This window comes from Somniosus microcephalus, chromosome 6, assembly GCF_052327205.1.
Source record: "Somniosus microcephalus isolate GS21.2 chromosome 6, FLI_Smic_1.0, whole genome shotgun sequence".
Taxonomy (NCBI): Eukaryota; Metazoa; Chordata; class Chondrichthyes; order Squaliformes; family Somniosidae; genus Somniosus; species Somniosus microcephalus.
Window position 1 is genome coordinate 271,323,233 of NC_140992.1, and position 72,089 is coordinate 271,395,321.

Genomic DNA, 72,089 nt, shown 5'->3' on the forward strand with positions numbered 1-72,089 from the left:
GCCATGGGCATCCAATCGGAGCAGGGAAAAGCCCATTCATAAGTTTTGACAGCAAGTGCTGTCAAGACTTATAAATACTACGGCCCCAAAACAGCACTAAACATTCAAATAAATTTAAATAAAACATCACATTTTTAAATAAACTATAAATTACATTAAATAACTATTTTAAACAATAATTTAAATTTTTGAAAAAAATAATTTTATATTTTAACGGGGCTAAAAATAAACTTACCTTGCTTTAAAGTATTTAAAAATAATAAACCTGTGGAAAAAATGTTTTAATTTTAATTAATTCACCACTTACCTTGTAAAAAGCAGGCCATAGCCTGCTTTTTATATTTCTAAATCCTGGAGGCTTACCCTCGCGTGAAAACCTGTAAAAAAAAAACTAAGTTCGATGCGCACGCGCATCCTCCCCCGCACACGCGTTCGACCTCTGAACCCCTGCTTTCAGGGGAACGGAAGTGCCGGTTTCCCGCGCATGCGCAGTGCATGCACGAAACCAGCACTTCCATCGGGCTTACGGGTGAGTGCCCCGTGCGTACTCACCCGTGGAGACCCGAATTTCTGGGCCATATATATTTGCCCTTCTCTCTCAGCTCCCTGGAACCCACAGTCTATTTCGGAAAGTTGGCGCCCAATTAATAATTTTAAAAAGCCCTTTGATTATATAAAAAAATGGCTCTGTAGGATTTTTCCAGTGAGCTGTTAGTGTGGATCATAAATATTGGCATAGTAACCATATACCCAGATCTATTTTCTTTCATTGAATAAAGATCTTTTATATTCACTTCAAATGTAATTTGTTTGGCTGTGAAGCGTTTTGGGACATCTTGAGAATGTGGAAGGTGATTTATTACTGCAAAGCTTTCTTTCTTTCTATTTATCACGAAATGGATGTCACTCAACTTGAGCTAAACAACGGGTACCAGGCAACTTGTAACACGTGAGCACTATACAGCTTGGGTACCACACAATAGGCACCAGGCAACTTGGACCAGACAACTAACACACAAAGGTGCTGCACAACTTGTGCCACACAATGGTTAACACATCTACAACTTAGTGCAAGTCGTGCGACAACCATTGTGCAGCATAAAGAGAGGCTTTGCGTTAATAAAGCACCTCTCACATCCTCAAGATGCCCCAGAACAATTCACAGCGAATTAATTACTTTTGAAGTGAATTCACTGTAATTGTGTAGAACAATGAAACAGTCAATTTTCACACAGCCAAAATCCTACAGATAGCATTAGAAACATAGAAGATGGGAGCAGGAGTAGGCCATTTGGCCCCTCGAGTCTGCTCCACCATTCAATGCGATCATGGCTGATTATCCAAATTCAGTACCCTGTCGCTGCCTTCTCCCCATATCCCTTGATCCCTTTAGCCTTAAGAAATATATCCAACTCCTTCTTGAATATATTTAATGAATTGGCCTCTACTGCCTTCTGTGGTAGGGAATTCCACAGGTTCACCACTCTCTGGGTGAAGAAATTCCTCCTCATTTCTGTCCTAAATGGCTTACCCCTTATCCTTAGACTGTGACCCCTGGTTCTGGACTCCCCGGCCATCGGGAACATCCTTCCTGCATCTAGTCTGTCCAGTCCTGTCAGAATTTTATAAGCTTCAATGAGATCCCCTCTCATTCTTCTAAACTCCAGCGAGTACAAGCCCAATCGACCCAATCTTTCCTCATACGTCATTCCTGCCATCCCAGGTATCAGCCTGGTGAATCTTCGCTGAACTCCTTCCAGGGCAAGAACATCCTTCCTCAGATAAGGCGACCAAAACTGCACACAATACTCAAGGTGTGGTCTCACCAAGGCCCCAATGAAATGAATGAACAGTTAACGCTAGTTTTGGTTGAGGAATGAATGTTAGTTGAGGACTGAGTGTTGGCTAGATCATCGAGAGAACTCCCTATCTTTGAAAATATGCCATGGGATCTTTCATGTCCACCTAAGCTTGGTCGGGTCTAAGGAGCGCAGTTCTGCCAATGCAACACTCCCACATCTGGCTCTACGGCATCAGCTTAAGCCCTGGAGTAAGATTTGAGCCCAGAACCTTCAGACTCAGAGGTGAGAGTGTCCCCACTGAGCCAAGGTGATGCTTCTGTCGTATGATAGAAGTTGTGTGGTTTGGCCCTGTGTGTGTCTTTTGAAATTTTTGGTGTTATCATTTTGAGGCTGAAGATTGCGTTGCGATGCGATCCAGAAACATTTGCCGTGATGGTTTTATCGGTCAATTTTGTGGGCGGTCAGCTAACATAAATCCAATAATAAAATAAATGAGAATAAAACCTTCAGAGTAAAGGATTAGCAATCTTGCCAATTTTTAGTTGCAAATATGTTCCAGTATTAATTCAGTGGAGGTGTAAATCACCACGGTACAGTCAACATCTATTGTATAAAGATACATTAAGATTGAAAATTTGCAGTATTGATTGAATAGCATTGCTGGGGCATGCCATGATGCAGCCCTTGTCATCATCACTGTCACGGTTGATATATGACTTGGTAGTGTAGAGGCATCATCTTCCAATAGAGTCAGACCAATTTACCAGCACTGGGATGTGTTGGACCTTGGGTCAGGTCCAATTGTCAGCTCGCTGGTGACCCTGTTTGACCTGTGGGAAGGGATCAGGCCTGTCTGAACTCATGTTGCTGTACAGTAGTTTCAATGGTGTCAATGTTCACTAGAAGGTTCTGTTTGAAAGTGGCATTTAGTGCTGTCGAGAGGGTCATTGCAGACTTGATCATTGTTATAAGTGGGGGTTCTTCTTGAGCAATCTTCTCATCTGAGGGCAGTGACCTATATGGTCCTCTGGTACCTCGCCAAAGTGACTATTCTTTATGTGTGAGCCTAGACAGTGAGTGCTGGCAGAAATTCAACCATGGCGGTCATCAGCACCAAACTCAATCACGCCCAACATGAATAACATGGTTACATAGAATTACATAGAATGTCCAACACAGAAACAGGCCATTCAGCCCAACAGGTCAATGCTGATGTTTATGCTCCACACGAGCCTCCTCCCACTCATCTAATCCTGTCAGCATATCCTTCTATTCCTTTCTCCCTCATGTGTTTATCCAGCTTCCTCTTAAATGCATCACTGCCTGTGATAGTGAATTCTACATTCTAACCATTCCCTGGGTAAAGACATTTCTACTCAACTTCTTATTGGATTTATTAGTGTCTATCTTATATTGATGGCCCCTAGTTTTGCTCTTCCCCACAAGTGGAAACATCCTCTCTACATCTAACCTATCAAACACTTTCATAATCTTGAAGACCTCTATTAGTCCCCCCTCAGCCTTCTCTTCTCTTGAGAAAGGAGCCCCAGGCTGTTCGATCTTTCCTGATCAGTACAACCACTGTGCCCTGGTATCATCCTTCTAAATTAGAAGCAGGAGCCCTGGCTAATTTTATTTCCCCTCTCCTTCAGTCCAGTAACTCCACTTACATTCCCAGCTGAGATCAGTTAGCTCAGCATAAACTAAGTGTTGCACCTGGCCTTTCCAGTCCAGATGGCACAAACAAATTTACCAGTCGCATTTAAGTTAGGAACCGGTCCTCTACCAACGAATTGATACAGAACTCATTCTCGCCCATTGCAGCCCCCAAACTGTCGCATTTCCTACATTACATCAGTGAGTACACTTCAAAAGCACTTATTTGGCTGTAAAGCACTTTGAGACGTCCTGAGGTCGTGAAAAAGTAAGACGCATTTATATTGCACTTTTCATGACCTCAGGATGTTCCAAAACGCTTTACAGCCAATTATTTTTGAAGTGTCGTCGCTGTTGTAATGTAGGAAGCGCGACAGCCAATTTGCACACAGCAAGGTCCCACAAACAGCAATGTGATAATGACCAGATCATCTGTTTTTATGATAGCAAAATACTGCGGATGCTGGAAATCCGAAATAACAACAAAAAACGCTGGCAAAACTCAGCAGGCCAGGCAACATCCGTGGAGAGAGAAACAAAGTCAACGTTTCAGGTCGAAACCCTTCTACAGAACTGAGATAAAAAAGGCAGGAAATGAAAAGATTAAAAGGCAGAGACATGAGCATCTAATCTGGGCTGGCACTCCACTGAGGGAGGGCTACACTGTTGGAGGTGCCGTCTTTGTGTTTTTATGTGTTGGTTGAGGAATAAATATTGGCCAGGACTACCCTGACCTTTACCTTTAATATTGGCCCAGACATTCGGGTCGGGGGCTTCCCGCGGGTGCAAGCCCCCGACCTGCACTTACTTAGCGCGCCGGCCGTTGAGCTGTGGGCCCGCGTGGGATTCCGATCCTGGGCCTGCTCCAACTGCCGGCGCGCAGTGCTTGCGTATCCCAGGTGCGCAGTTAGTTCGAAGCGTCCCCTGGGATCACATGGGCCACGGGGAGCCAATCGGAGCAGGGAATGCTTCATTCATAAGTTTGACAGGAAGGGCTGTCAAACTTATAAATACTATAAGCCCCAAAACATCACTAAATCTTCAAATACATTTTTTTTTTTATCACATTTTTTAAATAAACTATAAATTACATGAAATAACTATTTTAAACAATAATTTAAATTTTTGAATTTTTTTTTTAAATTTTCTAACGGGGCTAAAAATAAACTTACCTTTCTTTAAAGTATTTAAAAATAATAAAACTGTGGAAGAAATGTTTTAATTTTAATTAATTCACCACTTACCTTGTAAAAAGCAGGCCTTGCAACTGCTTTTTATATGTGTAACTTCTGGAGACTTACCCTCCCGGGAAAACCTGCAAATAAAACGTAAGTTCGATGCGCGCATCCTCTCCTGCGCACGCGTTTGACCTCTGAACCCCTTCTTTCAGGGGAACGGAAGTGCTGGTTTCCCGCGCATGCGCAGTGCATGCAGGAAACCGGCACTTCCATTGGGCCTACGGGTGAGTACCCCGTGCGTACTCACCCGTGGAGACCCGAATTTCTGGGCCAATGTTAATTTATGTTCCTGACCCTAGCTTTAGGACATCTTACAGGGAATCAGCTCATCATACAGACAATTCCCCTGCTGTTCCTCAAAATAGTGCCACGGGTTCTGTTACATCCACCTGAGAGGGCAGACGGAACCTCGGCTTAAAGTCTCATGCCAAAGACGGCACCTCCGACAGTGCAGCCCTCCCTCAGTGGAGTGCCAGCCCAGATTAGATGCTCAAGTCTCCAGTGTGGGACTATGAACCACACAACTTTCTGACTTCGAGGCAAATTGCTACCCACTGAGCCACGGCTGACAGACACTCTTGCAAAAGGTGCTGCATAAATGCAAATCTTTCTTTCTTTTCTTGAACCTGCTAGTGCGGGGAGTGGGGGTAAGGAAATATTAACAACCCTGAAATCAAACTAGCCATTAGTTGGTACAGTCCACCTATTGCAATTAGTGCAATTACCATCCTGCAATTTGAGCAAGTGGTAGATGAGCTGGTACTTTGTACGATGTCCTAAAGCTAGCAATGGCATAGGTCAGTCATATGTCACCGTAATCCAGGGAATTCAGTATTTAATTAGCTGTGTCCTGAGAGAGAGAGAGGCGAGTATTTTGCCTTTAAAGTGCGTGAGTTTTGAATTTGGGGGGTGTGGCGGAGTGAAGGTGCTTCCTTTGATTAAGCATTGCGATTAAAGGTGCCTTCAAATTGTCGTAAGTGCTCAGCTTCTGCTTGCTGTGTGCAGCGACCCTGCAAATACACCTTTTTTAAAAATTCATTCCTGGGATCTGAGCATTTATTGCCCACTCCTAGTTGCCCTTGCAAATATTTCCCCTCTTAAGTATTTCCAACGTAATCCCCTTTCAAAGTCAATTCTGCAATTTACCCAGCACTTTATCATACCACCAAAACACTTCACACAATGGACTTGAATTTCACTTTCCGCCGATGGTGGAAAATTGTAGGCATCAGATCGGCTGGTCGGTTGTAGAAACACAGGAACACAGGAACAGGAGGAGGCCATTTAGCCCCTCTAGCCTGTTCCATCATTCAGTGAGATCATGGGTGATCTGCGACCGGACTCCATATACCCGTCTTTGCCCCAGGTCCCTTAATACCTTTGGTTAACAAAAACCTATCAATCTCAGATTTGTAGAAAATTGCAAAGGAAAGTCGGGCGTACGGGGGGGTGGTGGGGGTGTAATAGGTGGACGATCCGCTACGGTAATATATATATGTAATATACGGAATTTTTTGAGGGAGTAACTGGTAGAATAGATGGGGGAGAGCCAGTAGATGTGGTGTACCTGGACTTCCAAAAGGCCTTCGATAAGGTCCCACATAAAAGATTAGCATGGAAAATTGAGGCTCATGGGATAAAGGGGAAAGTTTTGGCGTGGATAGGGAACTGGCTGTCAGATAGAAAACAGAGAGTTGGAATAAACGGCTCATTTTCTGAATGGCAGGCAGTAACAAGTGGGGTACCACAGGGATCTGTCCTGGGCCCCCAGCTGTTCACAATTTACATTAATGACCTGGATCAGGGAGTCGGATGCAGCATTTCCAAATTTGCAGACGACATTAAACTAGGAGGGGGGGTGGGCTCAGAGGAAGAGACCAGGAAGCTCCAGAGCGATTTGGACAGACTGGGCGATTGGGCGGATAAATGGCAGATGCACTATAATGTGGACAAGTGCGAAGTTATCCACCTTGGGTGCAGGAACGGGAGGGCAAATTATTATTTAAATGGCAATAGATTGGGAGAGGGGGAAGTACAGAGAGACCTGGGTGTTCTTGTACACCAGTCACTGAAGGCGAGCATGCAGGTGCAACAGGCGGTCAAGAAGGCAAACGGTATGCTGGCCTTCATAGCAAAAGGGTTAGAATACAGGAACAGGGATACCTTGCTGCAGCTGTACAGGGCACTGGTGAGACCACACCTCGAGTACTGTGTACAGTTTTGGTCACCTCATCTGAGGAAGGATGTTCTTGCCATGGAGGGGGTGCAGCGGCGATTCACCAGGCTGATACCAGGAATGGCGGGAATGACCTATGAGGAGAGACTATGTAGTTTAGGGATGTACACACTGGAGTTTAGAAGATTGAGAGGGGACCTCATAGAAGTGTATAAAATTCTGACAGGTCTAGACAGACTGGATGCAGAAGGAATGTTTCCCTTGGCGGGTGAGAACAGAACTAGAGGACATAATTTAAGGATAAGGGCTAAACCATTTAGGACAGAGATGAGGGGGAATTTCTTCACTCAGAGAGTGGTGAACCTGTGGAACTCATTGCCACAGAGGGCAGTGTACGCCAGCTCATTAAATATATTTAAGAGGGAATTAGATATATTTCTACGGGCAAAAGGGGTTAAGGGTTACGGAGAGAAGGCGGGGACGGGATACTGAATTAAAGGATCAGCCATGATCTCATCGAATGGCGGAGCAGGCACGAAGGGCCGAATGGCCTACTCCTGCTCCTATCTTCTATGTATCTATGTATCTATGTATGTGGGTAGAACAAAGGAAGGACAGAGACAGGATGAGTTGCTAGTCCATGTGTTTGCTTTACCAGGCCAGACCGAACTGAGCATGCTCATACTAAACCATGTGACAAACCATGTGATAATACATTACACTGCTTTCCCCTTAAAGAAAATGTACATATTCCCCTCTCAAATGCAACAAAACTATGGTCCTACCTTTCCCAGCATTAGATGTACCACATAACAAAAACTCCTGGCTTTTTTTTTTAATGAACTACAAAGGTTTTGGTGTTGAACCAATTTTTGGGCTGTTTTATTTTGGTTCAGGATTCAAAGATGATCCTGTTTCTATCTCAGACTTGTTTGAAGTCTGAACTGAGTCAATCTCATGTATGAGTTCATGATCAAGTGGTTCAAGATCACGTCTGGGTTCATTTCTAGCAGAGATCATTTGATCTACATGAACACTTCGGATGTTGTCACCAATTTCAACCAAATATCTTTTGGTTCCACCAACCTCTACCAGGGTTCCTACTTCCCACTTGTGTGAACTTGACTTTCCAGGGGATCTGAGAACATGAACACACACGTTTTGTTTGAAACTGCGTTCTTTCTGATTGCTGTCATAACAAGGTTTCTGACTCAAGTGTTTCTGTTCAACTCTTGAGGTCAAATTTGGCTGAACAAGATTCAATCGTGTTCTCAATCTCCTCTTCATCAAGAGTCCTGCAGGGGTTTATCCAGTTGTAGTGTGCGGAGTAGTTCTGTACTTCATCAAGAAATTTGCCAAACGTTGCTTCGTGCTGAGTCCCGAACAACCCGGCAACACTTGCTTTTTGAGAACTTCTTTTACTATTCTCACTTTCGGCTGCTCCATTTGAAGCTGGATGATATGATGGAACGAGAGTGTGTTTGATACCGTTCCATTTCATGAATTCTTGGAATAGAACAGAACGGAACTGAGGGCCATTGTCAGAAACAAGCTCTTCAGGTGAGCCATGACATGTGAAGATAGACCTCAACTCATCTATGGTACGTTCAGCTGTAGTATTTGAACCCATGTGTTTCACTTCAATTCACTTTGAGTGACTATCTACAAGTACCAGGAAATAATCATTTGCTTTCTCACAGAAGTCTACAGGAACTCTCTGAAAAGGTCAACTTGGCCATGACCAGGGTTGTAGTAGGGTTTTGGGTGGTTTGTTTCTGCAATTTTGGCAAACGCTGCATTTGCTGACAAGTGATTCAAGATCACTGTCCAATCCAGGCCAGCTTCTTGCAATTGATTTCATACTGACGATCCCTGGATGCTCAGTATGAAGTCTGGCCAGGATTCTGTCTCTCAAAGAAGTAGGTACCACCACTCTGTTTCCCCACTTGATACAACCTTGCTCACAAGACAATTCAGTGCAATGGTTATGGAATGGCTTTGACTCTGTGTCCAGACACTGATCAGTCCATCCATTCAAGGTGTTTTCATACACTCTTTTCAGAACTGAATCCTTTTGAGTCCCATTTGCAATCTCAGTTGCAGTCACGGGAAAGTCTTTGTCAACTGCACCTAGCGTGAAAATCTCACCTTCACTCCCATCACGTGAGTCTTCATGTAGCAAACTGGACAAGGCATCTGCAATTGCGTTCTTCTTTGAAGTGCGATATTCAATCGTGTAGTCATATTGTGACAACAACACTGCCCAACGTTGCATTCTTGATGCGGCCATTGCAGGGATGGCAGATTTGGGTCCCAATTTGCTAAGAGCATCATCGTCAGAGGCGCAGTGCCGCAGGGCACTACTGGCTACAACTGCCGCTAACCTCCCGCTCAATTTTGCGGGAGGTATTAGCATCGCCGCGCCCAGGCACTAGATGTTTTGCACCCCGTTAGTACCCCAGGGGCGCAAAGCAACCCAATTTTTCCCCTTTAAGATTATGAAAGGGTTTGAGAGGGTAGGCATAGAGAATATGCTTCCACTTATGGGGGAGACCAGAACTAGAGGTCATAAATATAAGATAGCCACTAATAAATGCTAATAGGGAATTCAGCAGAAACGTCTTTACCCAGAGCGTGGTAAGAATGTGGAATGCACTATCGCAAGGAGTGGTTGAGATGAATAGCGTAGATGCATTTAAGGGGAAGTTAGAAGAACTCATGAGGGGGAAAGGAATAGAAGGTTATCATAGAACCATAGAATGGGAGTCATTCGGCCCATCGAGTCTGCGCCGGCTCTTTCAAAGAGCAATCCAGTCAGTCCCACTCCCCCGCTCTTCCCCCATATCCCTGCAATGTTTTACTCCCTCAAGTATTTATCCAATTCCCCTTTGAAGCCCAGCATTGAATCTGTATCCATCCCCCTATCAGGCAGTGCAGTCCAAATCCTAACCACTCGTTGCGTAAACATTTATTTTCTCATGTCGTCTCTGGTCCTTTGGCTAATCACCTTCAATCTGTGCCCTCTCGTTATCCAGCCGTCAGCCACGGAAAACAGTTTCTCTTAATTTACTCTATCTCTTTATGATTCTGAATATCTCTATCAAATCACCTCTTAGCTTTCTCTGATCTAAGGAGAACAACCCCAGCCTCTCCAGTCTATCCACGTAACTGTATTCCCTCGTCCCTGGAACCATTCTAGTAAATCTCTCTGCACCCTCTCCAAAGCCTTCACGTCCTTCTGTGTGGTGCCCAGAATTGGACACAATACTCCAGCTGGGGCCGAATTGATATTTTATACAGGTTTAGCATAAATTCCTCGCTTTTGTACTCGATGCCTCTATTGATAAAGCCCAGGATCCCATATGCTTTATTAACTGCTTTGTTGACCTGTCCTGCCACCTTCAAAGATTTGTGCACAAACAGCCCCAGGTCTCTCTCTTCTTGCGCCCCCTTTAACATTGTCCCATTTAGTGAGTATGGGCTCTTCTCATTCTTCCTACCAAAACGTATCACCTCACACTTTTCTGCAATGACTTTCATCTGCCATGTGTCCGCCCATTCCACCAGCCTGCCTATGTCCTCTTGAAGTCCATCACTATCTTCCTCAGTGTTTACTACAGGCCCAAGTTTCGTGTCATCTGCAAATTTCAAAATTGTGCCCTGTACCCCAAAGTGCAAGTCATTGGCCCTGAAATTAGGATCGGGAGCTTGCCGCGCGTGCAAGCCCCCGATGTGCACTCACCCGACGCGCCGACATCTGAAGCCTGGGCCTGCTTGCATTTCCTGTCACTGGCCCGGTTCAGATGTCGGCGCGATGTGCTTACCTGATCCAGCGGCATAGTTAGTGCGATGTGCCGGCTGGGATCAGGTGAGCACTGTGCAGCCAATCAGGGGAGGGGAAACTTCATTCATGAGTTTGAGAGTAAGAACCGTCAAACTCATGAAAAGTATGGGCTGCCAAAACACTACTTAAACTTTAAGTAACATTTTTAAAAACATCCCGCTGATTATATTAACTATAAATAAGTTTTTAAAAATATTTTAAATTAATCAAATTTTTGAAAAAAATAATTTTTTTAAAAATAGGGTCTAAAATTAAACTTACCTTACTGTAAATTCTTTAAAAATAATAAACCTGTGGAAAAAAAAATTCTACATTGTACTAAAAGCCCACTTACCTGTAAAACTAAGTACTTACGTCTGGTTTCTCCACGCGTAAAGACCGGAGGCCTTTACACTCGGGCAACTCTGAAAAAAAAAGGAATTTCACTGCGCACGCGCTGCCTGTGCAGTCGCACACGTTCTGCCTCTTAACCCCTTGGGTCAGAGGGCAGGAAATGCCGGTTTTCAGCGCATGCGCTGTGCATGCTGAAAACCGGCAATTCCTCCGGGCACACGCGTGAGTACCCCGTCCGTACTCACGCGTTGTGACAGGAATTACTGGGCCATTAGTGTAGATCAATAACAGCGGTGGTCCTAGTGGTGAACCTCGGGGAACGCCACTGTATGCCTCCCTCTTGTCCGAAAAGCAGCCATTCACCATAACTCTCTGTTTTCTATCCCTTAGCCAATTTTGTATCCATGCCCTTTTTATCCCATGGGCTTCAATTTTGCTAAAAAGCCACTATATGGCACTTTATCAAACATCTTTTAAAAGTCTATATATACAGCATTAATAGCACTGCCCTCATCCATCCTCTCTGCTACCTCATCAAAAAACTCAATCAAGTTAGTCAAACACCATTTGCCATTAACAAATGTATGCTGGCTCTCCTTTATCAGTTCATGCTTGTCCATTTGGATGTTAATTTTCTTCCGGATTCTTGTTTCTTAAAGCTTCCCCACCACCGACGCTAAACTGACTGGCCTGTAATTGCCAGGTTTAACCTTCTTTCATTTTTTGAACAAGGGTGTAACATTTGCAATCCTCCAGTCCTTTGGCACCACCCCCTGTATCTGAGGAGGACTGGAAGATTGTGGCCAGCACCTCCACAAGTTCTACCCTTACTTCCCTCAGCGTCCTAGGATGCGTCCCAACAGGACAGGGTGACTTATCCACTTTAAGTACTGCCACCCTTTCTAGTACCCCCTCTTTATCTATTTTTATCTCATGCAGTATCCCGGCAACCTCCTTGTTTACCATAGCTTTGGCAAAGTCCTCTCCTCGTTAAACACCAATGCAAAGCACTCATATAGTATCTCAGCCATGCCTTCTGCCTCAAACAAATAGATTTCCATTTTGGTCCCTAATCGGCCTCACTGTTCCTCTGACAAACCTTTTACTGCTAATATGCCTATTGAAGACCTTTGGATTCCCTTTTATGTTAGCTGCTAATGTATTCTCGTACTGTCTCTTTGTCCCTCTTATTTCCTTTTTCAATTGTCCTCTGTACATTTTATATTCAACCTGATTCTCCCTTGTATTATCAAGCTGACATCTGTCATACGCCGCCTTTTTCTGCTTCATCCTACTCCCTAACTCCTTCGTCATCCAGGGAGCTCTGGCTTTTGTTGCCCACCCTTTCCTTCTTAGTGGGAATGTACCGAGACTGCAGCCGAACCATCTCTTCTTTAAAGGCTGCCCACTGCTCCATTACATTGCTGCCTACCAGTCTTTGACTCCAATTTACCCGGGCCAGATCCCTCCTCAATTCGCTGAAATTAGCTCTCCTCCAGTTAAGTATTTTTTATTCTAGATTGCTCCTTATACTTCTCCATAACTAATCTAAACCTTACAATACTATGATCACTATTCCCGAGGTTCACCATGACTGTGGCATTCTCTAGTTGAACCATTTCATTCCCCAGGACAAGATCCAGCAATTCCTCCTTCCTCATTTGACAGGAAATATACTGCTCAAGAAAATTCTCTTGACACACTTCAGAAATTCCTCCCTTCTCTGCCCTTAACGCAATCACTGCCCCATTCAATATTGGGGTAGTTGCAGTCTCCCATTATCACTACTCGGTAGTCCTTGCATCTCTCAGTAAATACTTTGCAAATCTACTCCTCTCTCTCCTTCCCACTATTTGGTGGCCTATAGAATACACCAAGTAGTATAATAATAGCTCCTCTATTGTTTCTTACCTCCAACTAAATAGATTTAGTCTTTGATCCCTCAAGAACATTCCCTCTTTCTAGCACTAATATTTTTGTTGTTGATAGGGTTAGATGGAAGGAGCCTCGTCTGGAGCATAAATGCCGGCATAGACAAGTTGGGCCGAATGGCCTGTTTCTGCACTGGACCCTCTATGTAATTCTATGTAAGCTAACACAAAAAGGCTTTTACAATTTCACTAGAAATACTGAGCAAGGTTATTGAGACTCTTGTGGTGACCAGAGAAATTATAATCCCATATATTCACAAAATAACAACCAGATGTGTGACTTATAAGTATTAAAATATTCTAGGATAGAAGAAATGGCAGAACATAATAGATTAGAAGAGGGAATTTGGGGTTACTGGAACAATGGTGGAAATTCTTATTTATTATTATTCTTCAGTCTTTGTTGACATAATTCCACTAGGGACACGTGGAAACCAAAGAAAACAATTTTAAAAATTGATGATTAAGTATGCAGAGGATACGGAGCATAAAATTGTTGAGTACGATGTTAATTCCATGAGTAAAGGAAATTCATGTCTGACCAAACGTGGGATCCCATTCAACTTGCATTTATACATTACCTCAAAAGTAGTAAAACGTCCCAAAGCACTTCGTAGGACCGTAAACAGACAAATAGTGACACCGAGCCAAAGAAGAAGACATTAGGACAAGGGGTAGGCTTTAACGAGCAATTTAAAGGAGGAGAGAGAAGTGGAGAGGTGGAGAGGTTCAGAGAGAGAATTCCAGAGCTTAGGGCCCAGACAGCTGAAGGCACGGCCACCAATGGTGGGGCAAAGAAAGTGGGGAACACACAAGAGGCTAGAATTGGAGGACTGCAGAGTTCTTGCAGGATTGTTGAACTGGAGAAGGTTACAGAGATAGGGAGGGGCAAGGCCATGGAGGGATGTGAACACGAAGATGAGAATTTTAAAATCGAGGCGTTGCTGGACCGGGAGCCAATGTAGGTCAGTTGGTGGGAGAAGTGCTACAAGAAGCCTCGGCACCACCGAACAAGAGGGAACACTAATGACAATTCCCTCGCCCACGCACTATCTTATGACTCCTGTTTGCAAAGTGCCCACTGTGTGGACAGGATTGTGGTTGGGTTGTGATGCCCCCCTGCCCTTCGCGATCGTCCTTAGATTCCACCTGCTTGACCAAACCTTTGGTCACCCCTCCTACTATCGCTTGCTTTAACTCTATCAGATTTTTCCTTGTGCCTTTGTGAAGTGCCTTGGAAAGAGTTGTCTATATTAAAGGTGCTATAAAAATGTAAGTTGTTGTTTATTAAAGAAAGAATGCCAGCAACATTCACTTCCTCAGGACATCCCAAAGGACTTTACAGCCAATGAAGTACTTTTTTGAAGTGTGGTCACTGCTGTAGGAAAGGCGGCAGCCAATCTGCGCACAACAAGCTCCCACAAACAGCAATATGATAATTGACCAAATTATCTGTGTTTTTTTTTAGTAACGTTGGTTGAGGGATAAATATTAGCCAGGTCACTGGGGAGAAACATAGAAACATAGAAACAAAGAAGATAGGAGCAGGAGTAGGCCATTCAGCCCCTCAAGCCTGCTCCGCCATTCAATGCGATCATGGCTGATCATCCAAGTTCAGTACCCTGTCCCTGCTTTCTCCCCATATCCCTTGATCCCTTTAGTCTTAAGAAATATATCCAACTCCTTCTTGAATATATTTAATGATTTGGCCTCTACTGCCTTCTGTGGTAGAGAATTCCACAGGTTCACCACTCTCTGGGTGAAGAAATTCATCCTGATCTCTGTTCCAAATGGCCTACCCCCTATCCCTAGACTGTGACCCCTGATTCTGGACTCCCTGACCATCAGGAACATCCTTCCTGCATCTAGTCTATCCAGTCCTGTCAGAATTTTATAAGTTTCAATGAGATCCCCTCTCATTCTTCTAAACTCCAGCGAGTACAAGCCCAATCGACCCAATCTCTCCTCATACGTCATTCCTGCCATCCCAGGTATCAGCCTGGTGAATCTTCGCTGAACTCCTTCCATGGCAAGAACATCCTTCCTCAGATAAGATAACCAAAACTGCACACAATACTCAAGATGTGGTCTCACCAAGGCCCTGCACAACTTTAGCAAGACATCCCTGTTCCTGTACTCAAACCCTCTCGCTACGAAGGCCAACATACCATTTGCCTTCTTAACCGCCTGCTGCACCTGCATGCTTACCTTCAGCGACTGGTGCACAAGGACACCCAGGTCTCGTTGCACTTCCCCTTCTCCCAATCTATTGCCATTCAGATAATAATCTGCCTTCCTGTTTTTGACACCAAAGTGAATAACCTCGCATTTATCCACATTATATTGCATCTGCCATGCATCTGCCCAATCACCCAACCTGTCCAAATCATCCTGGAGTTTCTCAGCATCCTCCTCACAGCACACACGCCCACCCAGCTTTGTGTCGTCTGTAAACTTGGAGATAATGATCTAGACAAGGGAACTAGATGTAGTAATATATATTGTGAACAGCTGGGGTCCAAGGACCGATCCCTGCAGCACCCTACTAGTCACCGCCCGCCACTCGGAAAAAGACCCGTTTATTCCAACTCCCCTGCTCTTCTTCGAAACAAATCCATGAGATCTTCTACATCTACCTGAGAGCAGAGATGGGTCTTGGCTTAATGCCGCATCCAAAAGATGGCACCTCTGACGGTGCAGGCTGGATTATGTACTCAAGTTTCTGGAGTGGGATTTAAACCCAAGACCTTCAAACTCAGAGGCAAGAGTGCTACCATTGAGCCACGCCTATGTTGGGCAGCTCAATTTTTTGCACCATTTGTACACAGGCGGACTTCAGGTGGGATAGAACTCAAAACCTGCTGACTTAGAGATGCAAGTGCTGCCAATGAGCCAGGCTGACACCTATTATTGAAAACATTTCTTTAGCATCAGTTCAATGGAGTTCTTAACCATTATCACTCTTTAAGATCCTTTAAGTTCAGTGACCATTATAAAGGAGCACTCAAGGGAAGTCATCTCGAAACCATTACTGAAACTAAGCTGCACTTCCCCGTCTGTAATATAACCCAACCAATGTTTTAATTAGAAAGGTAATCTGCATTCTTGGCCCAGTTTATAGCACTCTTGTATCTGAGTCAGAATATTGTGGGTTGAAAACACCACTTCAGACTTGAGCAGATAATCTATGCTGACACTTCAATGCCATACTGTGGGAGTTTTGTGATTGTCAGAAATGCAATCTTTTGCATGAGATGTGAAACAGAGGTCTTGTTTGCTGGTCAGGTGGGCGTGAAAGATTCCCATGCTACGATTTGAAGATCAGAGAGTTCTGGTCAACAAATAACATCAGAAGCATGGTCATTTATCTCATTTGCTGTGTGTTGTGTGGAAATTGGCTGCTATATTTACATAGGATTACATAGGATTACATAGGATAACATAGGATTACATACGGCACAGAAACAGGCCATTGGGCCCAACCAGTCCATGCCGGCGTTTATGCTCCAATCGAGCTTACTCCCGTCTTTCCTCATCTAACTCTATCAGCATAACCCTCTATTCCCTTCTCCCTCATGTGTTTGTCCAGCCTCCCCTTAAATGCATCTATACTATTCGCCTCAACCACTCCCTGTGGTAACGAGTTCCACATTCTCACCACTCTCTGGGTAAAGAAGTTTCTTCTGAGTTCCCAATTGGATTTCTTGGTGACTATCTTATATTGATGGCCTCTAGTTATGCTCTTCCCCACAAGAGGAAACATTCTCTCTGTATCCACTCTATCAAAACCTTTCATAATTTTAAAGACCTCTATTAGGTCACTGTTAAATCCGGGTATCTTTAGGTAGCGTGTCCTTCAATAAATCGACAGAGACTGCAGAGGAACAATCAACAGGTGTTTACTGGATGAGGGTTGCTCTAAAACTAAACAGTACAGATCCCTACTCAGGGTTTATATAGAGGTGTGGTCACTGCCGGTACTACAGTATACAGGAGCTGTAAAAAGTAGTTCTCCCCTTAAAGGTACATACACTACAATTCCTCCCCTTTTAGATTAACAGTACCATAACATTCATTTAACAATTAACACTTTTAACATGCAACATTAACTGAAAATAGTCCGTTTATAAATTCAGTCTTTGGGGCGGCTTCCTGATCCTTTTGGGATAGCGCCTTTCCTGAGTGTCTTGCTCTTGGTGCGGAGGCGATTCTGCCCCCCTGTCGTCGGTTGGTTCATCAGCTTCCGATGCTACTGTTTCTGGGGTAGATGCTACCTGTATGTCGGGTTCATCACCAGGTACGCGAGACATGGGGTTGACTCGTTCCTGTGACGCTAGGATCTGGTCGACATGGCGTCTCACAATGTTCTCCCCAACATCCACTGTGTACATTAGTGGCCCCTGCCGTGTGCATATCGTTCCTGGTTGCCATTTCTCTGTTCGGTAGTCGCGGGCCAAGACTGGTTGCCCTACATTGAAGCTCCTTGTCGGCTTCTCATTGATGTGCTGGAATTGCTTATTCTCAACATTTCTTCGTACATTTGGTCTGAGCAAATCCAGATGAGATCTCAACCTTCAGTTAAAGAACATCATGGCCGGGGTCTGGTTGGTAACTGCATGTGTCGCATTTCTGTAGGCTAACAGGAAATTGTCCACCTTATGCTGCAGTGGAATGTCATCATCGCACATGGCCCTTACTGCCTTTTTAAAGGTTTGTACGAACCTCTCAGCCAATCCATTTGTGGCTGGATGATACGGGGCGGATGTATAATGCCTTACCCCATTCCTTCTCATAAATTTCCGAAACTCTTCGGACACAAACTGTGGTCCGTTAACAGAGTAAATCTGCTCTGGCAAGCCGTTCCTGGCAAATATGGTCCGTAGGACTGCAATCGTTTTCTCCGTGGTGGTGGAGGACATTTTGATCACCTCAGGCCATTTCGAGTGCGCATCCACGGCTATTAAGAACATTGAGTCCATGAATGGACCAGCAAAATCAATATGCACCCATTGCCATGGAGAGGAGGGCCACTCCCATGGGTGTAGAGGGGCATGTGGTGGTGCATTTTGGACCTTCTGGCATCCTGAGCAGCTCTTTGTCAGGTCCTCAATTTGCTGATCGATCCCCGGCCACCACACATAAGCCCTAGCAAGGCTTTTCATTTTCACCCCTCCCAGATGACCTTCATGTAGCTCATTTAGCACTCTCTCCCTTAACTTGGGTGGAATTACCACTCGGGATCCACACATCAAGGTCCCCTGGCATACTGACAGCTGTTCTCTTCTGGATGAGAATGCTGGCAACAGTGAGTCGCCATGTGTTGGCCATCCCTTCACCATCAAATCATATACCCGAGACAGTGTCGGGTCATTTCGGGTCTCCATCTCTTTGAAGCACACACACAATCTTGTCCCTTAAAGTATCTGCTAGTCCCGTTCGAAACTGGCAGTGTTTCGATAGCTTGCGCAGTTCCGTTAAATACTCAGCATTACTTTCGTCTTTATGCTGTTTCCTTTTGTGAAACTTAAATCTTTCTGCTATCAGCAGTGGTGTGGGGTTTAAGTGGTCCTGTAGGATTGCCACTATGCTTTCAAAATCCTTTTCCACTGGCTTCTCTGGGGTTACTAGGTTTCGCAGTAAGCTGTACGTTTTTGCACCCATGGAATTCAACAATACCAGTGCTTTCCTGGCATCTGGCACTTCATTCGCCTTGCAGTACACTTCTATGCGTTCTACATATGTCGCCCAATCTTCGACTTTATTGTCGAACGCTGTGACACTGCCACTCTTCGGCATCCCTGGGTGTGGTTAGACTGGCTAAAAATGGCGTCTCCCGCGCTCTCCCTTCTTCTCCGCTGGCTCAAAATGGCGTCTCCCGCGCTCTCCCTTCTTCTCCGCTGGCTCAAAATGGCGTCTCCCGCGCTCTCCCTTCTTCTCCGCTGGCTCAAAATGCCGTCTCCCGCGCTTTCCTTTCTTCCCCCGCGGATGCTGCTCAGCCCTTGAACACCGGCCGCACTCTGCGCATTTTCCTGCGTGCCTCTCTCGTTGACGCCGCTCGGTCCAGAACCCCGGCTGCGCCCTGTGCGCTTTACCCTCTCTCTCTTTTTTTTTCCGTCGACGCCGCTCGGTCTTCAACCCCGGCTGCGCCCTGTGCGCTTTACCCTCTCTCGTTGACGACGCTCGGTCTTCAACCCTGGCTGCGCCCTGTGCGCTTTACCCTCTCTCTTACCCGTCGACGCTGCTCAGCCTTTTTCTGTGCCGTCGGTCGGCTCCCGCCGCCGCTGTCCGGGAAGGGTCTGCGCCGTACCTGCTGCCAGCCCGCTGCGCTGGATTGTCGCGACTGGAGAACCAAGCCCAGCTCTCCACAGCCTCCTCTGCGATGAGTTGCAGGTAGGTTTGAATCCACTCGTCGCCACTGTTAAATCCGGGTATCTTTAGGTAGCGTGTCCTTCAATAAATCGACAGAGACTGCAGAGGAACAATCAACAGGTGTTTACTGGATGAGGGTTGCTCTAAAACTAAACAGTACAGATCCCTACTCAGGGTTTATATACAGGTGTGGTCACTGTCGGTGCTACAGTATACAGGAGCTGTAAAAAGTAGTTCTCCCCTTAAAGGTACATACACTACAGTCACCCCCAATAAAAGCCTTCTTTTTTCAAAAAAGAGACCCAGCCTGTTCATCCTTTCCTGGTATGTATACCCTTGCATTTCTGGTTTCATCCTTGTAAATCTTCTCTGTCCCCTCTCCAGTGCCTCTGTATCCTTTTTATAATATGGCGACCAGAACTGTACACAATACTGTAAGTGTGGTCTAACCAAGGTTCAATACAGATTTAGCATAACTTCCCTACTTTTCAATTCTATCCCTCCAGAAATAAACCATGGTGGTTGGTTTGCATTTTTAATGGTCTTGCTAACCTGTGGCGCAACTTTTAGTGATTTGTGTATTTGTACTCCGAGATCCCTTTGTTCCTTTACCCCACCCAGACTCGCACCCTCCAAACCATAGAGTCATAACGGCACAGAAGGAGGCCATTCGGTCCATCGAGTCCGTGCCGGCTCTCTGTAGAGCAATCCAGTCAGTCCCATTCCCCCGCTCTATCCCCGTAGCCCTGCAAGTTTATTTCCCTCAAGTGCCTATCCAGTCTCCCCTTGAAAACATTGAGTGTCTCCGCTTCCACCACTTCCATCGCCAGCGAGTTCCAGGTCCTCACCACTCGCTACATAAAAAAGTTTTTCCTCACATCGCCCCTGTATCTTTTGCCCAAAACCTTAAATCTGTGTCCTCTAGTCCTTGTACCATCAACTAGTGGGAACAGCCTTTCCCCGTCTAGCCTATCCAAACCCGTCAGAATCTTGTACACCTCTATCAAATCACCCCTCAACCTCCTTTGCTCTAATGAAAGCAAATCCAGCTTCTCCAAACTGTCTTTGTAGCTAAGACCCCCCATCCCCGGAACCATTGTGGTAAATCTCCTCTGCACCCTCATCAAGGGCCTTCACATCCTTCCTAAAGTGTGGTGACCAGAACTGAACGCAATACTCCAGTTGTGGCCTAACCAGCGCTATATATCTTGTGTAAAACCTGAATGTGTATTCTTTATTACAGCTGCCCCACTCACTGTGGATTCCCCTTTATAACGCTATCTAGTCCCCCAATTAATGTTCCCTTTAAGCTGCGCAGCTGCGCAGCGCTCTGCAGCTCCCACGCCGCCAGCTCAGCGGCCTTTAAAAAAGAAAAGCCGTGCACGCATGATATTTTGAATGGGCCACGCAGTCCCTTAAAGGGGCCACTCAGCCCCCCAAAATATTAAAGGGAACATTGCCCCCAATGGTAGCGATTCTTTCAGATTCAGTAGAAAGGCAATGTTGTCCTGCAGGTTTAGTTCCTCCTCCATCGCCTTGATGCTGCCTTCCAGCGAAGACAAATCCCTGGGGATCTGACCGATCTTCCCCTGCAGCTGCGTGCTCTGCTGGTTCACCTCTGCTTTCAGCCGCATGGGGCAGAGCGGCCTCCTCCTCGTAAAGGGAACTATGGAGCTCCTCAAAGCTTCTCTTGATGCTGTCCACTCTATTCTGGGTCATATTCAAGATATCCTCCAAGTGATAAGTGACCTCGCTATTCTTCCTACCAAAATGTAATAACTCACATTTGTCTATGTTGCACTTCATTTGCCAACTTTTTGCCCATTCTGCAAGTTTATTAATGTCCTCCTGTAATTAGTTGCAGTCCTCCTCAGTATTGACTATCCCCCCCTGTGTGTTGTGTGGAAACTGGCTGCCATATTTATTCACATTGCAACACTTCAAAAGTAACTTATTGGTTGTAAAACACCTTGGGATGTTTTGAGGCTCAATGTCAATATAAGTTCTTTCTTTCTCTCTTTCTTTCTCTCTTTCTCTCTCACTCTCACTCTCTTTCTCCTCCCATTCTTCCGTCCTTTCTTTCTTTCTTCCTTTCTTCCCTTCTTCTCTCTTTCTCTCCTCTCTCTCTTCTCGTCTTCTTTATGATCTGTGCCCTTTCCAGCACAAAGTCTCTCACCTCCTCGCTCCGCATTCGTGCCATATTCCACCAGCTCCTAAAAATTCCTTTGCAAAATCCTAGGGCTAGAAATTGGCCCCCTTAGCGCCTCCCGTTATCTCCTCTGGGGGGGGAGGGGGTGATAACAGGGCGCTAACGACTTACTGACCAGGCGCGGTGAAAGAACCGACTTCCGCAAAATTCAATGGTGGGGTAGCACCGGCGGTAAGGCTTACCCACCTCGATCTCCCGCGCCCCAGAGATCGTGACGTCATCCGGTGCACAGCGCCCCGTTACCGCCCCGGATCCTAAATTCGCTTCCACCCCCCCTTGCATCTTCATCGGGCGTCAATAACGGCGGCCGCAGGAGGCATTGTGACCTCGGCCGGCCGCTTGGGGAGTGGTAATTAAAGGGATTGGTGGTCAGGTAGGCCAAAAAAATATTCTCACCACTTTGTGCTGTTTTTAAAAAAAAAATTCATTAAGGGAGGGAGGGAGCCTGCGAATCCGGCAGCGCTGCACGGGACATTGATCAGCGCTCTGCCGCGACCGCCCCCTCACTCCCTTTAGCACTCTAAGGGAAGTGGTTAGTGATGTAAGAAAACTACTAGGCACTTGGTCTAAGCGTTAAACAAAGCTTTAATCAACTGTTTTACAACATGGAGGTCTAGTTGTGTCCTTCACTAGTTCCTGTTAAGAATGTCCTGAGCAAGCTGGGCCCGTGCCCGAGTATTTATACTCTCCCTGGACAGCGCCACCAGCAGGCCGCTCAGTATTATTTCATAAATCTTTCTTTCATGAATGACTGATTCATGTCAGTTAGTGTTTGATGTAGTGCTCCATTCCCTCTTTCAGTGCTACAACTGAATTTCGTGGGAGCCTCTCATCATTAGCCCCTGGCGATAATTTTTCCACTTCCAAAGTTTTAGTGCCGCAAACGGGGCGATAATGAATTTCTCCCCCTTAATCTTTGAACATTTCCATGTCCCAATCAGACAGATCTGCTCCAGCCATATGTCCCATCACAAATTCTCCACGCCTCTGACTCCAGCTTGCTGCTTGTGTCCTTTTCCTTGTTCTCTCTGCGCCACCATTAGAGACTAATCATTCTGTCATTGTGCCCCTGCTCACTGGAATTCTCTCCTAAAATCCCTTCATCACACGACAGGAAACACAGAGGGCTGGATTTTGATACTGGAGGCGTGTAGGAGGCGGGACTACAACTTTTGGGGTTGTAGTCCCGCCTCCATCGAGTTGTGGCCAACGCACGCGATTTAAATTTGATTGACCGTGTTGAGCCCGCCCAGCAGGCTCAGCAGGCCAATTAAGGGCCACCCAGCAACAGGTGACGTCACAGATTGATATTTCATCTGTCAAGAGCTTTTAACAGATGAAATATCAGCGTTTGACAGCTCTTTGAAGCTGTCAAACACTGACAATCTGTACACTGAGTTAATTCCTTCCTCTCAGGTTGATTTAGAGATCTCTGCAGAACAGAAAGCTGAATGCTGCAACTTTTGACAGCTCGCGGCCATTCTGCTTTCTGTGCCGGGGAGATGAGGGACTCCCAAGACCTGAAGGAAGGAAGGCTGTAAAGGTAAGTAAAGATAAGTAAAACTTCTTTGAACACTTTACACAGACCAATACACGCTTACCTCTGCACTCATGTACCCATCCCTCACCTGAACACCGGACATCTCGACCCCTCCAAGCCCTTCAGCCCGAAGATCCGCCTCGCTAACTTGGCGTGGTTTGGAGCCATCGGGAATCCCACACTTCAGGAATAAAAATAGGGATAAGGCTAAAAACTGCCTGTTAACTACCTGTTAACAGGCAGTTAATTGGCACTAATCCCCTTCCCGCCTCGGGGAGGCGGCTCCCAGCACTGGTCGGGTATCCGCCTACTTTGAAACTGGCACGGAGGCAGGTTGGGGGCGGAATGGGTTCGTGCCCCCCGATTTCACGATTTTAACCCCCCACACGCCTCCAATCCCGCCTCCACAGCCCAATGAAAATCCTGCCCAGAGAGTTAGCATGCAGGTACAGTAAGCAATTAGGAAGGCAAAGGGCATGTTGGTCTTTATTGCAAGGGGGTTGGAGTACAAGTCTTACTTCAATTGTACAGGGCTTTGGTGAGACCACACCTGGAGTACTGTGCACAGTTTTGGTCTCCTTATCTGAGAAAGGACATAAATGCCTTAGAGGTGGTGCAACAAAGGTTCACTAGATTGATCCCTGGAGTGAGTGGGTTGTCCTATGAGGCGAGATTGTGTAGATTGGGCCGATACTCTCTGGAGTTTAGAAGAATGAGAGGTGATCTCATTGAAACATATAAGATTCTGAGGGGGATTGACAGGGTAGATGCTGAGAGGTTGTTTCCCCCTGGCTGGAGACTCTAGAACTAGGGTACATAGTTGCAGGATAAAGAGTTGACAATTTAAGACTGAGATGAGGAGGAATTTCATCACTGAGAGGGTTGTGAACCTTTGGAATTCTCTACCCCAGAGGGCTGTGGAGGCTCAGTCGTTGTGTATATTCGAGGCTGAGATCGATAGACTTTTGGACTCTCGGGGAATCAAGGGATATGGGGATCGGGCGGGAAAGTGGAGTTGAGGTCGATGATCAGCCATGATCTTATTGAATGGCGGAGCAGGCTCGAGGGGCCATATGGCCGACTCCTGCTCCTATTTCTTATGTTCTTATATAACTTCCTGCCTTCAAAAGTCTCCAAAAACCCATCTCTTCAACCGTGGCTTAATCTACCCCCTAAATTCCTCCTTTGTCCTATTCTTGTAAAGTGTTTTGGATGTTCTTTTATACAATTAACTCTATATTACTGTGTTGTCATTTTGTTCCCTTTGACTCCCTGGGGTGGAGTATCCGCTTTGGACACAATCGGCAATCTGGGCGGGCAATTGCGCTCAAAATTGCGCTGTTTCCTGAATGGAATATTTTGCTCCAGTTTTCACTCAAACTGTTTTGCATATTGCCGAACGTAAAATCCTCCATGAACCAGCACAATGGGGCAGCGGTTTAGAATGTAATGTAAATGAATATTGCATTAAAAAATATTCCTTGAGGTATTTAAGACCTGGCACAGTTTTATTAATACAGCTGAAAATGGGTTTAGCGCAAAAATAAGCATTTTTAATCAGAGTGTCCAGTCCACCACCTGTGAGTAACCCAATTTTAAAATCACTCAAAATGACTTTAAAAAACTATACAGAACCATTTACTAGCTTCATTGGTGTCCACTAGTAAATTATTCTGTATAGTTTTTAAAGGCTTTTAAAAGTTGCATATTAGTGTCCTTGCGCCTAAAAAAAAAAGCAACATTTTAAGAGCCTCCTCGAAGTCCCGCAAATGGGTAGATTTAGCAAAAACTCGCCATGGTGATTAATCCGATCTGGGACGTGGCCAGTTTTCAAATGATCACGGAAACGCTATTTGCACTTGAAATTCCTCAAATATTTGCGCTGGGTTGGCTGATTTTGGACGCATTACGCTGAAAAAAAACCAGCGCAACCTAGCGGAAACGCCAGGCCCCTGTCTCTTCTCCTGTTCTCCTTCTCTATTTGATTCCTGTCTCTATCCTTTCCTCTTCCATCTCTTTCTATAACATATGTGCGCCCCCATTTCTCTGCCTCTCTAGCACTCCTTCTCCCTCTTGCATTCCCTCTCTCTCTCTCTCCTCCCTCTCTCTCTACCCTCTCACTCTCTGGTCGATCTCTTCGTTCCCCCTCTTTCTCTATCCATCTTCTTCCTTACATTCTCTTTCTCTCTCTCTAGCGCTTGTGTTAGTGTCAGCTGTGGCTCAGTGGGTAGCACTCTCGCCTCTGAGTCAGAAGGTTGTGGGTTCATAGTCCCACTCCAGGTAGTTGAGCAAAAAAATCTAGGCTAACACTCCTAGTGCATTATTGAGGGAGTGCTGCACTGTTGGAGGTGCCGTCTTTCAGATGAGGAGTTAAACCAAATCTGCTCTCTCAGGTGGACATAAAAGATCCCATGGCACTATTTTGAAGAGGAGCAGGGGAGTTATCCCTGGTGTCCTGGAGCCAATATTTATCCTGCAATCAAGATCACTAAAACAGATGATCTGGTCATTGTCACATTGCTGTTTGTGGGAGCTTGCTGTGCGCAAATTGGCTGCTGTGTTTCCTAAATTACAACAGTGACTACATTTCAAAAAGTACTTCATTGGCTGTAAAGTATTTTGTGACGTCCGGTGGTCATGAAAGGCGCTATATAAATGCAAGTCTTTCTTTCTTTCTTTCTTTTCTATCTCCAATTCATTTCTGTTACAATGAATTCAGAAATATTTTAGTTGATTCAGGAGCGAATGTCATTACTGCTGAGAAATCCAGGAATGTGTAATGCAGAGAAATGGATGATCTGATTGGTGAGGTTAACTGAAAGTGGCTGGTAGTGCTACAATATTAGGAAGGTTGTGAGGATCATTGCGTAAAGGGAATACAGCACCTTCCACTCTTGTCAAATCTCAACAGTGGCTAACTGAAGTAGTCTTTCCACTTTAGCAGTGCAATAGATTGGAAAAACACACTTGGACTCGTTGTCTTGTAGATGTGCCAAATGGATTCTGATGTATAAATTCATGGATGGCATATCCAGGCGAATTTAACCATCCCGAGGTATATTATTTTATGTAGTTCCTTGGAAGAGTTCATTGGAAAGAGTTTTAAAAGACTAAAAGCTAATACTGAACAGCATGGCACAGAGGGCTCAGAAATGGGCTTGCGCCCTTGTTTCCTGCTATAATAAATTGACGATCTTAACTACGCTGTTGGGGAGGGGCACTGAATGGAGGGCAGGTGCATGCCCATGGTGAGAAAGGACAACATTGGAGAGAGTATTGCACCTCCCAGCCAATACTAAAATTAATTGTACAGGAATCTGTTTCCGGCAGGTTGGTAAACAGAGAACAGATTTAAGATAATTGGCTAAATAACCAGAGGGGAGATGAGGAGAAATTTTAACGGAGCGAGCTGTTGTGATCTGCAATGCGCAGCCTGAAAGGGCGGTGGAAGCAGATTCAATATTAACTTTCAAAAGGGGATTAGATATATACTTGAAAAGGAGAAATTCGCAGGCCTGTGAGGAAAGAGGAGGGAGAGTGGGACTTTTATTTTTTTGTTCATGGGATGTGGGCATCGCCAGCAAGGCCAACATTTATTGCCCATCCCTAATTGCCCTCGAGAAGGTGGTGGTGAGATCGTCTTCTTAAACCATTGTTTTATGTAGTGGTTTGGTACAACTGAGTGACTTGCTGGGCCAGTTCAGAGGGCAGCTAACAGTCAACCACATTGCTGTGGGTCTGGAGTCACATGTAGGCCAGACCGGGTAAGAGCGGCAGATTTCCTTCCCTAAAGGACATTAGTGAACCAGATGGGTTTTTACAACAATCCGATAGTTTTCATGGTCACCTTTACTGATAAAAGCTTTTGATTCCAGATTTATTAACTGAATTTAAATTCCCCAGGTGCCGTGGTGGGATTTGAACTCATACCTCATGGGTCAGTAGCCCAGAAACATAACCACTATGTTACCGTTCCCTAATTGGAATATTTGGAAAGCTCTTTTAAAGAACCTGCACAAGCACAATGGGCTGAATGGGCTCCTTCTGTGCTGTAAGATTCTACGAACCTAACTTGCATCTATAGAGTGGTGTTCATAACCTCAGGACATCCCAACGAGCTCCACAGCCAATTAAGTACTTTTGATGTGTAGTCACTGTTGTAATGTTGGAAAACGTGAAAGCCAACTTGCGCACAGCAATGTGATAAATGACCAATTCATCTGTTTTGGTGGTGTTGGTTGAAGGATAAATGTTAGCTAGGACACTGGGGAGCCCTCCTAATTCAAAGAATGCTTTGCAGTCTTTTAAATCTACTTGAGTACAGACAGGATCTCGGTTTCACATCTGATCCAAAAGACCCACAACTCTGACAGTGCAGCACTCCCTGACCACTGTACTTGAGTGCCAGCCTGGGTAATGGGCCTAATTAAAGAAAGACTTGCATCTCTATAGCGCCTTTCATGACCTCAGGACATCCTAAAGCACTTTACAACCAATGAACTGCTTTTGAAGTGTAGTCACTGTTGTAATGCAGGAAACGCGGCAGCCAATTTGCGCACAGCAAGCTCCCACAAACGACAATGAGACAATGACCAGATCATCTGTTGTGATGTTGGTTGAGGGATAAATATTGGCCAGGACACCGGGGTTAACTCCCCTGCTCTTCTTCGAAATAGTGCCATGGGAAGTTTATGTGCACCTGAGAGAGCAGACGGGATCTCGGTTTAACGTCTCATCCAGAAGAGGGCACTTATGAAAGCGCAGCGCCCCCTCAGCGCCACACTGATTTTGCCCTCAAGTCTCTGGAGTGGAGCTCTGAACCCCCAACCTTCTAACACAGAAGTGAGAGCGCTACCAATGAGCCAAGGCTGACATTTAGCTAGATAGTTGGCTAAGAAAGCAATTGAGGCAGGTGAGAGAGATGGAGGGTATGGGAATTTTGTACTATGGGACTGGCCAGGTGGATGGCAATGGTCTCTTCAAGTCTTAAACAATATACACTTAATGGCACAGTTTTAAGGTTTTGGGCAAGAAATACAGGGGGGATGTGAGGAAAAACTTTTTTACGCAGTGAGTGGTGAAGGCCTGGAATTCGCTGCCGACAGAAGTGGTGGAAGCGGACACACGCAGGGGGAAAAATTGAGTTGCGACCCCTTTGGGGCGCTAACTTCGCCGGGGTGCTACTTTTAGTGCCCCTGAAAAATTAGCGCCCCCGCGGTCAAAATTGAGTGGTAGCACCAGAAGAGGGAAGCCGGGCACTACTGGAAGCGCCCAGCCTCCCTCTTGGGGCGCTGCGAGGGAATATCGTGGCGCTACGTGCCGCAGTGCCACGCGCTGCGGCACATTGCGCCGCAGTATTGCAGGACTTCCTCCCCTTCTTAAGGGGAGGGGTCTTGCGCAGCACAACTCGGGGTCCAGCTGGGCCGCCGGGGATCGGAGTGCCGGCTAAAGAGCCTGGCACTCAAGAGAACTGCCGGGCTCATGGAGCGCAGCCGGCACTCCGTGGGGGAGCGGGTCAAGAGGCCGGGGACGGCAGCGGAGGCAGATGCTGACAGGCGGCCAGCAGCAAAAATGGCCGCCCGGCACCTCGCCTTTAAATAGTGCGCCCCGGCCGCAGGTAGGCCCCCCTGACCCCGTCGGACATAGTGTCCAGCAGTAAGTCAGTCAGGGGGCGCTAACGAAGATCGCGGCCGGGGTGCTAACGGTTAGCACCGCCGCTACCCTCCCGCTGAATTTCATGGGAGGCGTTGGCAGCACCGTGCCCGGGCGCTAGTTGCTTTGTGCCCCGTTAGCGGGCGCTAACGGCAGGCGCAAAGCAACCAAACTTTTCCTCCTCAATGTTTTCAAGGGGAGACTGGATAGGCACTTGAGGGAAATAAACTTGCAGGGTTACGGGGATAGAGCGGGGAATGGGACTGACTGGATTGCTCTACAGAGAGCCGGCATGGACTTGATGAGCCGAATGGCCTCCTTCTGTGCCGTTATGACACTGTGGGCATGACCTTGCCAGCCCTGTGGAGGCAGGAATGGAGGCAGGACTGCTGGGAAAATGGCAGAATTTGGGGGTGGGTGCCCAACCCGCCCCCAACCTGCCTTCATGCCATCTTGCCAGGAGGCGGGTAGCCGACCCGCGCCGGGTCCCGTCTCCTTGGAGGCGGGAAGGGGATTACAGCCACTTAACTGCCTGTCAACAGGTAGTTAACAGGCAGATCAGAGGATTATCCCCATTTTACCCACACAAGTGAGGGCTTACCGAAGGCGCCGAACCCCGCCAGGGTCACCGAGGCAAGTAGTGGGTCTGCGGGGGTCGGAGGGGTGCAAAAGTGCGCTGTGAAGGTAAGTGATGGGTGCAAGTGTGGAGAGGTGAGTATGTGAGGTAAGTGAAAAGTGTTAGTAAAAGTTTACTTACCTTTGTTTCTTCCTGCAGGCTTCAAGAGTTGGGTATGCGGAGAGTCTTGCACCTCCGCAGCAGAGATGACAGATGGCTGCTGTATTCTTGAATGCAACAACCATCTAATTTCTGCCAAAGAGGTTTGATGAGTCTTGAATTCAAGAACTCATCAAACGACAAAGAATGTCAGTGTTTGACAGCTTCACAGAGCTGTCTAACGATGACAATTCATCTGTTAAAATTTTTTGACAGATGAAACGTTATACAATACGTTGACGTGCTCTGCAACCGGCTTTCCCTTAATTGGCCTGCTAAGCCCGCTGGGCGGGGCTTAACAAGGTCAATCAAGGGAAAATAGCGTGGGTTGGCCACAAATCGATGGAGGCGGGACATTGACCCGACAAGCAGCAGGCCCGCCTCCAACTCGCCCCCATTAGCAAAATTGCCCCCATTGACTCTATTACTTTTCTAAGTACACTTAGCTGCTTGAAAAGCCATTTTCTATTCCCAACCTCATTGGTCCAGATTTTTTTAAGTGCTATTTATCTCCGTTTACTTGTCATTTGGCAGCATCGTTTGATGTCATCAGCAAATTTTGTAACCTCAGAAGTATTTTCCTTCAAATTGTTTGCGAATAGTGTGAATGCCCAAGAATTTGTTCTGGCACGGCTCCATTTGTTAATGCCACCTGCAGAGAGAACTTTTTCTAACATCTTTATCATTTATTTTCTATTACAAAGCCAGCTGACATGTGTGCCATTAATTATGTCACCTCATCACACCTCTGAAAGCACTTCAAATAAAATGATTTGTTATGTAGGCTAACATGGCAGACATTTTAGCCCTGATTTGTAGAATTCGCAAAATTAATATTGTACTATAAGGGTCCTCTGGCAGAAGAGGCCTTGATTTTAAAAGACTGTTTTAAAAGAAGCCCAGAAAAGGGACACACAAAATGGCCACCAGACCCCGTGACTGACTTATTGGGACACTTTAAAATGGTTCCTGCAGTCCCCAGACAGCCGTTGTGGATTCAACCCACAGTAAGTTCTGGAAGCCGTTTCTGAGAGAACGAAACCAGACACCCACACATACATAAAGATTGGATGCAGATCCAGTCAGATCGGCCTGTAGATAAAGGCCATCTAAATGTTTACCCAGACAAAGGGGAACAGTTCCATATTCATAAAGAACGCACGAAGGACCCGTTAAAACATCAAGAAGACATTAAAACATTACCAGGTCATTCCAGACCAGAGAGGGCCATCACCGGTCATCCCGAAAGCAGTTTAAATATATTGGGCCAGAAATTCCAGAACGGGGCTTGCAGCGCGTGCAAGCCCCGTATTTGCACTTACCCCGCGCTCCTGCCGATCAGCTCCAGGGACGCCTGCACTTCCAGAAACTGAAGCAAGAATCCCGGGCAGCGTATGACGTCACGCCGCCCAGGAGCGCAGCCAGCGCGGACCCAGGAGCGTGCAGTGTAAGTGAGACACGCCCCTTGAGGTCTCAGTTTCACTGGACACGCCCCCAATGTTTCTGTCAAGCTGCTTTGCTTTTTTACATGCAAAGCAGCAGTTTAAATAGGTTTTTGGAAGTTTTTTGAAGATTTTGGTAACTTTTATAAACTTTTTTAAATGTTTACATTATTTTGAGTAATCTGAAGTAGTTTTAAAGAGAATTAAAGCAATTTAAAGACTTTTAAAAGCCCTAAAAGAATTTTTCTAATTCCATTTATTTATTTAGCAATGTCGTCGTCATACGTGTCTTCACACTGTTCCCTTTGGGGAACTGTATGAAGTGGTGGAAGGATTTATGGCCGTGATTAACGCTCATTCCGTGACCGTAACCATCTTTGAACCAGCCATTAGGGCGGTTAGTCCTATGGCGGGAGGGTTTTACGGGCTCCCACAAGCTATACAAGGAGGGGGGGCCACCCACACCCACGGACGCAAATATCCCACTGGATGTCAACCCAGAATTTAGAGCCGGAGCTCCGACTCCACTTGCCGGGACTGTCTGGAGCGGGGTTCGAAACCCTACCCTGATCTGGCCCAGCGGCAGGGATCCTACCACTATGACAAAGGCCCAATCCGATTAGCAACGTGAAATGGCAGCATAGGGCTCCAGTCACGGGGAGGGAAAAGGCGCAGGAAACGTATGGGTGTCACCTTTTGTGCGGAGTGTGCCTTTTGCGTAGCAGTAACCATCCCCGCCGCTGGGCCAGAAGGAGTAGGGTTTTGAACCCCACTCCAGACAGTCCCGGCAAGTGGAGTCGGAGCTCCAACTTTAAATTCTGGGTGGACATCCAGCGGGATACTTGCGTCCGTGGGTGTTGGTGGTGGCCGCCACCCCTCCCCCTCCCCCTCAGATGGGTTGTGGGAGCCCGTAAAACCCTCCCGCCAAACCCTCCCGCCATAGGACTAACCACCCTAATGGCTGGTTCAAAGATGGTTACGGTCACGGAATGAGCGTTAATCATGGCCATAAATCCTTCCACCACTTCATACAGTTCCCCAAAGGGAACAGTGTGAGGATACGTCCGATGATGACCTCTTGCGCAATGCACCTCCTTGGACCCTCAGTCGCAGGTGCAAGGGGGCAAGTGGTGCAAGTGTTAAATTTTTTATTTTGACATGTAAAATGTTGGCCCAATAATTCCCTTCCAAATGCGCTAGTACGGTCGGGGTACTTACGCATCTGGCCGGATGAAATGCCGGTTTTCAGCATGCACAGTGCATGTGGGGAAAACCGGCATTTCCTGTCCTCTGAACGAAGGGGTTCAGAGGCAGAACGCGTGCGACTGCACATGCAGCGCGTGCGCAGTATAATTCGCCGCTTTCATTAATGCTTTCAGTGAGGTCCAGTCATTACAACTTACATATGAAAAAAGCATGGGTACAGTTGCTACAGAGGCTGCGGAGGAAGATATTTCTTATCGTGGAGCTTCTGAAAGTATGTATGTCTGTATATATTCCTTTGCGTGTTATGTATATATTCCTTTACTTATGTGTATGAATGTATTATTTAATTATGACTTTCAGAGAAAGTAACTTATTGGAAAATCATAATTAAAAACATACATTCATAGTAAAGGAATATAAAACATACATACATATACGTAAAGGAATATATGTGGACATACATACATAACTCATTCTCACATTCCATTCACACAGCCACAATTGCTCCTTCTACCTACCGTTCTGAAAACCCTTTAAAAAAAAAAAAATTTTAACTTTAAAACTTACTTAAAATAACTTCCCTCCCTTTCCCAAACAAAAATATTGCATTTCAAAAGCTCCACGATAAAATATATCTTCCTCCGCAGCCAATGAACCACTTTACACTTGCTTTTTTTCAGTGTAAGTTCTGAGGACTTACCCTCACGGATTTCATGAATGAAATCCACGAAGTTCACTGCGCAAGCGCTGCCTGTGCAGTCGCACGCGCTCGAGGTCTGGAAATGCCGGCGTTCCCCGCATGCGCTGTTCCTGCTGAACGCCGGCATTTCCAACGGCCAGAAGCGTGAGTACCCCGAGCGCACTCACGCTTCTGGCCTGGAATTTCTGGCCCAATAACTACCCTGCTGTGCCATAAGCCCGCCAAAAGTTAAACAAAGACTAACCTTGATTTGGCGGGAGATAGAGGCTTCTTCTGAGAAGTATAATTGGAGACACCGGGAGTAGCGAAAGAGCTTCATCTTAGATATTGGGAAGAGAGATGTTCCTTTCTTCATCATCTTCGTGGGATCTTCGGTAATAGTCATTACCTTCGATAGCAGCTGGAGTTCGGGGATGAAGACGGTTTTGAACCGGCGTCCCACCCCGGGGTAAAACATCGGGAGATCATCGACCAACCCCGGGCCGTTGACGAAATGGGAGGTAGTAAAAATACTGAAGAAACCTATATGAAAGCCGGCTAGGGGCTTCCAACCGTGGTCAAGCAGATGATCTCCGCTGACATCCAGGCCCGTCAGTGTCCAGCCTGTCCGTGACCTTCACCTCAAGAGAGAGAGAGAGAGAGTGAGGTGTGGCGCAGCCTGCTGTGGCTCCACTGACCACGAGGAAACAGGACGCCTGAGGGGATCAAAACACAGACCTGTTTCAAAACTCTACACTTTTCCAACTGGATTGGTGAGCATGTTTCTGGCCCTTCATAATCGGATCTAGATAGGTTTAAGGGGATGGGCATTTTGGGTATAATTAACATGAGTTGTTGTCCCTCGATGTTCCGTGTGTTTCCCCATTTCATGATGACTTTTGTAAAGTATAATATGCCTATATCTATTTTAGTCAGTACTGTATTGTTATGATTTGTTTTTCCCGCCCATGTACCCTCTTATTTGCTTGCATTTGATTTGTTTTTCCATATGCAATAAAATTCCATTTTGATTCATTAAACTTGGTCTATCAGAGTCTTCTCTGCATTGTAGTTCCTGCACCTAAATCCAGTGTCTAGAATCTAAGGGGCGAGTGGGTCGAACCACTCAAGGTTTACTGTGCAAAAGAGAGAGAGAGGCCTCTGGTGAGAGAAACCTCTGCGATCTCAGAGAGAGAAACTCCTTACAGATTCCCATCGCTCCATCATTGGCAGCCGTGCCTTCAGCTGCCAGGGTCCTAAGCTCTGGAATTCTCTCCCTAAACCTCTCCGCCTCTCTACCTCTCTCTCCTCCTTTAAGATGCTCCATAAAACCTACCTCTTTGACCAAGCTTTTGGCCGACTATTATCACTTTCACCCATCACCCCTGTGCTCGCTGAACTACATTGGCGTCCGGTCCAGCAACACCTCAATTTAAAATTCTCATCCGTGTTTTCCAATCCCTCCATGGCCTCGCCCTCTCCCTATCTTGGTAACCTCTTCCAGCCCTACAGCCCTCCGCAATCTCTGCGCTCCTCCAACTCTGACCTCTTGCGCATCCCCCGTTTTAATCGCTCCACCATCGGCAGCCGTGCTTTCAGCTGCCTGGGGACCTAAGCTCTGGAATTGCCTCCCTAAACCTCTCCAACTCCCTACCTCTCTCTCCTTAAAAATGCTCCAAGCTTTCGGTCACCTCTCCTAATATCTCCTTGTGTGGATTGGTGTCAAATTTGGTTGAAAATGCTCCTGTGAAGCACCTTGCGGCGTTTTACTTCTTTATAGGCGCCGTATAAATGCAAGTTCTTGTTGATTTTAATCCACCACGCCTAATGAGAATAGTTTGGTTGATTTGTGCACAGCTCTTTCTGAGGAAGTTGCACTTGCATCAGCGTGGATACAACAGCTAAACAATTAATAATGTATCAGTTATTTTCCCTCTTGACAACGAGTTGCAGTCATAATGTGAGACAGCATAACATTATTTTGCATTTAATCAATAATTTATGCTTATTGTTTCCAATTTTATTCGCTTAATGAGTACCTATCCCCGATCTCCTCCCCTTACAAGTCCTGTTGTGTGTCGGGAACCTCCTGGGATTGAGGTCAGAGAACGCGTCTTCTTCTTCTTAGGCCATCGCTAATACCACTTTCGGTGGATCGTCTGATAGTAGATGGAAGGCTGATGAAGACTCCCGCCTGTTTAATTGCCCTTGTTTGTAGGAGACATGTTCGCCTCTGACTGATTGATTGGTTATGCTAAACCTGTATAAAACACTAGTTCGGCCCCAGCTGGAGTATTGTGTCCAATTCTGGGCACCACACTTTAGGAAGGACGTGAAGGCTTTGGAGAGGGTACAGAAGAGATTTACTAGAATGGTTCCAGTGATGAGGGATTACAGTTACGTGGAGAGACTGGAGAAGCTGGGGTTTTATAGCGATGTTTAAAATCATGAAGGGTTTAGGTAGAGTAAATGAAGAGAAACTGTTTCCAATGGCTGAAGGGTCGATAACCAGAGGACACAGATTTAAGATGATTAACAAAAGAACCAGAGGCGGCATGAGGGAAACCTTTTTTACGCAACGAGTGGTTAGGATTTGGAATGCACTGCCTGATCGGGTGGTGGACATAGATTCAATAGTAGCCTTCAAAAGGGAATTGGATAAATACTTGAAGGAGAAAGAATTGCAGGGATATGGGGAAAGAGCGAGGGAGTGGGACTAACTGGACTGCTCTTTGAAAGAGCCGGCGCAGACTCGATGGGCCGAATGGCCTTCCTCTGTGCTGTACTATTCTATGATTCCATGTCTGCGATAGGGAACTCAGTGGCGTACAAAGGGAGATCAGACCTGCATCGCACCTCCCCACGGTGCCATCGGCCATTTTTTAAAATAAATGTTAGAGCACTTTATCAAGGCTCAGTTGACAAATGCTCAGCTACTTATGGAAATGACATTACAGACTGGGAACATCCCAAGATTTATTCCTTGGTCTGAGTTAGTTAAGTTTAGCCAAGGTAGCAGAGTGAGGGTTTTTGTTGTCCCTTCATTTGAATTAGAGAGTAAGAAAATAGGAGGAAATAAAGTATTAAGGGATTGGGCTCAGTCGGTTCTTCACATAGGAATATAAGGAGGCCATTCAGCCCCTCAAGCCTGTCCCGCCATTTAATTAGATCCCGGCTGATCTGTACCTCAACTCCATTTACCTGTCATTGCTCCATATCCCATAATGGCCCAGAAATTCGGGTCGGAGGCTTCCCGCGGGTGCAAGCCCCCGACCTGCACTTACCTAGCGCACCGGCCGTTCACAGAATCGCAGAATCACAGAAACCCCACAGTGCAGATAGAGGCCATTTCGGCCCATCGAGCCCGCACCAACACATATCCCACCCGATCCCCGTAACCCCTTACACCAATACATATCCCACCCTATCCCCGTAACCCCACGTATTTAATCCCCCTAACACTAAGGGTCAATTTATCATAGCCAATCAACCTAACCCGCACATCTTTGGACTGTGGGAGGAAACCGGAGCACCCGGAGGAAACCCACGCAAACACGGGGAGAATGTGCAAACTCCACACAGACAGTCGCCCGAGGCTGGATTTGAACCCGGGTCCCTGGCGCTGTGAGGCAACAGTGCTAACCACTATGCCACCGCGTTGAGCTGTGGGCCCCCGTGGGATTCCGATCCTGGGCCTGCTCCAACTGCCGGCGCGCAGTGCTTGAGTATCCCAGGGGCGCAGTTAGCTCGAGGCGTCCCCTGGGATCACGTGGGCCATGGAGAGCCAATGGTAGGAGGGAATGCTTCATTCATAAAATTGACAGGAAGAGCTGTCAAACCTATAAATACTATAAGCCCCAAAACATCACTAAAACTTCAAATAATTTTTTTTTAAATCACATTTTTAAAATAACTATAAACTACATAAAATAACTTTTAAACAATAACTTAAATTTTTGAAAAAATTAATTACATTTTCTAACAGGGCTAAAAATAAACTTACCTTTCTTTAAAGTATTTAAAAATAATAAACCTGTGGAAAAAATGTTTTAATTTTAATTAATTCACCACTTACCTTGTTAAAAGCAGGCCTTGCTACTGCTTTTTAAAAGTGTAACTCCTGGAGACTTACCCTCCCGGAGAACCCTGCAAAAAAAACGTAAGTTCGATGCGCACGCGCTGCCTCTCCGGCGCACGCGTTCCACCTCTCAACCCCTTCTTTCAAGGGAACAGAAGTGCCAGTTTCCCGCGCATGCGCAGTGCATGCGCGAAACCGGCACTTTCGTTGGGCCTACGTGTGAGTACCCAGTGCGTACTCACACGCGGGGACCCGAATTTCTGGGCCAATATCCTTACTCAACAACAGTCTATCGATCTCAGTCTTGAAAATTTCAATTGTCCTAGCATCCATAGTCTATTGGGGGAGCAATTTCCAGATTTCTACGATCCTTTGTGTGAAAAAGTGCTACCTGCTTGCACTCCTAAATGGCCTCGCTCTTATCAAACCCCTTTATTATTTCAATCACCTCGACCAGATCACCCCTCAACCTTCTAAACTCAAGGGAATACAAGCCAAGTTTATTTAGCCTCTCCTGAAAATGTAACCCTCTAAGCCCCGGTATCATTCAGGTGAGCCTGCGCTGCACCCCCTCCAAGGTCAATATATCCTTCCTGAGATTCGGTGCCCAAAACTGAACGCAGTGCTCCAGGCGGGGTCTGACCAGGGCTCTGTACAGCTGAAAAATCACTTCCTCACTTTAAAATTACAACCCCCTTGAGGTAAAAACCAACAGTCCATTAGCCCTTTTGATTACTCTTTCTACCTGTGCATTAGCTTTTAGTGATTTGTGTACATGGACACCTAAATTCGTTTGCTCCTCCACAGCTCCTCTCCATTAAGAGAATCTTCCAATTTGTCTTTGTCAGATCCAAAGTGGATGATCTCACACTTCCACACATTTGACTGCGGCTGCCATAGTTTTTTGCCTACCTACTTAAGCTGTCTAAGTCCCCTTGCAACTTCCTGCTCCCATCTACACTACTTAGCATGCCACTTAACACAGTGTAATCTACAAACTTTGATAAACGGTGAAAAGCTGAGGCCATAGTGTAGATTCCTGGGGAGCTCAACTTATTAACTTCAGCCAATCAGAGAATGTTCCATTTATACATACTCCCTGTCTCCTAACTCTCAACCAATTACCGACCCATGTCACAAGTGTACCTTAAATTTCGTGATCTTTCATTTATGCTCATGATCTTTTGTGCGGATCATTATCAAATGCCTTCTGGAGTTCCATATAGAAAATATTCATAAAATCTCCCCTATCTACCATGGTAGTGACCTCTAAAAAATCAACTGAGTCAGATGTGACCAAATCTTCACAGATCTCTTTGATCAGCTGATGCTCAGTAACAGTCGGTAGCACTCTTGCCTCTGGCTCAGGAGATCTTAGGTTGGTAGTCCCACTTGAGCACAAAAATCTAGGCTGACGCTCAGGGAGTGCTACACTGTTGGAGATACTGGGCTGGATGTTCATTGGGCCGTGGAGGCGGGATTGGAGGCGTGTGGGGGTTTAAAATCCCAAAATCGGGGGTCCCAAATCCATCCCACCCCCAATCCACCTCCATGCCAGTTTCAAAGGAAGCGTGTACCCGTCCCGCACTGGGACCTGCCTCCCCGAGGCGGGAAGGGGATTAGTGCCAATTAACTGCCTGTTAACAGGTAGTTAACAAGCAGTTTTTAGCCTAATCCCTATTTTTATTGCTGAAATGTGGGATTCCCGATGGCTCCAAACCACGCCAAGTTAGCGAGGCGGGCCGTCGGGTTGAAAGGCTTGGAGGGGTCGAGATGACTGGTGTTCAGGTGAGTGATGGGTGCATGAGTGCAGAGGTAAGTGTGTTTGGTGTGTTTAAAGTGTTTAAAGAAGTTCTACTAACCTTTACTTAGCTTTACGGCCTTCCTTCCATCAGGTCTCGGGAGTCCCTCATCTCACCGGCACAGAAAGCAGAATGGCCGTGATCTGTCAAAAATTGCAGCATTCAGCTTTCTGTTCCAGAGAGATCTCTAAATCACCCTGAGAGGAAGGAATTAACTTAGAGTACAGATTGTCAGTGTTTGATAGCTTCAAACAGCTGTCAAACGTTGATATTTCATCTGTCAAAAGGTCTTGACAGATGAAATGTCAATCTGTGACGTCACCTGTTGCCGGGTGGCCCTTAATTGGCCTGCTGAGTCAAAATCGTGTAGGTTGGCTAGAACTCGATGGAGGCAGGACTACAACCCCGAAAGTTGTAGTCCCGCCTCCTCAATGAAAATCCAGCCTTTTGGGTGAGACGTTAAACTGACGCTCTGTCTGTTTTCTCAGGTGGATGTAGAAGATCCCACGGCACTATTTTGAAGAAGAGCAGGCAAGTTCTCCCTGGTGTCCTAACCAATGTTTATCCCTCAATCAACATCACAAACAGATGATCTGGTCATTATCACATTGCTGTTTGTGGGAGCTTTCTGTGCACAAATCGGCTGCTGTTTTTCCCACATTACAATAGTGACTACACTTCAAAAAATTACTTCATTGGCTGTAAAGCGCTGTGGGACATCCTGAGGTTGTTAAAGGTGCTATAGAAATGCAAGCCTTTCTTTTTATTCATCCAATTGCTCAGTTACACTGAGCTCAAATTTCCAAACCCCGAGGAGGCGGGTTTGGAGGCGGGAGTGGTGGGAAAATTGCAGAATCGGGGGGCAGGAACCCATCCCGCCCCCAACCCGCCTCCGTGCCAATGTCCCAGGAGGCGGGTACCCGACCTGTGCTGGGAGCCGCCTCCCTGAGGCGGGAAGGGGATTAGTGCCAATTAACTGCCTGTTAACAAGTAGTTAACAGGCAGTTTTTTGCCTAATCCCTATTTTTAGCCCTGGAGTGTGGGCTTCCCAACGGCTCCGAACCACGCCAACTTAGCAAGGCAGACTGTCAGTCTGAAGGGGTTGGAGGGGTCGAGATGTCCGTTGTGCAGGTGAGTGATGGGTGCATGTGTGCAGAGGTAAGTGTGTGAGGTAAGTGTAAAGTGTTCTAAAAGTTTTACTTTCCTTTACTTTATCCTGCAGGCTTCCTCCCTTCAGTTCTCCGGAGCCCCCCAGCTCACCGGCACAGAAAGCAGAATGGCCGCTGAACTGTCAAAAGCTGCAGCCTCCGCTTTCTGGTCTGGAGAGCTCTCTAACTGAGTCTAAGTAGAAGGACTCAAGTTAGAAGACAGATTGTCAGTGTTTGACAGCTTCACAGAGCTGTCAAATGCTGACTTTTCATCTGTCAAATGCTCTTGACAGATGAAATGTCAATCGCTGGCGTCACCAGTAACCAGGTGTCCCTTAATTGGCCTGCTGAGCCCGCTGGGTGGGCTTAACAAGGTCAATCAAGGGAAAATAGCGTGGGTTGGCCACAAGTCGATGGAGGCGGGACTACAACCCAAAAAGTGGGAGTTCCGCCTCCATCACGTCCCCATTGATAAATTCGAGCCCACTGTCTTAGATGATAGATTTCAGTAACTTTCCCAAAATTGATGTTAAACTGTCAGGTCTGTAGTTTTTTTTAACTTCAGTCCTGGGATGTGGGCATCGCTGGCCAGGCCAGCATTTATTGCCCATCCCTAGTTGCCCTTGCGAAGGTGGTGGTGAGCCACCTTCTTGAACCGCTGCAGTCCATGTGGTTAAGGTACTCAGCACTGTTAGGGAGGGAGTTCCAGGATTTTGACCCAGTGACGATGAAGGAACGGCAATATATTTCCAAGTCAGGATGGTGTATAACTTGGAGGGGAACTTGGAGGTGGTGGTGTTCCCATGCACCTGCTGCCCTTGTCCTTCTAGGTGGTAGAGGTCGCGGGTTTGGGAGGTGGTGTTGAAGAAGCCTTGGTGAGTTGCTGCAGTGCATCTTGTAGATGGTACACACTGCAGACACAGTACGCCGGTGGTGGAGGGAGTGAATGTTTAAGGTGGTGGATGGGGTGCCAATTAAGTGAGCTGCTTTGTCCTGGATAGTGTCGAGCTTCTTGAGCTGCACTCTTCCAGTTAATTGGAGAGTATTCCATCACACTCCTTTCTTGTGCCTTGTAGATGGTGGAAAGGCTTTGGGGAGTCAGGAGGTGAGACACTCGCCACAGAATACCCAGCCTCTGACCTGCTCTTGTTGCCACAATATTTATGTGGCTGGTCCAGTTAAGTTTCTGGTCAATGGTGACCCCCAGGATGTTGATGGTGGGGGATTCGGCAAAGGTAATGCTGTTGAATGTCAAGGGGCAGTGATTAGACTCTCGCTTGTTGGAGATAGTCATTGCCCGGCACTTGTGTGGCATGAATGTTACCTATCACTTATCAGCCCAAGCCTGAATGTCGTCCAGGTCTTGTTGCATGCGGGGATGGACTGCTTCATTATCAATGGAACTCAACACTGTGCAATCATCAGCGAACATCCCCATTTCTGACCTTATGTAGGAGGGAAGGTCATTGATGAAGCAGCTGAAGATGGTTGGGCCTAAGTCACTGCCCTGAGGAACTCCTGCAGCGATGTCCTGGTGCTGAGATGATTGACCTCCAATAACCACAACCATCTTTCTTTGTGCTAGGTATGACTCCAACCAGTGGAGAGATATCCCCCTGATTCCCATTGACTTCAGTTTTACTGGGGCTCCTTGATGCCATGCTCGGTCAAATGCTGCCTTGATGTCAAAGACTGTCACTCTCAATTCACCACTGGAATTCAGCTCTTTTGCCCATGTTTGGGCCAAGGTTGTAATGAGTTCTGGGGCTGAGTGGTCCTGGCAGAACCGAAACTGAGCATCATTGAGAAGGTTGTTGGTGAGTAAGTGCCACTTGATAGAACTGTCGATGACACCTACCATCACTTTGCTGATGATTGACAGCAGACTGATGGGGTGGTAATTGGCCATATTGGATTTGTCCTGCTTTTTGTGAACAGGACATACCTAGACAGTTTTCCACATTGTCGGGTAGGTGCAAGTGTAGTAGCTGCACTGGAACATCTTGGCTAGAGGCGCGACAAGTTCTGGAACACAAGTCTTCAGCACGACAGCCGGGATGTTGTCAGGGCCCATAGCTTTTGCTGTATCCAGTGCGCTCAGCCATTTCTTATTATCACGTGGAGTGAATCGAATTGGCTGAAGACTGGCATCTGTGATGATGGGGACTTCAGGCGAAGGCTGATAGAGGTCATCCACTCGGCACTTCTGTCTGAAAATGGTTGCAAACGTTTCAGCCTTGTCTTTTGCACTCGCGTGCTGGGCTCCGCCATTATTGAGGATGGGGATAGTCATGGAGCCTCCTCCTCCCGTTAGTTGTTTAATTGTCCACCACCATTCATGACTGGATGTGGCAGGACTGCAGAGCTTTGGTCTGATCCGTTGATTGTGGGATCGCTTAGCCCTGTCTATAGCATGCTGCTTCCACTGTTTCAGCATGCATGTAGTCCTGTGTTGCAGCTTCCCCAGGTTGGCACCTCATTTTTAGGCCTGGTGCAGCTCCTGGCATGCTCTTCTGCTCTCCTCATTGAATGTTAGAGTGAGGGATATGCCGGGCCATGAGGTTACAGATTGTGGTGGAATACAATTCTGCTGCTGCTGAGGGCCCACAGCGCCTCATGGATGCCCAGTTTTGAGCTGCTAGATCTGTTCTAAATCTATCCCATTTAGCACGGTGGTTGTGCCGCACAACATGATGGAGGGTGTCCTCAGTGTGAAGACGGGACTTCGTCTCCACAACGACTGTGCGGTGGTCACTGCTACCAATACTGTCATGGACAGATTCATCTGCAACAGGTAGATTGGTGAGGACGAGATCAAGTACATTTTCCCCTTGTGTTGGTTACTTGGTTTCTCCCTCCCCCATCCCTTCCTAAATTAAGAAATAACATTTCCAATTTTCTAATCAAAAGGCACAATTCTTGAATCTAGAGAGCTTTGGAAAATTGTGATTAATGCACCTGCAATTTTCTCATCAAGGTCTTTTAATTACCTGGGGTGCGAACAATTAGATCCTAGAATTTGTGAATCTGAACTGCCACTGGGGGAAAAATTGGGTTGCTTTGCGCCTCCTGTTAGCGCCCTAAGAGGGTGCTAACGGGGCGTAAAGCAACTGGCGCCCGGACGCGGTGCTGCCCACACCTCCCGCAAAATTCAGCAGGAGGTTAGCGGTGGTGCTAACCGGTTACGCCCCGTGGCGCTGCGCGGCCGCCGATGACGTCATCGCGGTGCGTAGCGCCCTGGCCGCGATCTTCAGGAGCGCCCCCTGACTTACCGCCGGACGCTATGCCCGACGGGGTCAGGGGGGCCAACCTGCGGCCGGGGAGGCGCTATTTAAAGGCGAGGTGCAGGGCGGCCATTTTTGTTGCTGGCCACCTGCCAACACTTGCCTGCGCTCCCGTCCCCGGCCTCCTGAACGCAGCTCCCCGCCCCCCCCCCCCGCCCCGGCAGAGTGCCGGTTGCGCTCCAAGAGCCCGGCACTTCTCTTCTGTGCTGGGCTCTTTTGCAGGCACTCCCGATCCCCGGGGGCCCAGCTGGGCTCCGGATTGTGCTGCGCTAGGCCCCTCCCCTTTAAGAAGGGGAGGAAGGCCTGCAATACTGCGGCACGTAGCACCGCGATATTAACTCACAGCACCCCAAGAGGGATGCGGGGCGCTTCCAGTAGCGCCCCGCTTCCCTCTTGGGGCGCAACCACTCAATTTCCGGCGCAGGGGCGCTAACTTTTCCGGGGCGCTGAAGGTAGCGGGTGCTACCCAAATGGGGCGCTACTCAATTTTTAGCCCATTATTGTCCCCGTTTCCATTAAAAAAAATTATATAAAATTTACCTAATTCCTCCCCTTGACTTATTTTTAGGTTCCCTTGTGTTGCTGGTATTTTGTCATCTTTTTCCACTGTGAAAACTGATATAAATATTCACTTAACAAGTCTGCCATCTCCTTATTTTCCATTATAGACTTACCTCCACTCATCGTTAGCGGACCCACATTTTACTTCACACTCATTTTCTCCTAATATTTATATTAAAATTATCACCCAATGTCCATACGTGGGATAGTAATGAGGAGTGTTTCTTCTCCCTCCCTAGCCTATGGGTGCTGAGGCTAATGTTAGCACCTTAGCTACATTCAGATAACTGAACACAGAATCCTGGAACCATCTGGTTTGTAAAGGACCTATGGAGGAGCAGGGAACAAAAAGTCTTGATGGGTTCAACATTTCTGAATTCTGCTCTGAATGGTGGTGGACCCCATTGTCTTTTATTTTATCTTCATGTGGGAATCTAGTATGGGAGTAATAGCCAAGACAGTAAGAGAGGAATGCAGAGGACCAGGGAAGACCACTGTGGGCTGTCTGGCTATTTCCAGTGGCTGGGAATTACATAGAATGTACAGCACAGAAACAGGCCAATTGTCCCAACTGATCCATGTGTTTATGCTCCATATGAGCCTTGTCCCACCCCTCTTCATCTCACCCTACCTGCATAACCTTCTATTCATTTCTCCCTCAATCGTTTATCTAGCTTTCCCTTAAATGCATTTCTACTATTATCACTATCTCAACCACTCCTTGTGATAGCGAGTTCCACATTCTAGCCACTCTCTGGGTAAAGAAGTTCCTCCTGAATCCCCTGTTGGAAATACCACAATATCGCACAATTCCCTCCATCAATTTCTTTCTCTAGATACTTTATGGTTTTAGCACTTTGCTAAAATCCATATAAAGTTAGTTTGAAGGAAAACGTACAGGGTGTAAGAAGCTTTGCGTTATCTGAATTGAGCATACTGCCTCTCAGGTAAACCCTGATTAAATCGGCATCACTCCACGAAATGGAGAATGTCCAAAATGAGCTGAGATTTATTGAATGTTTCTAGTGGCCATCGTATGAAGCCAAATAGGACAAGAGAAGGATGGTTGAATTAGCATCAAAGCGCACTGGCATCCTAACGAGAAGCTGTAGGCAGGCTTTCTCTACAAATCCTGTAATCCTTTATGATCCCGATTCTCAGCGAAATGAGAAACCCTTGTGTGATACAGGAGAGTGAAAACAGCAGCACATGCGGCAAAGCATTCAACGCTTCAGGAAGCATAGTATCAACTGCTTCATTATACTGGGGGGAATCTCCATATACACAGCCGCTAATGGCATCATTATCGATCGCTGCCTGTGAATTATAGACAGCATGGGTCTATCTCACAAGCCCACCCCTGCCACGTTATATCTATTGATAGGCAAGCGAGTTCTTCGCTGCGGCTTTTTTGATTGGAAACTCTTATTAAGTGTGAGCTGAAAATAGGGTACTTGTCTTAAAGGGGCAAGTCAAGTCTGTGCATTGCAGCCTAAATAAAGAACAACCCACACAATCTCTGATCTTTCAATTTCCCCCAGAATGCTTGCCCCTTTAGCGTACCTGGATACACTTATAATGATCATCATAGAAGCATACAACACAGAAAGAGGCCATTCGGCCCATGGTGCCTGTGGCAGCTCTTTGAAAGAGCTATCCAATTCGTCCCTTGCCCTTTCCCCATACCCTTGAAAATCTTTCCTTTTCAAATATTTATCCAATTCCTGTTTTGAAAGTCACGATTGAATCTGCTTCCGCCGCCCTTTCAGGCAGCGCATTCCAGATCACAACAACTCGCTGTGTAAAAAACTTTCTTCTCATCCCCCCTCTGGGTCTTTTACCAATTATCTTAAATCTGTGTCCTCTGGTTACCGACCCTTCCGCCAGTAGAAACAGTTTCTCCTTATTTACTCTATCAATACCCTTCAGAATTTTGCACACCTCTATTAAATCGGCCCTTAAACTTCATGCTCGAAGGAGAACAATCCCATCTTCTCTAGTCTTTCCACATAACTGAAGTCCCTCTTGCCTGGTATCCCAGTCATTAAGTCTGTAAAGGCTAACTCATCGCATTCAATACGGGCTTCGATTGATGAGAAAATAATTGCATGGCTTATCTTCAAATGGCCCGTTTGAGTGTGATAACCCATTGTGAAATGTCTGATGGGCAGTGACCTCTATAGACTTGGTCTACATGCCTTAGAACTTATTTTGAGGTTCATCACTAAAACTGCCCTTTCCTTCTCGGTGTCTCCCCAGGCAACGTATCACCCCTGACTAAATAGCAGCCAGGTGAGCTGCTCACCTGCCTCTCAGGTGAGAAACAGTATCAGACTCGGGTGTGACGCCTCCCCCTTCAGGTGATACAGTCCGCTGACGCTCATTGTCTAGGCTCATATATAAAGAACAGAACTTACACACGATACCACATGGCTCCTGGCACAAATAGGAACACTATCCCAAGAGATGAGGAAAGAAGAGGCCAAAAAAACACAGGTTTTGTACTTCAATAGCAAGTTATCATAGAATCATAGAATGGTTACAGCACAGAAGGAGGCCATTCGGCCAGTTGAGCCCGTGCCGGCTCTCTGCAAGAGCACTTCAGCGAGTCCCACTCCCCCGCCCTTTCCCTGCAAATGTTTTTCCTTCAGGTACTTATCCAATTCCCTTTTGAAAGCCATGATTGAATCTGCCTCCACCACCCTTTCAGGCAGTTCATTCCAGATCCTAACCACTCGCTGTGTAAGAAAGTTTTTCCTCATGTCGTCTTTGGTTCTTCTGCCAATCACCTTAAATCTGTGTCCTCTGGTCCTCGACTCTTCCGCCAATGGGAACAGTTTCTCTTTATCTACTCTGTCTAGACCCCTCATGATTTTGAACACCTCTATCAAATTTCCTCTCAACCTTCTCTGCTCCAAGGTGAACAACCCCAGCTTCTCCAGTCTATCCATTCCCTCAGTCCTCCACTGAAGTGGGAGCCTGCATTAAGGACACTGCTTGGTGCAGGGCTCAAACCCCTGAACTTTCTGGCGAAGTAAAACGTGCTACCAACTGAGCCAAGCTGATGTTTTAGGAGCAAATTATTAAGGCTCGGCTCGCTGCATACTATCTTGCCAGAAGGAAGAACAGATCACAGCATCAGGCCAGCTGTCGTAGCCCTATCTCCGAGAGGCTTCCCTCTCGCAAGAGCCCAAGTCAGGAGCAGTGTCTTGCAAAATGAAATCAAGTGCAGTTGAAATATGGTTAGCGTTTTCACAGAATTTCATTAACATCTGAATGAACAGAGTAAGTTCAGAAAGCAATTTGGAGAAGATGTCAGACAATGAAGATTAAACCAATATAGCTCGTCGCCACTTAACCAGCTTTTATAACAAATTATAATGTGATACTGATTGATATAGTTTAATTTAATACATTTATCTTTATTTAGTTTTGTTATGATTATGACAAAACAATTTCTACTTAACTATCAGCCTTGATTCAAAGAATTACATAGAATGGACTCCACAAAAACAGGCCATTTGGCCCAATTGGTCTATGCCGGTGTTTTATGCTCCACACGAGCCTCATCCTACACCATCGCACCTCATCGGCATATTAACAACAAAAACTTGCATTTATATAGCGGCTTTAATGTAGTGAAACGTCCCAAGGCGCTTCATAAGAGCGTTATCAAATAAAATTTGACACCGAGCCACATAAGGAGATATTAGGGCAGGTGACCAAAAGTTTGGTCAAAGGAGGTAGGTTTTAAGGAGTGTCTTAAAGGAGGAGAAAGAGGTAGAGAGACGGAGAGGTTTAGGGAGGGAATTCCAGAGCTTGGGGCCCAGGCAGCTGAAGGCACGGCCACCAATGGTGGAACTATGAAAATTGGGGATGCGCAAAAGGCCAGAATTAGAGGAGTGCAGAGATCTCCAAGGCTTGTAGGGCTGGAGGAGGTTACAGAGTTAGGGAGGGGTGAGGCCATGGAAGGATTTGAAAAGGATGCAAATTTTTTAATTGAGGTGTTGCTGGACCGGGAACCAATGTTGGTCAGCGAGCGCAGGGCTGATGGATGAACGGGATGGTGCAGGTTGGGGTACAGACAGCAGAGTATCGGATGAACTCAATTAAATGTAGTGTGGAAAATAGGAGGTCGGCCAGGAAATCATTGGAATAGTCAAGTCTGGAAGTAACAAAGGCATGGATGAGGGTTCCAGCAGCAGATGAGCTGAGGCAGGGGTGGAGTCGGGTGATGTTATGGTATGGCGCTGTGAGGAGGATGCCGAGAAATTCCAGTATGATTTGGACAGGTTGGGTGATTGGGCAGATGCATGGCAGATGCAGTATAATGTGAATAAATGCGAGGTTATCCACTTTGGTGGGAAAAACAGGAAGGCAGATTATTATCTGAACGGCAATACATTGGGAAAAGGGGAAGTGCAATAAGACCTGGGTGTCATTGTGCACCAGTCGCTGAAGGTAAGCATGCAGGTGCAGCAGGCGGTTAAGAAGGCAAATGGCCTTCATAGCGAGAGGATTCAAGTACAGGAACAAGGATGTCTTGCTGCAGTTGTACAGGGCCTTGGTGAGACCACACCTTGAGTATTTGTGCAGTTTTGGTCACCTTATCTGAGGAAGGATGTTCTTGCCATGGAGGGAGTGCAGCGAAGATTCACCAGAATGATACCTGGGATGGCAGGAATGACGTATGAAGAGAGATTGGGTTGATTAGGCTTATATTCGCTAGAGTTTAGAAGAATGAGAGGGGATCTCATTGATAATTATAAAATTCTAACAGGACTAGACAGATTAGATGCAGGAAGGATGTTCCCGGTGGCGGGGGAGTCCAGAACCAGGGGTCACTGTAGTGTATGTGCCTTTAAGTCAGAACTACTTTTTACAGCTCCTGTATACTGTAGTACCAGCAGTGACCACACCGGTATATAAGCTTTGCGCATGCCTCTGTACCCCAGTCTAGAGATTACCCTCCTCCAGTAAAGACCTGTTATTTGTTTTATGTACAGCATCCGTGTGATTATTTATCCACTGAACCACGGATCTAACAGTGGCGATGAGTGTCGATTCGAATCTACCTGCAACATAAAAGAAAAGAAAAGAAAAAAAAAAATAGTCGAGGCCAGGAACACGGGCGTCGACCACGAGCAACCGTCCAGCAGTCAGGCAGAGATCTAACTTCGCTGGGGAGGCTGTGGAGAGCCGGGCTTGGTTCCCCAGCCACAATGAGCAGTAAGAGACGGACGACAGGTCCAGCGCAGACCCTTCCCGAGCAGCGGCGGCTGGAGCCGACCGATGGCGGAGAGAGAGCCGAGCAGCGTCAACGGGGTAAGACAGAGGGTGAAGAGCGCAGTGCGTAGCGGGGGGTTGAACACCGAGCGGCGTCGAGGAAAAATAAAGCAACCGGAGAGAGAGGGTAAGAAACAGCCGGGTTCTAGACTGAGCGGCGTCGAAAAATATCAAACGAAGAACACGCAGAGCACAGCCAGGGATCACGGGCTGATCAGTGTCCGCGGGGCGAAGCAAGGAGAGACGCCATTGAGCCGCGGAGAAGAAGGAAGAGTGCGGGAGACGCCATTTTGAGAAGCCGCAGCAGAGAAGAAGGGCGAGCATGGGAAGGAAGGAAAGCGCGGGAGATGCCATTTTGTGCTAGCGGAGAAGAAGGGGAAGCGCGGGAGGCGCCATTGGTGATAGTTAACGCACAACCAAGGATGCCAAAGAGTGGCAGTATCTCTATGTTCGACAATGAAGTCGACAATATGTGGAACGTATTGAGGTGTACTGCAGGGCGAATGAAGTGCCAGATGCTAATAACGCACTGGTTCTGTTAAATTCCATGGGTGCAAAAACTTATGGGTTACTGCGAAATCTAATAACCCCAGAGAAGCCGGTAAACAAGAATTTTGAAAGCATAGTAGAAATCCTACAGGACCACTTAAATTCCACACCGCTGCTGATAGCAGAACGATTTAAGTTCCATAAAAGGAACCAACACAAAGATGAAAGCAATGCTGAGTACCTAACGGAACTGCGCAAGCTATCGAAATACTGCCAGTTTGGAGCAGGACTAGCAGACACGTTAAGGAACAAGTTTGTGTGTGGGCTACAAAGTGAAGGAACCCAGAAACGGCTTCTATCAGAAAAGGACCTTATGCTGGACAAAGCTTTCAGTATGGCAGTGTCACACGAAGCAGCCGCAAGGGGCGCTGCAGAGATACAATGGAGACCGCAAGAATATGGCACCAACGAAATGACCTATGGAACAGGGAAGTGCTATCGCTGCGGCAGAACAACACATGACCAGAAAGATTGTTGGTTCAAGGACCAAGTGTGGAGACAGTGTGGGAAAACAGGACACATAGCAAGAGTCTGCAGGTCTGGGAAGAAAACCAACAGTAAGAAATCTCCACAGGAGAAGTACAAAAAGGTACACCAGGTGATGGACAGTGGTTCAGACGAACAGAAAAGTGACAAAGACTCTGGAAGCAAGGAGCTGGGTTGTTTGAAACTACATAATGTAACCGAAATGGAGGATCACCAGATTATCTGGGTTACACTCAAGATAGATGGAGTCCAAGTGGAAATGGAATTGGACACAGGGTCAGCTCTAACAGTCATAAATCAAAGAGACTACAAGCGGCTATTTTCACACATACCCTTGAAAGCTACAGAGGTTGTCTTGAAGACGTATACGGGGCAAAAAGTCTACCCCAAAGGAAAAATAAGGGTGAAAGTGACATATAAAGGCCAGGAAATACCTAAAATGGATATATATGTATTGCCAAATGGAGGACCACCACTGCTAGGACATGAATGGATCCGGAAGATACAATTAGATTGACGTTCCATACAGGCACTGAAGGTTGAGGCCAAAAAGGATGACGACGTCACACCTGGACGACTGTCAAAAATGCTAACTGACGCAAAAGAAGTGTTCCAGGAAGGACTAGGAACACTAAAAGGAATAACAGCAACAATTAAAATAGAGGAAAATGCAAGCCCAAAGTTTCTGAAGGCCAGACCAGTGTCTTAAGCGATCAGACCAGCCGTCGAAGCAGAGCTGGAAGGTTTGGAACGTTCAGGAGTACTGTCCAAAGTGGACTGGAGCGAGTGGGCTACACCCATCATTCCTGTAATGAAGAGGTCGTTGAGTAATGCGCCTGAGGAACCAAAGAAGGTCCGCATCTGTGGGGATTTTAAGATGACAGTGAGCCCAGTCCTTCACACGGTGCAATATCCGCTTCCACGTATTGAGGATATTTTTGCCTCGCTATCTGGTGGTAAACGCTTCACCAAAATAATGTAGCCCAGGCGTACTTGCAAATGGAGGTAGAAGAAGCTTCGAAACATTACCTTACGATCAACACTCATAAAGGTCTCTATCAACAAAACCGGCTGGTGTTTGGAGTAGCCTCGGCTCCGGCTATCTGGCAAAGGGCGATGGATCAGGTCCTGCAAGGGATTCCAGGGACCCAGTGTTATTTAGATGACATTTTGGTCACGGGCGAAAATGACGGTGATCACCTCGCTAACTTGGAGAAGGTGCTCACCAGATTAAAGGAGTATGGGCTACGAGCTAATCGCCACAAGTGCGAGTTTTACCAGAAAAAGATCTCGTATTGCGGCCACGTCATCGATGAAGAGGGGTTACATAAGTCCCCTGAAAAGATTGAGGCAGTAGTCAAGGCTCCAGCACCGGAAAATGTGTCACAACTGAGGTCGTTCCTCGGGCTGGTAAACTATTACCACAAGTTATTACCAAATTTGTCTACGGTATTACACCCGCTGAACACCCTACTGCAAACAGGGTACCATGGAAGTGGGATGACAAATCGAAGACCTAACTAAGAGCTGCTTAGGATGCCAGAAGGTCCAAAGTGCACCACCACATGCCCCTCTACACCCATGGGAGTGGCCCTCCTCTCCATGGCAATGGGTGCACATTGATTTCGCTGGTCCATTCATGGACTCAATGTTCTTAATAGCAGTGGATGCTCATTCAAAGTGGCCTGAGGTGATAAAGATGTCTTCAACCACTACAGAGAAAACGATTGCAGTCCTACGGACCATATTTGCAAGAAACGGTTTGCCAGAGCAGATCTGCTCTGATAATGGACCACAGTTTGTGTCCGACGAGTTCCAAAAATTCATGAAAAGGAATGGGGTAAGGCATTACACATCCACCCCGTATCATCCAGCCACAAATGGATTGGCTGAGAGGTTCGTACAAACCTTTAAGAAGGCGATAAAGGCCATGTGCGATGAGGAAATTCCACTACAGCATAAGATGGACAATTTCTTATTAGCCTACCGAAACGCGACACATGCAGTTACCAACCAGACCCCAGCCATGATGTTCTTTAACCGAAGGTTGAGATCTCGTCTGGACTTGCTCAGACCAAATGTGCAAAGAAATGTTGAGGACTAACAATTCCAGCACATCAATGAGAAGCCGACAAGGAGCTTCACTGTCGGGCAACCAGTCTTGGCCCGTGACTATCGAACAGAGAAGTGGCAACCCGGAACGATATGTACAAAGCAGGGGCCATTAATGTACACAGTGGATGTCAGGGAGAACATTGTGAGACACCACGTCGATCAGATCTTAGCGTCACAGGAACGCGTCAACCCCATGTCTCGAGTACCTGGGGATGAACCCGACATACCGGTAGTATCTACTTCAGACCCAGTAGCAGTGGAAACCGATGAACTACCCGATGAATAGGGGTCAGAATCGCCTCTGCACCAAGAACAAGAACCTCTAGAAAGACGCTATCCCGAAAGGGTCAGGAAGCCGCCCCAAAGATTGAATCTATAAATGGACTTTTGTTATTTAATGTACATGTAAAGATGTAATTGTTATTTGAATATTAAGGGGGTTATTATTAATCTAAAAGGGGAGGAATTGTAGTGTATGTGCCTTTAAGTCAGAACTACTTTTTACAGCTCCTGTATACTGTAGTACCGGCAGTGACCACACCGGTATATAAGCTTTGCGCATGCCTCTGTACCCCAGTCTAGAGATTGCCCTCCTCCAGTAAAGACCTGTTATTTGTTAATGTACAGCATCCGTGTGATTATTTATCCACTGAACCACGGATCTAACAGTTACAGTCTAAGGATAAGGGGTAAGCCATTTAGGGCTAAGATGAGGAGGAATTTCTTCACCCAGAGAGTGGTGAACCTGTGGAATTCACTGCCACAGAATGCAGTTGAGGCCAATTCATTAAATATATTCAAGAAGGAGTTAGATATATTTCTTAAGGCTAAAGGGATCAAGGGATATGGGGAGAAGGCAGGGACAGGGTACTGAATTTGGATGATCAGCCATGATCACATTAAATGGCGGAGCAGGCTCGAGGGGCTGAATGGCCTACTCCTGCTCCTATCTTCTATATTTCTATGTTTCTATGGACGTGGAAGTAGGCGGTCTTGGTGGTGAAGTGGCTATTTGGTCAGTTCGGTGTCAAATATGACATCCAGGTTGTGATCACTCTGGTTCTATTCTCTTCTATCCTTCTGTTCCTTTCTCCTTGATGTACATATTTAGTGTCCCAATAAATGCATCCTTAAATTTACAGCACAGAAACAGGCCATTCGGCCCAACTGGTCCGTGCCAGTGTTTATGCTCCACCCGAACCTCCTCCCACCCCTCGTCATTTCATCCTTTCAACATACCCCTCTATTTCTTTCTCCCTCGTGTTTATCTAGCTGGCCCTTAAATGCAACTACTCCTTGATGCGCTATCAATTACTCATAAAAGACGGAGAGTTAGGAGAGTAACTAAAGGCTTTTATTAGCAAAGAACAGAGCATGCCTCTCGTGGTTGACTGGGTTCCAAGAATGCAGGGGGCTGCAGGGCAATCACCTTTATACCTGGGCCTGTGGGTGGAGCCAGGGGCGGAGCCAGCCGAGACATGTTGAGGCATGCATAGGTACAACAGTGTGCAACAACAACAACAACAGTGAACAACAATAACAGTGGTTTACCACATTCACCCCTTGTTTAAAATTGAGCCCGGCGGGGTGAAGTGTACTAAAGGTTCGTGTAAGTTAGTCTATCAGGTGGCCTTGTATGCCGTCCTGATCGTCGTGGTGGCGGCGGTGATGGTGCAGCATCCAACGTTGAATCTGGCGTCTCATTGAGTGGTTGGGTGGTCAATGACGGGACCTGGGGCTGCGGCATGCCGTCTAGCGGGGTTGGGTTGTGGGTAGTGGTGGATGGCAATGGTAGTGTTTCAGGGGCACCCAAGGGTGCGAGATCTCGTGTGGGGGCTGTGTCCTCCCGCCCGTCCGGGTACGCTACGTAAGCGTACTGGGGGTAGGTGTGGGTAGTGGTGGGTGGCGAGGGAGGTGTTTCGGGAGCACCCGAAGGTGCGAGGTCTCGTATGGAGACCGTGTCCTCCCGCCCGTCCGGGTACACCACGTAAGCATACTGAGGGTTGGCATGGAGGAGGCTCACCTTCTCGACCAGGGGGTCCGTCTTATGGGACCTCACGTGCTTCCGCAGTAGGACAGGTCCTGGAGAAGCCAGCCATGTCGGTAACGAGATCCCCGATGTGGACTTCCTGGGGAAGGAGAACATTCTCTCGTGAGGGGTAGCATTGGTGGCTGTACAGAGCAGTGACCGAATGGAATGGAGTGCCGCAGGGAGGACTTCCTGCCAGCGAGAGGTCGGAAGGCCCTTAGATTTCAAGTTTAAAAGGACTGCCTTCCAGACCGTCGCATTCTCCCTTTCCACCTGGCCATTCCCCCGGGGGTTGTAGCTGGTGGTCCTGCTTGTAGCAATACCTCTCGAGAGCAGGTACTGCCGAAGTTCGTCGCTCATAAAGGATGAGCCCCTGTCGCTATGAATATAGCTAGGGAAACCGAACAAGGCGAAGAGGTCATTCAGACATTTAATGACCGTGGTACTGGTCATGTCTGAGCAAGGGATGGCAAACGGAAAACGGGAGTACTCGTCAATTATGTTGAGGAAGTACACATTGCGGTCGGGGGAGGGGAGGAGCCCTTTAAAATCGACGCTCAGCCGTTCAAAGGGGCGCGTGGCTTTGATCAGGCTTGCTCTGTCTGGCCTATAAAAATGCGGTTTGCACTCGGCACAGATTTGGCAGTTCCTGGTCGTGGTCCTGACCTCCTCGATGGAGTAGGGCAGGTTACGGGATTTGATGAAGTGAAAAAACTTGGTGACCCCCGGGTGGCAGAGGTCATTGTGGAGGGTCTTCAGTCTATCGACCTGCGCGTTGGCGCATGTACCACGTGATAGGGCATCTGGGGGCTCATTGAGTTTCCCAGGCCGGTACAAGATATCGTAATTGTAGGTGGAGAGTTCGATTCTCCACCTCAAGATCTTGTCGTTCTTGATTTTGCCCCTCTGCTTATTATTAAACATAAAAGCTACTGAACGCTGGTCAGTGAGCAGGGTAAATCATTTTCCGGCCAGGTAATGCCTCCAATGTCGCACAGCTTCCACAATGGCCTGGGCCCCCTTTTCGACAGAGGAGTGTCGGATCTCGGGGCCCTGGAGGGTCCTTGAGAAAAAGGCCACGGGTCTCCCCGCCTGGTTAAGGGTTGCAGCTAGGGCAAAGTCGGATGCGTCGCCCTCCACTTGGAAAGGGATGGACTCATCCACTGCGTGCATTGTGGCCTTCGCAATATCTCTTTTTATGAGAGTGAAGGCTGCACAGGCCTCTGCTGTCAGGGGGAAGGAGGTGGACTTGATGAGGGGTCTGGCTTTGTCCGCATAGTTGGGCACCCACTGAGCATAGTACGAGAAAAACCCTAGGCATCTCTTCAGTGCTTTTTGGCAGTGGGGGAGGGGGAGCTCCATAAGGGGGCGCATCCTGTCGGGGTCGGGGCCGATGACTCCGTTCTCCACTACACAGCCAAGAACGGCAAGGCGCTTGGTACGAAACATACATTTGTCCTTGTTGTATGTTAGGTTCAGCCGCTGGGCCGTACGGAGGAATTTCTCTAGATTAACATCATGGTCCTGCTGGTCGCGGCCGCAGATGGTGACGTTGTCTAGATAGGGGAAAGTGGCCTGGAGCGCGTTCTGGTCAACCATCCGGTCCATCTCCCGTTGGAAGACTGAAACCCCGTTGGTGACGCCGAAGGGAACTCTGAGGAAGTGGTAGAGACGACCGTCAGCTTCAAAAGCTGTGTACTGGCGGTCCTCAGCCCTGATGGGGAGCTGGTGGTATGCCGACTTCAGATCAATCGTCGAGAACACCCGGTATTGTGCTATCTGATTGACCATGTCAGATATGCGGGGGAGTGGGTATGCATCTAGCTGGGTGTAGCGATTGATCGTCTGGCTGTAGCCCGTAACTAGGCGCTGTTTTTCGCCAGTCTTCACTACCACCACTTGTGCTCGCCATGGGCTGGTGCTACTTTCAATAATCCCTTCCTTCAGGAGTCTCGCTACCTCGGATTTAATGAAGCTCCTATCCCCGGCACTGTAACGCCTGCTTTTGGTAGCGATGGGCTTACAGTCGCGGGTGAGGTTAGCGAACAAGGAGGGAGGGGGGACTTTAAGGGTGGAGAGGCTGCAAATGGTGCGCGGCGGGCGATTTAAAAGCTGCTGGCTGCAGACTGTGAGTGGGGGGAGGGGTCCGTCGTACGCTAATGCGACACTCTTAAGGTGGCACTGAAAATCCAACCCCAGTAGAACGGCAGCGCAGAGATGGGGCAGGACCAGGAGTTTAAAATTTTTGTATTCTGTGCCCCTTACTGAAAGGGTCACTACACAGTAGCCACCGACGTCCGCTGACTGGGCTTTGGAAGCCAAAGAGATCCGATGGCGCGTCGGCAGGTCCGGGAGAGAGTAACTGCGCACCGTGTCGGGGTGGATAAAGCTCTCCGTGCTCCCGCTGTCAAAAAGGCAGGTAGTGGCGCGGCCGTTTACCGTAATGTCCATCATGGACCTGGACAGTTGATGAGGGAGAGATTGGTCCAGCGTCACGGAGGCCAGCGTATGGTCGAGCGAGTCGATGTGGTCGTCAGATGAGGCGGTGGTTGGGTCCGGGTCCCCCGTGGTTGAAGTTGGAGACGTCCGAGATGGCGGACAAAATGGCGGCGCACATGGTTCCGATCCCCACGTGGCTGGGGTGCCCAAGATGGCGGACAAGATGGTTGCCCCCACGGTTCGCACGCGGCGCTGCTGGCGTTAGCGGTTTTACCTTTGCAGGCGCTGACATAGTGTCCTTTCTTCCCGCAGCCGGAGCAGGTAGCGTTTCTCGCCAGGCAGCGTGCTCTGGGGTGTTTTGCCTGGCCACAAAAATAACATTTCTGTGCCTTGGACATCGCAGCAGCAGTTGAAGGTGGCGGTCCCATGACCCAAGGTTGTGGCGTCCACGTTGCGGAGCGGTTAGGGGAGAAGGCGTCCATATTCCTGTGGGCCGCGTCGAGCGAGAGCGCGAGGGACACTGCCTTTCTCAGGTCCATTTCTCCCTTTTCCAACAGTCTCTGCCGGGAGTAGTCGGACCTTAGACCCGCAACGAAAGCATCTCGGATCAGTCCCTCCGTGTGTGCTGCGGCTGATACTTCTTTGCAATCGCAGTCTCGGCCGAGTATCCGTAGTGCCCGTAGGAAGGCCTCCACCGATTCCCCAGGCTGCTGTCTGCGGGATCTTAAGAGGTGCCTGGCATAGACCATATTTACCGGGCGTGCGTATTGCCCTTTTAGCAGATCGATAGCCGCCGCGTAGGTCGTCGAGTCCTGGATTATTGTATAAACTTGGTGGCTCACCTTTGAGGCCAGGATTTCCAACTTGTTTTCGTCCAGGGTCACAGTTGAGGCTTGCAGGTAGGCCTCGAAGCAACGCAGCCAATGCGCAAATTTGGTAGCCGAACCCACTTCTTGGGGGTCTAGGTCCAGGCATGTTGGTCTGAGGGCTCGCAGCAGCTCCTGCTGCTCAGCGTTTGGTGCAGCAGCCTGCTGCTCAGCGTTTAATGTCGACATTTTGTTTTTGCTAATAAAATTGATGCGCTATCAATTACTCATAAAAGACGGAGAGTTAGGAGAGTAACTAAAGGCTTTTATTCGCAAAGAACAGAGCATGCCTCTCGTGGTTGACTGGGTTCCAAGAATGCAGGGGGCTGCAGGGCAATCACCTTTATACCTGGGCCTGTGGGTGGAGCCAGCCGAGACATGTTGAGGCATGCATAGGTACAACAGTGTGCAACAACAACAACAACAGTGAACAACAATAACAGTGGTTTACCACACTCCTTGTGGTAGCAAGTTCCACATTCTAACCACTCTCTGGGTGAAGAAATATCTCCTGAATTCCTTATTGCATTTATTAGTGACTATCTCATATTCATGGCCCCTAGTTCTGGTCTCCCCCACAAATGGAAACATCTTCTCTACATTTATCCTATCCTACCCTTTCCTAATTTTAAAGACCTCTATCAGATCATCCCTCCGTCTTACCTTTTCTGGAGAAAAGAGCCCCAGTCTGTTCAATCTTTCCTAATAGGTATAACCTCTCAGTTCTGGTATCAGCCTAGTAAATCTTTTATGCACCTTCTCCAGTGCCTCTATATCCTTTATATAATATGGAGGCCAGACCTGTTCACAGTACTCCAAGTGTTGCTTGTAATGGTGAGAAGAAATAGTTGCATTTATATATAGTAGTGGCTGGAACATCTTGAGGCACTTCACACACTGAATTATCTTTGCCAGGCAGTGTTTGGTGTCATGTAAGCAAACATGGCAGACAATCTAAAGCAACAATATCGCACACACTTGCCAAGGCTTCTTCAGCAGCACCTCCCAAACCCACGGCCTCTTCCGCCTAGAAGGACAAGGGCAACAGGCGCAGGGGAACACCACCGCCTCCAAGTTCCCCATCCAAGTCACACACCATCCTGACTTGGAAATATATCAGCCGATCCTTCATCGTCGCTGGGTCAAAATCCTGGAACTCCCTCCCTAACAGCGCTGTGGGAGCACCTTCACCACACGGACTGCAGCGGTTCAAGAAGGCGGCTCACCACCACCTTCTCAAGGGCAATTAGGGATGGGCAATAAAGGCTGGCCTTGCCAGTGACGCCCACATCCCATAAACGAAAACAAAAAACACACACACAAAGCAATCAGAGATAGTTCTGTTAATCTATATTTATTAGAAGAGGGAATGTTAGCGAAGACAAGCCAGAGAACTTCTAAATTTTCACTAAATTTTCTATCAGAGTTATGATAATTGGCAAAAGAGCCAGAGGGGAGATGAGGAGAATTTTTTTTTACGCTGCGAGTTGTTATGATCTGGAATGCACTGCTTGAAAGGGTCGTGGAAGCAGATTCAAAAATAAGTTTCAAAAGAGAATTGAATAAATATTTGAAGAGGAGAAATTTGCAGGGCTTTGGGGGAAAGAGCAGGGGGTGAGCGGGACTATTTGGACAGGACTTTCAAAGAGCCGGCACAGGCACGATGGGCCGAATGGCCTCGTTCTGTACTATAAGATTCTATTGGAGCTCTGGGGATTTATAACACCCGTCTAAAGGTCCTTGGTTTATCATATCACCTGACAATACAGCACTCCCTCAGTACTGCCAGTCTAGATCATGTGCTCAAGTATTGGCGTTGCATAGTGGTTAGCACTGTTGCCTCACAGCGCCAGGGACCCGGGTTCGAATCCGACCTCGGGCAACTGTCTGTGTGGAGTTTGCACATTCTCCCCGTGTTTGCGTGGGTTTCCTCTGGGTGCTCTGGTTTCCTCCCACAGTCCAAAGATGTGCGGGTTAGGTTGATTGGCTATGATAAATTGACCCTTAGTGTTAGGGGGATTAAATACGTGGGGTTACGGGGATAGGGTGGGATATGTGTTGGTGTAGGGGTTACGGGGATCGGGTGGGATATGCGTCGGTGCAGGCTCGATGGGCCGAAATGGCCTCTATCTGCACTGTGGGGTTTCTGTGATTCTGTGAAGTGAGGCAAGATCTATGTTAATCTACAGATTAATGTTGCAACTTAAACTGCATTGTTTCTTTGGATCGAGGGGTAGAATTTCTTTTGCATATCACCGAATGTAAAATTTGCCACAAACCAACGCAATCAGGCGGCGCTTTACAAGCAATTAAAAAAAAAATTACTTTAAATAGTATTCCTTGATGTATTTGAGAGTGGTAACCTGGTGCAGTTTGATTAACATAGCTGAAAATGGGCTTCGCACCAAAAATAAGCATTTTTACTCACAGTGTCAGTCCACCACCTGCGATTTTAAATGACTGAAAATGACTTTTAAACAATATACATTTGCGAGTGATATTGGGGTACAGCAGTCAGTTTCTTAGTAAATTTTTGAAAAATTACTTTGAAAAGCTTTTAAAACATGTCTATTAGTGTCCTTGTGCTCCAAAGAACCAGCTTAATTTTAATGAGCCCTTTTTTTTTAAGGTCCGAAAATAAGCGTAAATGGCGGAAATTCGCCGCGGTGATTAATTCGGTCTGGGAGCATGGCCCCTTTTGTGGGCGGGGCTGGCTTGTAGCGGGATGTCTTTTAAAAATTCCGTGAACTTTTGCACGGGTTGCGCCTATATTGGGGGAATTGCGCCGAAAAGAATCAGCGCGGCGCGAGCAGAAACCCCACCCTTAGGAATCTGCACGGTAGGCACAAGGTGGCAGGAAAAGGAAGGCGTGTAAATGATTTGGGGTAACAACAGAAAATGCTGGAAAACTCAGCAGGCCAGGCAACATCCGTGGAGAGAGAAACAGAGCCAACGTTTCAGGTCGAAACCCTTCGTCAGAACTGAAAAAACACAGGAAATGAAACAGATTAAAAGGCCAGTTTGGGGGTTGGGAAATGGGGACGAGAGAACAAAAGAGAAGTGAAGAGACATTAAGAGGTATTCAAAACGAGACGAGATGGTGATAGGACTAGTGGAGAGACAAAAGACGGCTCTCGGTGAGGTGTGAAATGCGCTGGCATTTGGGGATTGTGTGCAGGAGTGGGGATTGTGTGCAGGAATGGGGATTGTGTGCAGGAATGGGGATTGTGTGCAGGAATGGGGATTGTGTGCAGGAATGGGGATTGTGTGCAGGAATGGGGATTGTGTGCAGGAATGGGGATTGTGTGCAGGAATGGGGATTGTGTGCAGGACTGGGGATTGTGTGCAGGAATGGGGATTGTGTGCAGGAATGGGGATTGTTTGCAGGAATGGGGATTGTGTGCAGGAATGGGGGTTGTGTGCAGGAATGGGGATTGTGTGCAGGAATGGGGATTGTGTGCAGGAATGAGGATTGTGTGCAGGAATGGGGATTGTGTGCAGGAATGGGGATTGTGTGCAGGAATGGGGATTGTGTGCAGGAATGGGGATTGTGTGCAGGAATGGGGATTGTTTGCAGGAATGGGGATTGTGTGCAGGAATGGGGATTGTGTGCAGGAATGGGGATTGTGTGCAGGAATGCACTCAAGATTGCAGCATGTGGCGCACTGGACAACATGCCAGCAGGAAATGCTTTTGCACGTCGGATAGGGCACATGTTGCACTCTGGGGCATATCGGTACACAGGCTGTACAAAGCAGTGACATTTTTTAAAGTCTCCCTGGGTAGCAGCAACGGTGTGATCCCGTGACATCGCCCACGTCATGTAATACATTCTCCACTGACATGTTGGGAGACAGCAGTGTTTTTCTTCAGAAAAAAGAATGCTCCGTTCCTGCCAGGACATAAATATTCCGCAATTGATTTTTTTTTTCTCTTCTCATCCTCTATTTGCTTCAACACACTCCTAAATTGACTCATTTTAAAGTATAGGGTTTCATTCCCATTACAGAAATTCTGCTCCCAGCATAAATCTGAACTGAACAAACAGATCTTTTGGCAAATTAGTTATGCGCCTCCCAGGAATGGGCTGCGAGGTTTTAGTAACAATGATTCCTGGAGATGATGCACGATAGGAAATGTGCACGTTTTTTTTTTTAGAAATTTGCCGACAACAGTCAGTTTTTTTAAGGGGGTTAGGAGCCAAAAGGTTGAGCTAGCTGCCTCTTGGGCTCCCAATGATGGAAGATTCTGTATGAAGGAAGCATTATTATTCAGGAGAAGCCTTTCTTTTAATGGAAAGCAACCTTGCAGCAAGGACAAAGGAAGTGATTTAAAAACAGAAAAGGCAGACATTGCATTGCAGGCGACATCGCAAGGGCCAAATCTGTGCCTTACAAGTTGGATCACAAGACGAGATGCCAAGCTAAGCACCGGCCTCCTAGCTCGGTTGGACACTTGCGAGAATCTAAAAACCGTAATAAAACCGCTGCTGCCGTGTGGAGATTGAAGTTCAGAATGAATTGTGAAATGGTTACGGACGGGTTCAAAATGTAGGAGGTCAGCATGTGTTCTTTGTTTGTGAAGACACAAAATGGTGGAATTCAGCCGGGGGGCCTTTGCCTGGTGGTCAGCACGGTCCTTTGTTTGTAAGGCCACATGGACAGGAAGGAGACACCGGGTTGACGAGGAAGTCCCACCCCCACACACCTCACAGGAACATGAACGTGTCATGCAGAAGGAACTCAAATCAGGAAATGTTTGGAGTGAAACTTGTAGTGTATGTATCCGTCTACCTTTAAGAAAATCATTGTATGTAACCATTCACCTTTAAGAGAACTATTTTAGGTGTGGCACTACTTTGTTGGCTTCTGTATACTGTAATACCGACGGTGACCACACCGGTATATAAGTGCTGTGTCAGGATTTATTTGGCAGATTCGCCCTGACCTTCGAATAGTAAAGTCCTGTTTTAAGTTACTCTGGTAGTCTGTGTATTAATTAACTAAACAACCCACAGACTTTACAGTGGCGACGAGTCCGATCGTACCCTACGGCAACAATACTTCCGAAGCAGTTAACGAGCGTCGAGAAGAGGCAACCGCCCTCGTCATTCTGCTGGGAGAAAACTCGAGTCTGCAGAGCTGGAAAGGAGGAAGAATTCAGAGACAAAGACTTCCATCAGCAACAGGCACTGACTGTCCCTTCTGCCACGGTGAGGAGTGAGCCGATCAGCACGAGAAGCAAGCCGGCCACGGTGACTGTGAGTAAGGGAAAAGTAAAAAGAATAACCGGAGGATAAGGGCGGTGCACTCGACCATGGTCGAGGGGGGAAAGGAGCCGGACAGAAGTCGGGCCCAGATGCGCTGAGACTGGGGCAGCGTGGAGCAAGGAAGCCGCGGTACAGACAGGCTGGGGACGCAACGGCGTCGTGAGACAGCTAGACCGCGACCGGCGAAAAAGGCCGGGCAGCGACCGAAGCCACAAAGCGCTGCGACCGGGAGCGTAGGCGCGGGAAGATATAAAAACTCAGCCGCAGCCGGGGAGGGAAGCACCGGACTGCGAGAGGGCTGGGAGGCGCGATTGGGAGCCGAGCGAGCGGGAGAGGCAGAGCCGACCAAGGGGGAACTGAGCGAGAGCCAGTCCAGCGGCTGAAACTGTTCTCCGTCAACGGGGTGTACCCAGCGCCGGTAGAGCCGAACGAGCGGGAGAGAGACAGAGCCCGAGCAAGGGGAACTGAGCGAGAGCCAGCCCAGCGGCTGAAACTGTTCGCCGTCAACGGGGTGTACCCAGCGCCGGTTGCCCTGCCGAGAAAAGGGAAAGCCCTGAAGCCGACACGCAGGCTGTGAACCTGAAAGCCAGCGGCCGTCGCCTGTGAGGAAAGTGTACCCCTCCCGCTAGGGAAGAAACGCGGGAAGCCGCCATTAGGCGGGGAAGAAGATAAGCGCGGGAAACCGCCATTTTCGCGGGAACCGCCATCTTGGAAAAAAAAAGAAAAGAAAATTTAAAGAAATAATTCGTGGTGTTATCAGGAAGAGAGGAAGATGCCTAAGCGTGGTAACATCAACGATTTTAATTCCGAGGTAGAAGACTGGGCCACGTATGTGGAACGCATTGAGATCTATTGTGAGGCCAATAAAATAGAAGAAGATGACAAAGCTATAACCTTGCTAAACTCGATGGGCACGAAGACATACGGGCTCTTGAAGCATCTACTAGCACCAGCTAAACCGGCGGATCAGACTTTCGATGATATTGTGACTGTTCTGAAGGATCACTTGAACCCCACACCGTTGATGTTGGCAGAACAATTCAAATTCTATGCGAGAACGCAAAGGAAAGACGAAAGCAACGCAGAATACTTGGTCGAACTGCGTAGACTAGCGAAACACTGCCAGTTTGGAGGGAATCTGACAGAGGCATTGCGAGACAAGTTCGTGTGCGGGTTGTCAAAGGAAGGAACGCAAAAGCGACTACTCGAAGAGAATGACCTTACACTTGACAGGGCTGTCCTTATTGCAGCATCGCACGAAGCCGCAGCGAAGGGAACTGCGGAAATGCAGCTAAAGGCAGCGGCACTCAGTGTGGATCAAATTACCTCGAGTACAACAAAATGCTATCGTTGTGGGAAGACAACACACGACCAGAACCAATGCTGGTTTAAGAACCAGGAATGTAGGAAATGTGGCAAACTGGGTCACATAGCTAAGGTATGCCGGTCAGGGAAGAAGACCAACAACCAAAGGAAGCCATCACAGGAAAAGTACAACAAGGTACACAAGGTGGCTGAGAAGAGTTCAGACGAACAGAATTCGGACTCAGACCCAAACGGCCAGGAGCTGGGCAGTCTGAGAATTCACAATGTGAGTAAGGAAGCTGACCTACAAACTATCTGGGTCATGCTAAAAATAGCTGGAGTCCAAGTGAAAATGGAGTTGGACACTGGATCAGCTCTATCAGTCATAAATCGAAGAGATTACCACCGGCTATTCTCACATACACCCTTAAGAGATACCAAGTTCGTATTGCAGACATACACGGGGCATAAAGTATACAACATGGGGAAGATAAGAGTCAAGGTGAGAGATGGGGGTAAAGAACACCCAAGAATGAACTTATACGTACTACCTGAGGGAGGACCACCACTTCTGGGATGGGAGTGGATCAAGAAAATAGACATGGAATGGCACTATCTAAAAGCCATAACGAGTGAGGACTCGGTGCAGGCAATCAGCTCAGATTCTGAAACGGATGACGATAAGACCAACCCAAATATGAAAGACAAGGCTAAAATGGACTTGCCGACTAAGGTTGGAAGAACGAAGGCATGCATAAAGGCTTATGCTCCAGAGAAGAACAAAGTTTCAGAACAGAACTCCACCGAACAACGACAACATAGTTTGACAGAGAATTCTGAGTCTGTTCAGTTTACAGACATATCCATGACTGACGAACACCGAGCTCGGACTCAACTTTATTTCAAATTACGGCAGCAAGTAGAACAAGTGAGTTACCGTCTCGAACAAGAGATGAAAACAATGAAAAAGTTCTATGACACCGAATGGGAGAATCTGGAAAGACAACAGAAGCAGCTAGCTCAAGCAGAGAGCGACCATAGAGCCATTGTGACCAATTACCGATCACATCTCCCTTATGCTGTTCAGGAGTTAGAATATTTGCAGGAAGGAGCAAATGAAGAGGAATCTTCAGGAAGCCAGGATTTTATTCCCGTTCTTCTCTACGACTCCTTACAAGCAGAGTTTGAGAAGTTGAAGGAACAGTATGAACAGGCCCAGGCTACAATCCTGGAGGGGATTAACTCGGCAACCTCTGAAAAGCTAGTTTCAGTAGAAGCATATGAGCAACTAAAGGTTGAACATGAGCAAGAAGTCCAAAGGCTGCAGGAAATTCTTGATGAGCTCAAGGCCAAGACAGACTCATCGGTAGAAGTTCCATCCATAGATGAGAAATTAGAGGTGAAAGACATGGCAGAACATGAAAGACAAGATGTCCAAGAACTCATAAAAATATTGAAGGAAACCCAAGACAAATATGAGGCGGCAATGACCGAGGTTCAACAACTTGAAGAACAGATTCAACTGGGAATCCTTTCAGTGGAAGAAAAGGAAACTGTAAGAAACACAGAGACTGTAAGAATGGCCCCTGAACATGAGCTAGAGAGCATCAAGGCGCAACTTCTCCGAGCGCTGAAAGCCAAAGTACAAGAGGAAAAGAAGGTGAAAGCATTGGAGGAAAAGATGGATGAAATGGAGAAGACTCTGATCCACAGTGTTCCCGTGGAAGAGTTAACGGTCAGCCAACTCCTTCATATGCTGAGGGACAAGACTCTGCAATGGGAACAATCTGAACACGAGCTTCAATCTTCAAAGGGAAGGAGTTCGGAGCTCTCAAAAGTTATGGAAATAGCTGAGGTTGCAACACAGATTTTACTGGGATGCCAAAAGTACGCTGAATCACGTCTATGTGAACAACAGAATGTTGAAACAGCTGCTCCAGTAGAAGGATTGAATAGCCCGATCAATCAATCCCCGATGGAAGGGGAAGTATTGAAATCACAAATGAGGTCATTAGTGAAGGATTTGCAGGAAACCCAGGAAGAGCGGGATGAATATGAACGCATGAAGAAGTCTCTTCAGGAAAGATGTCTAGGGAGGGAACAACAGTCGGCTAACGTCCAGTTGGGTAAGGAAGAAGTAGCAGGCCCTCTCGCTAGACTAGTTCAGGATGACACCGAATATTACCATGACCTGTTGAGTGACACGGAATATTACGAGGACTTGGTCTGCCCAGCTTGTGATGAAAACTCCCAAAGTGCAGAAATCAGGATGAAGCACTTAAAGTCTAAGGAACATAGGGAGATGGTGGCGCTACAGCTGGCAGCTGATAAGGTAGCCCCGAGAGTCTCCAAGAAGCAGAAAAGAAAAAGACGAAGCAGAAGGTGATAACCATCTAAATCATTATCACTTCTACCAGATCGTGTACTTGGGCCCTACGAAGGGAGCCAAATCAGTTGGCAAGTAGGAAAAATTACCAAGGCAGTCCAGCTGTTTGTAAAAGTCAGCACTGCTGGTTCAGCAGGACGGAAGTTCAAGCTGTTAAGTCAAGGGAAAGACTATTGGATGAGTCACGCTAGCAATGTGAACCGGCTACACCACAGAGATGTTGTTCGGACCGAGTCAAGACCAGAGACTGAATCTGTGAACTGTTCCCGCAGAGACTGAATCTGTAAACTGTTTCCCGCATAGATTATACCTGTGAATTGTTTTACATGAAGTTGAATATATGTTATGTTTAATGGGGGACTAAGTATGTTGTAAGCTAAAAAGGGAGGATTGTAGTGTATGTATCCGTCTACCTTTAAGAAAATCATTGTATGTAACCGTTCACCTTTAAGAGAACTATTTTAGGTGTGGCACTACTTTGTTGGCTTCTGTATACTGTAATACCGATGGTGACCACACCGGCATATAAGTGCTGTGTCAGGATTTATTTGGCAGATTCGCCCTGACCTTCGAATAGTAAAGTCCTGTTTTAAGTTACTCTGGTAGTCTGTGTATTAATTAACTAAACAACCCACAGACTTTACAAAACTGACCTATCAGAGGGAGGCAGAGAGTGATATACGAGGGATCCTGGCAGAAAGGCCCTATAAAGTGTGACCCAGAGGTGGGAAATTCAGAACACAGAAGACAGAACGGAAGAACAGACGAACAAAGAAAGCTGGACAGTCTATGTTTTGACTAATGACTTTCTGGCCCGATCACCCAGAGTATGTATAAAAGTCAGACATCGAGCTTAGATATTGTTAAAGGGTAGTTTATGCATGGTTGACTTGGGATATAAACTGCCAGGAGGTAGCGTATAAGTTGCTGGGGAGTACGTTTATATATGGGTAAATTGGAAGCATATTGATGGCGAGAGAATGCTTCTATGTACACTTGAATTTTGAACTATAGTGTGAATGAAGACCAATTTTATTGATCACATACTTATCTGTCATTGTTACGCTTATTCATAATTCTCGAAGTCCGAACAGTAGTAAGAGAAAGGCTTACACACTGAAGGGTAAATTCACCAATCACACGTTCCCAGCAGAAACCGGGCCAGAAGTTAGACTGAGTTGGAGATAGGGCAAGAGGACTGGAACCTCAATTCGCTGCCCCACCCGTCCTTTGAAAGTGGTTCCCCGATGGGAGTATGGGACAGATGAATTTTTCCTAGAGGAACCCGAGCCTTTTTGAAGAGCAACAAGTTCTCCCAGTGTCCTGGGTAACATTCCTCCTTCAACCACTGCCAACAAAAACAGATTAAGCAGACGTTCATCTCACTGCAGTGAGAATGTGGAACTCGCTGCCACATGCAGCATTTGAGGCCAATAACATCGATGTATTTAAGGGAACGCTGGATTAACATATGAGGGAGAAAGAAATACAAAAGCAAAATACTGTGGAAGCTGGAAATCTGAAATAAAAACAGAAAATGCTGGAAATACTCTGCAATATGGAGAGAGAAACAGAGTTAATGCTTCAGGCTGACAATCTTTTCAAACATTAACTTTGTTTCTCTCACCACAGATGCTGGCTGACCTGCTGGGTATTTTCAAAATTTTCTGTTTTGATATTAGGGAGAAAGGAATAAAAGGATATGTTGATAGGGTGAGATGAAGAGTGATGGGAGGAGGCTCGTGTGGAGAATAAACACCAGCATGGACCAGTTAGGAACATAGGAACAGGAGGATGTCATTCAGCCCCTCGAGCCTGTTCCGCCATTCAATGAGATCATGGCTCATCTGCGACCTAACTCCAAATACCTGCCTTTGGCCCATATCCCTTAATACCTTTGGTTAACAAAAATCTATCAATCTCAGTATAGTAATCTGGGATGCTATGATTAAGGTTATCCACCAGGTGGTGCTGTAGCCAATGCTACTGCTAAGGTCAGGGGTTGCTTCCTGTTAAGGTCAGGGGTTAGCTTCCTGCTAAGGTCAGCAAAGGTGCAATGCCTGGAAGCAGGCCTGCCTGGTTGTCTCGCAGTCGTTCAATAAAGTACTCGTCTTAATCCTCATACCTCGCCTCTTTGAATTCCTTGTCTCACTACATGGATTTATCACATTTGGCGATGAGGTAAAACAGGACCCTGAATAAGAGAAGTCTGCCAGGATGTTTAAACAACAAAATCACAAGCTGCAGTTAGCTACCAGTTGGAAGAGAGCATGGCTGCCACGGTAGGAACGGTCTCCGCTTTTGATATTCAAGCACAAACTTGGGAGGAATACTGTGAAGTGTTGGGTTATTTTTTCGAAGCAAATGAAATAAATGATGCCGGAAAAAGGAAAGCCATTCTGCTTAGTTCAGTGGGAAGCCAAACCTACAGTTTGATGAAGAACCTGCTCAGTCCTGAAAAGCCTGGAGACAAATCATTTGTTGAATTAGTGGCTGTGCTGAAAGAACATTTCAACCCTAAGCCTAGTGAGATTGTACAGCAGTTCAAGTCTAATTCAAGGAACAGGAAAGAGGAAGAGAGTGTAATGGACTATGTAGCGGTGTTGCGTAAATTGGCACAAGATTGCAATTATGGGAACAACCTGAAGGAAATGCTGAGAAATAGGCTAGTTTGCGGAATAATGGACGACCGAATACAGTGCAGATTATTATCCGAGACTGGGCTTACTTATGAAAAAGCATTGGAACTTGCTCAAGCAATAGAGACAGCGAACCGAGATGTAAAAGAAATACAGGGTTCAGACAGGGCTAATGCTATGCAAGTTGCTGGTCAGGTTGTTGTGCACAAGTTGAACATGCATCAGAAACCACAACGTGAGCATGTGAAGGCATGTTATAGATGCAAGGGCGATCACCTGGCGAGTGAATGCCGGTTTCTGGAGGAAAAGTGCTACAAGTGTGCGAAACAAGGACACATAAAACGAGCTTGCAGGGCGAAATCACCTGAGGAGGAGTCCAAACCAAAAGGGGGAGGACAGCAAAACCAATGGAGAGAAGTGAAAAAACATGGAGCACACCACATCAGTGGGGAAGCTGAGGAAGAAGAGGACATGTTCATAATGTATGGCATGTTAGAGAACATTCCAAAAGTGGCTCCTATCACATTGCAACTGACAGTAAATGACTCTAAGGTGAACTTTGAAGTGGATACAGGGTGCGGCGTGACCATAATGAACAAGGCAGAGTACTCAAAATTGTGGAACCGTGCAATAGTTCCAGAGTTAAAGCCTTGCTCCCTGCATCTTAAAACATATACAGGTGAATGAGTAGCGACATTAGGTACAGCTAAGGTAACTGTGCAACACAGGGACACAGTGGAACAGCTACCTGTAGTTATAGTATCGGGTACCGGACCAAACCTGTTAGGTCGGGGCTGGATAAAAGAACTTAAATTAGACTGGGGAGCAGTACATCAAATAGATGCGGGCAAACAGTTGACTTTGCAAGAAGTGTTGAGTGAACATGAGAATATGTTCAAGGAGGAACTTGGCACATTTAATGGCCCCCCAGCTAAGATTTATGTAGACAAGGAGGCACCGCCAAGGTTTTTTAAACAACGACCTGTGCCTTATGCCATGAAGCCAAAGGTAGAGGCTGAGCTTGACCGTCTATTGAGAGAGAACATACTGGAGCCAGTGAAATGTTCGGAATGGGCAGCTCCCATAGTACCTGTTTTAAAACCGGACAATTCGGTAAGACTCTGTGAAGACTATAAATTGACAGTCAATCGGGTGTCCAAACTAGAGCAGTATCCTATTCCCAAAACAGAGGATCTCTTTGCAAACCTGGCTGGAGGAAAGAAATTCACTAAGTTGGATATGAGTCATGCCTACTTGCAGATTACACTGGATGACGAATCAAAGAAGTATGTCACCATAAATGCACACAAGGGCTTGTTTACATATAACCGCTTACCGTTTGGTGTCTCATCTAGTCCAGCTATCTTCCAGAGGACAATCCAAGGTGTACTGCAAGGGAGTCCACAGGTTTCTATCTATCTGGATGACATTCTGGTGACGGGAAGAACCGACCAGGAGCATCTGAGCACTCTGGGAGAGGTACTACAGAGATTGGAGAGGGCAGGGTTCCGGCTCAAGAGAAGTAAGTGCACTTTCCTGGGTAATGAGGCAGTGTTCCTGGGACACAGAGTGGACACCACCGGGCTCCATCCACTCAAGGAGAAGGTATAAGCACTGCAGGACGCCCCTGCTCCTACAAATGTGGCTGAGTTAAAAGCTTACCTGAGACTGCTGAACTATTATAACAGGTTTTTACCAAACTTGTCAACTGTGTTAGCACCTCTTCACAAACTACTGCGCAAGGAGACACAGTGGCAGTGGGGAGAGGAGCAGGGGGTTTCATTTGAACAGTCCAAGAAACTGATGCTGTCGTCGGATGTGCTGGTTCACTACAATGCAGAGAAAGACATCATTCTCTCTTGTGACGCTTCACCTTATGGGGTGGGGGCAGTTCTTTCACACTGCATGGAAGATGGAACTGAAAGACCAATAGGGTTTATGTCCCGAACTCTAACACCAGCAGAAAAAAACTATTCCCAGTTAGACAAAGAGGGGTTAGCAGTAATGTTTGGGTTACAGAGGTTCCACAAGTACATATATGGCAGGAAGTTCACCATATGCACCGATCATAAACCTCTTATCTCTCTTTTCAATGAAATGAAAGCAGTTCCACAGATGGTGTCACCCCGGATCCAGAGGTGGGCCATGACGTTGAGGGCATATGAGTATGTCATCGTCTACAAGGCGGGCAAGTACCATGGGAACACAGATGCCTTGAGTCGTCTTCCACTGCCAGGCACACCTATCCATGCAGCTCCAGAGGACAGGGTGTTGATGTTGGAGGACACTGACACAGCACTTGTGACTGCAGAGCAAGTAAGAACATGGACAGGTAAAGATCCAGTACTGTCTAGAGTTCGAGAATATGTGGTGAGGGGATGGCCACAGCATCTGGAAGGGGCTGACTTCACACCCTACAGTGTCAGGAAAACAGAGCTGAGTGTGCAGGATGGTTGCGTGTTGTGGGGAGCACAAGTGATTATTCCACAGCCAGCATGACAGTCTATCCTAGAGCAACTACATCAGTGTCATCCTGGGGTCTCACGTATGAAAGTCTTGGCTAGGAGTTACTTGTGGTGGCCAAAGCTAGATGAGGAGATAGAAAATCTAGTCAAGACATGCAGCACTTGTCAGGAACACCGGAAGGCACCAGCAGCGGCTCCTCTCCACCCCTGGGAGTGGCCGGATAAACCATGGAGAAGATTGCACTTAGATTATGCGGGTCCATTCATGGGGAAGATGTTCCTCATAATCATTGATGCACATTCCAAATGGATGGGTATTTATCCTGTAAATTCTGCTTCTGCCACTATTACTATAGACTGCCTGCATCGGAGCTTCAGTAATCAAGGGCTACCGGAGATCGTGGTAAGTGACAATGCCACTTGCTTTGTGAGTACAGAGACAAAAGAGTTCTTGAGAAAAAATGGCACAGTGCAGGTGACCTCGGCCCCATATCATCTGTCCTCAAATGGACTTGCGGAGAGAGCCATAC